This window comes from Cynocephalus volans, chromosome 5 (assembly GCF_027409185.1).
Source record: "Cynocephalus volans isolate mCynVol1 chromosome 5, mCynVol1.pri, whole genome shotgun sequence".
Taxonomy (NCBI): domain Eukaryota; kingdom Metazoa; phylum Chordata; class Mammalia; order Dermoptera; family Cynocephalidae; genus Cynocephalus; species Cynocephalus volans.
Genome location: NC_084464.1, coordinates 24276797 through 24348885, shown reverse-complemented (window position 1 = coordinate 24348885; position 72089 = coordinate 24276797). Strand labels below are relative to the sequence as shown.

The window sequence follows — 72089 nt, the reverse complement described above, 5'->3', positions numbered from 1 at the left end:
GGAAAATTAACATTACAAGCTCAATATAGTTTATAAGGGATGGGACACAACTTACTGGCCCTTATGGGCAGTGATTATGCCATATTTATCTTTGTATTTCTAATGCCTTATGTGACACGTGGCAAATAGAAAGGCCTCAATATGCTAATGAAAATCAAGAGAACACTGGGAGGACAACAATTATTATTAAGTTTTATTATTTTACCTCTATTACTGATTTTTAGCATAAACTAAGAATGCAAAGACCTAGGTTTTAATCCAGGCTCTGCAGACTACCACCGAGAAAGTTACTCAACTTCCCAATGACTCACTTTTGCCATCTATAAAATAGAGATGATAATTTCCCTTACTTAGCTTATGCTATGGAGTTGTTACACAAACCAATTAAGACACTGAATATGACATGCTAAGTAAACTAAAAAGACCACACAAATGTAAATTTTTATCATTATCATTATCATAACTAATCATCATGGCTCTAGTACCCTGGGTTGCTCAGCCATCTCAAATCTTGCCAAAAAGACAACTGCTAGTAGCCACAACAAATCTCATGCCACATCAAGCATACTTTTCAAAATAGCTTCATTTGAATAGTAATGAAAAAATAATTCATAACATTTCATGCTTTGTCCCCACCATGAGCCAACTGGGGCACAATCAAATTCTGGGACTTATGGAGCACCAACCCCAGGAAGACGTCTTCAGCAACACACGTACACACACGCACACACACACATGCACACACACGTGCACACATGCACACACACATGCGCACACACATGCACACACGCACACACACACAAACACCACACATCCTTCAGCACTGAGAATGTTTGACGATAGGTGTGAAGAAGACCCACCCCCAGAAAAATTGAGAAATAGCTTGTCTTCTGTGACTAACAAACTTTCTGTGTCCTCTTCCTCTTTCTGTGTCCCTACCCCCAATGCTCAGGATCCTCAGGTCATGTAGGCTCTGCTATACACATCCCTAAACTTCTACCACATCTGTTAAGCCAAGTAATTCCAGCCAATTCACTCAGTGCCCATTCCTGAGGTAACAAAGAATGACGTGAAAGAACGTGGTCATCTTCCTCATCGTGTCCCCAGTTTTAACCATCTAGTGAGCATTTACTGTGTGCTTTGCATTCACCACCTCTTTCAATCTCCATAACACCCTATGAAATAAATATTATGAACCCCATTTTATAGATGGGTAAACTGAGACTCAGAATGATGAAGTAATTTTCCCAAAGGCACACAGCTTTTATGTGGCCGAGTATAAATTTGAAGCCGATTCCACTCAGTTCTAAAGACCATGCTTTTAAACCTCCTCATTCTACTTCCTTCCTGTGTGTTTTTATCACAGGAAATTTTTGGTGCACTAGGGCGGAGATTTGCAAAGAGTAAGAAAGTCTTTGGGAGCTCCTTAATTGCATTCTCTACTCTGTTTATTAATTTCGATTCATCAACATTTTTTGACCCCTTTTCTATACATGGTCGACTATGCTAGGCCTGGAGGAAATGAAAAACTAACTATTTCTATAATGTAAGTGACTAATAGTAATTTAATTTCCTTTTCTAGGGTTATCTGTGTTTTAAAAGAAAATCTACGTCTTATAAGCCAAGTGAATAAATTCCTAGTGGTACAATTTCTGACACTAAGGCAAGCAGATGGGGAAAGAAGCTTTGTTTCTATGATGGTGGTGGTGGTGGTGGTGGTGGTGGTGGTGGTGGTGTGTGTATGTGTGTGCGTGTGTGTGTGTGTGCGTGTGTGTGTGGGCGCGCGTGTGTGTGCGCGTGTGTGTGTGGGCGCGCGTGTGTGTGCGCATGTGTGTGCATGCGTGTGTGTGTGCGTCCGTTCGTGTATGTGTGTGCATGCGTGCGTGCGTGTGTGTGCGCGCATGTGCGTGCGTGCGTGCGCGTGCGTGCGTTCGTGTGTGTGCGTGCGTGTGTGTGTGTGTGTGAAGGGGACAATCACTGCACTGCAAACACCATGTCACTCAGGCAAACATCTACTCTGATCTCTCATAAAGTCTGACCTTATTGGCACCATTCTCAAGTTCCTTATCCTAGATGTAAAAAACAGCCCGTTAATATTAATACTTTCCATCTATTTTAAAACAATATCTACCTCTGTTACTAGGCGAATTAGAAATTATGCTGATTCCTAAAGGTATAACTTGTTTTACTAATGCCAGGGAGGGTGAAGAAATATATTTCAGACCACACATGTCTGTGTATTATTTCTTTTTGTAGGGTATCATCTTTTGCTTTGAATTGAGAGCATACAGAAAAAACTCCATTGTATAAGCAGTCACCTTTGCTAATAATAATGCAGGCCTAGAGTGCTAAGATTAAATTATTACAGGTACTAATAAAATTATTCACCGTTCTCCTTTGTAATGCTGGTATTGGGTGACAGGACTAAAACTCACCATCAAAGTCCACCCTATGATATCAAGTGTTTGTAGAGTCCTGCTCCTTCCAAAGATATGATCCAATGCTTAATTCACAGGAATCTGAAATAATTTGCTTCTTAAAAAACTTGGAATGAGCAATGGAAGTGAAAGGTCTTTGAGCTTAGGATATCTGGAGGATGTTTCTAAGCATCCAGGTTCTAGGTTAGAGAGTATTTTCCGGGATACCTTCACCTGTTGAAACAGCAGTCCCTGCAAGGCTATCAGAGAGAAGGCGTGGGTGGAAGGAGCCTTCATGCAGCAGGAGGGTCTTATGTTGCAAGACTTCTTAGCCTGCCTGGGGTCACTAGGTGAGGAGATGAAAGGACACCTCACCTGGTAGAGCCCAAAGCCAAGTATGTTTCCCTCCTGACCTTAAAGCTGTGTCCCGCTCCTTCACGTGAACTGCCCAGAGCTTGGTCCCTCAATCCTGCCCAAAGTGACTCTACTGGTCCCCCAAGAAAAACACCAGCAGCACCAAGTGCCAGCAGAGAGAAAGGAGGTGTGTGCATTTTCTGGTTTCATGCCACAGCTCCTCTTATGGCCAAAACAACATCTGCGATGCCAGAGACCTGTGAAGTAACGAGTAACCTTTCCCCCAGCTGTCGACGGGCATTACCTTGCTCTGAGGCACAATCGGCTCTGAAAAGTTTACTGCTCTGTGTTCTCCAACCCAGTGGACATTACCCTCTGGGGGAGTTTAATGGCTTCACTCAGTGACACACTCACTCAGAGGAAAGTGCCAGCACAGTCTTAAATGGTGTGTCATGACCTGCAGTTCAGAACCTGCAACCTCTAGTCCAGATTACAGGAGAAGAACTCAGATGGTGAACTCACTTCCAAACCAGGTCAAATAACAGGAAAAAAAAAAAAAAAAGCTTCTCCAGATCAATAACTGAGTGACCTTAAACATAAATGTAAAAAAATAATGAAACCCACAAAACCACTTCCCTTCTGATTCTTGATACGAAACATGTTAGAGCATTGAGTGATGCTTACTTTGTGCAAAGTTCAGAGAAGATCATTCACACCTTCTGTAGAAGAGCCAGCCGTGGTGCTGGGGCCTGCTCTCACACTGTGCTTGAGAAAAATGCTGACATGCAAGCCATGCTGCCCTGGGCAAGCCCTGAGCCTCCCTGGTGAGTGTGTGCGACCTTCAGAGCATCCCGTAGCCTAATGCTCTGAGTCCTGTAAAAATGCTCTTACACCAGGAAATCGACTCATATGGCTACGGGATGCTGGGATGAAATTTGAATTTGTCTACCTTCGATTTGGACTTCAGGTTGAGATGGCCCATTTAGGAAAGGGTCTGTTGTGTGCTTCAAGAGTGTAGTTCCATAGCCATAAGAGAGCCCTTTTCCTTCTGGCCTTTCTCTCTTTCAAGATATTTCATTTCCCTAGAAGATTTTCATTTACAATTATGATCAGTTATTTATGTCTTGCTGTGAATAAAGGTTTCAGAGTCCGTTTTAAAAGCAACAGATGGACATAAGGACACTTCTCCATGAGCAGGGGACAAATAACTAGGACAGGAGACAAGATAAGCTTTGATGCCGCACAATTAAACACACACACACACGCAAACACACACACACGAAGCATCTACACTGTGCCTGGCACTCTGCTGGGCTGCTGGAATGCAGAAATGAGAAACCTCAGTCCTCACCCTGTTGAGAGTTTTGCCTGAAACAGGCTCTCCTGTTGGATTGGAATTTGACTTTGCTGCTCTCTTAATACTTCTAGGTAGACCTCAGGAGCAAGAGGACCCAAGAAAAAATCAGAAAAGATAAGAAGTAAGGAGCAGGGTCTCGAGTGAGGACATTGAGAGAAAAAAGGAAAGTTCAGAAAAATGGTCTCTTTGGAGGACCTTAGGGACAGCCCTGGACTAGGGTTCAGAGACCCAAGGGCTAATTCCCCCTTCCCTCCATGCAATCGTGTGGCCTCAAGAGAACCCTTTCTCCTCCCCTCCAGGCCCTAGTTTTCCCGTTAGATAAATGAGGAGGGTAGACTACCCTGGGAGTTCCCAACTAGGGGCAATTTTGCTCCCCACGAGTTATTTGTCAATGTCTAGAGACATTTCGGGTTGTCAAAACTGGAAGAGATGGGGTTCTACTGATATCTAATGTGTCTAGGCCACAGATACTGCTAAACATCCTAAAGGCACAGGACAACCCCCTATAACAAAGAATTATACAGCCCAGAATGTCAGTAGTGCCAGAGTGGAGAAACCCTGAGCTACACCATTGAGGGGTCTATTAATCTCTAGTAAGGTCCAGGTGGTTGATGGCCCCCCAAAAGTGTATTGATCTGAAACCAAGAGTTCAATGGCAATATTTGCATTTGTCCAAGCCCTGAGAGCCAAAGCAACCCACTGTAATTACACATTTTATCTTGCTTCCTGGCATTCATGAGCATCTGTCTAACATACCCAGGGGTTGACTTACACTTACTGGGGTAAAGTCGGAAGTGCATGAAAGTGATTTGTCAGCAAATATGCCATCCACACGGGGTCATCTCTGAGTTTACACTCAAATCAATTCATATTTATTGATACTAAAAGACTACTGCAAGGGCTCTGATGAATCCAGGGTTTGTAATAAGTATATAATATGAGAATTAAATATCAAAGAATACTGTGAAAGAGATACCACCCAAACTTCTTGGTAAGTGTTTGGTGAACACAGCTAACAAGAGCAGAGTGGTATTAGAGTGGGCTGGAGAGGCTCCAAGTTTGCCAAGAGTTATGGAACTATTCTGCCCCTCTGCTGCAGGTACACCTGGCAGGAGAGAAATCCGTGGCAAAAGCCTCAGTGGGAAAATTCCAGCTAGATCATTTGGGGCTTGTCAGGTGCTTGGTATAGGAAGGGTGGTTTTGAAGAGCAAAGGCCAGTTGGTTTGTGAGTCTGCCTCCACGGCCCTAACCCTCTGAGGCTTGAAATATCCCTCAGGACTCTGCTGAGCTGCCACTGTTTAGTTAGGATACACCGTGCCCTACCACCTTCTAGCAAAAACCATACATAGTGACTTGTGAAATTCTTATTTTGCTGGGCTCTGTGGGTGTGCTGATTGGAAGCCGAGTGGCGCTATTCCTGTGTCTCTCGGAAAATGTAGCAAAAAATATTATTAGGACAGATGGAGAATATAAATTCCCCTCAACTACTGTCCACATTACCGGAGTAGCAGTCTAGCTGGTCCCGTCACAGTTCTTTGGTTCTCTTCCAATCTCTCCCCACCACTGCAGCCAGAGGGATTCTTTCACTCTCAAAGCTAATTATATTTCACTCCTGCTCAAATAGAATGGCTATATTTTGCTCTAGAGATCAAGATAAAATTCTTTAAGAGATCCCAAAAGGCCTGGCATGGACCAGATGGCTACCTGACTCTTAAGCATGATATCCCACCATGCTCTCTGTGCTACAAGTGATCTTTCAGTTCCTTGGATGCCCCCTGCTCCCTTCTGCCACAGGGCCTTTGCACCTGCTGTGTCATCTGCCTTATATTGTCTTCCTCCCAGGCCCTCACCTCCCCTAGTCACCTGATTGGTTCTATTCTCCCTTCAGAGCTCAACTACATCATTGCTTCCTTCATGACCTTGTGCAACGCCCCTCACTAGGTCATCCCTCATATGCTACCTTTCAAGACACCGTGAAATCTCTTCTTCATAGCTCTTTGCACAATTGCAATTTTCCATTCATTTATGTGTTGAAGTTCAAGAAAAATCTACTGAGTAAACAAATGAATGAATGAATCATCCCCTCCTGGGGTGGAACCCTCTCCAACCACACATCCCTATTTCTGTCTCTTTGGAGTTTCCCAGCATGGTAAGCTACTGACTTGTATCTCTGCCCATGAGAATCTTCCTTCCCTCCAAGCCCAGTTTACCTACCCCTTCCTCTGTGAACTCTTCTCTTCTCTCCCACTCCTCACAGAACGTATTTGTCCCTCTCTGTAACCCACAGCATTTTATTTGTATCTTTTTACACTTTGCCTTAAATTAGCATCAGCTGTAGACATGTTAGTCTCCACTTTGAAACTCTGAACTCCTTGAGAAAAGAGACTCAGCCCAGCATATTGTTCTGCAAAGGGAGCATGTGCTTAATAAATATTTGTTAAAGTGAAATGCCACTCATTAAAGCTCACATGATAGAAATAATCTCAGGTGGCAACTCTAAGATAGTACTGTACCGATAACATTCTACCCACTCGGGCTTCTAAGAGGGGATGTAGAGTGTACGTGGGAAGAGGTGCTGTCTCCTGGGGAGAGAAAAACTGGATATGTTGTGAGAGTTTTCTAATTAGCATTAAGTTACCACCATCTTTGGGGCCCAATGGAATTTCTCCTCTTGTTCCAGACGGCTGTCGTGGTAATAACTATTTCTCCATGTGCAATGTAGTCAGATTTAGCAAATAAAAATATAGGACTCCCAGTTAAATTTGAATTTCAGATAAATAACCAATAATTTTTTGTATAAATACATCCCAAATATTTCATGGGATATACTTATACTAAAAAATTATTCATGGCTTATCTGAATTTCAAATGTAACTGGCCGCCCTGTATTTTATCCTACAACCTGAACCACATGATTTTAACATATGCTTAAAGAGTCTATGATATGAACTGGTGGTTCCAAATGACAGTCCACAAAAAATGAGTACCAGTATGAAATTATCAGATATGTGTCATTCTTTCTCAGTGTTTGCTTGTTTGTCAATACGCCTGTAACGTCACTACCTGACACATTACTGTCTTAAAGGGCAGTTGCTGGATCTATTTTATTCTTTTTATAGAACCTTTAGGATGATGTTACATTCACATAACACACTTAAAGCATTCTTGTGTTGCTGCCTATTATGTCTAGGAAGAAGGGATGGACTTCGATAATACTCTTATAATGTTCCCAAGTTAACATGAAAGATCAGGTTTTAATTCACATTAAATGTGAGTTTGTTCCAGGGCATGAAGTTGTGCAGGGAAAGAAAAAAGCATCTATTCTCCAGTAATTTTCCTGGAGGCATATGACTTTTGAAGCAGGAGGAAATAACATTGTAGAATGCATCGTATTCCCTGATCAAATTTTACCCTCCAAATACCAAGTGTTCCGGCACACTTGCTCCCTGCAGCCTGGATAGAGAAGACCAGGTTCCTGCAAGCGGGGGCCCTTGTTTGATTTCACTATATCTTTTCCTCCCTTACAGTCGTGCAAGGTGATACTTGCAAAACTCAGTTTGATGTGACAAGTTTTTGTGAGTTAAATGACTGCGCACATTCATGAATGTGGCAAAAACAAAATAGGACCATTGTCTTGATGAGAAACTAGGTGGGAACCTATTAGTACTAAAATCTATTCATTTCCTTTTGACCATAACCTGATCTTTGTCTAGATATTTTTGGAAGAACATGACCTAGCTTCCTTGTGATTCAGCTGTTTGCAAGACTCTTAGATAAAGACAAGTGTAAACATTTTCATGTCCCTCCTGTTTCCCTTGAAGATAATGTTTTGTTGCTAGGTGACTGTCAATAAAGCATTAAAAACATCTATCCAGGCCCAATTTTCCCAAAAGAATGATTTCCTGGTTGAAATTTAGGAGAAAAAAAAATATGTATTCCTATCACTTCTATCTCTGTCTGTGTAAATTTTGTTTATTTATTTTTTAGGATATGTAAAATGTGTTTTAATTTTTAGAATATTTAGACAGTAAACAAAACCAATTAACTCACAAAACAAACTCCATATTTAAAACCGCTCTTTTTTTCTTTTTTTCCTGGGAATTCGTTTCTCTCCTCTATTTGTCATTTTAAACTTTGCATATTAAGCTAATAAGGCATTGCCTTGCAGAGGCTCTATATAACCAAATGGCCTAAGTGACATGGAACTAAGAGGTCTGTATCCTGCCAGCTCCTTTCTGATCTCAATAGCATTTCTTTGACTATGGAAGCGGGTGCTTCCAGGAGGCATGGGAAAAGGTCAACCATAATTTCCAGGGTCTTTACCGCGGATTGCAGTGAATCGTGTTTTAGTATGTATCTGTGATGGGGGGGAGGGGGAGGCTGTGTGCAGTGTTAATTGTTTTACTCTCTTTGAAGGAAGGGAAAGGCCCACTCAGACTCACAGAGAATGACATTAACACAGATTTTGCTGAGGCATTCAAAACAAGCAGAGATGATAAACGTGTTACCACGAAGTGGGGACAGGAGGGCTAGTTCAGATCTTTCAGTAGGATCCTACTGCTTTTTTGCTTGATTGGCCTCTCTCAGAGCCTACAAAAGCCCTTTTGATTTTTGGGTCCATGTGTATTCTCAGCTCCCAGTGCTCAGTCTGGTAGAAAATGAGAATACCGGACTTCTCTAGACAGGCCTGCACTGGCACAGCCGAGAGTCCCAGGACAGACCTGGAATGAAGATCTAGCAGACACAGAACCACAGCGCCCGGGCGAGAAGACAGAAGCCCTAATTCACCCCGCGAGACCAAAATGTGATCCGTGCTTGACAGGAGTCACAAAACACAGCCTCAAACCTGGGGTGGGGCTGAAGGGCACAGGAGGTCAGCTTGCCCCCCATCGGTGTAATGTGCAAGCGGGAGGGGGGGGATTCTACATGCCCCCCATCCGCAGACTCATGCTGAGACTGATGCATCCCAGAGCCCTGCACTGAGGCCCCACAGGAATTCAGCCCCAGGGAAATCAGTTGAAGAAGCTGAGGTCATCTAAAGCACAAAGGGTCGTTTCTTTTTAGAAACACCAAGAAAAGGGCCATATTCTTCATGTAAACCTTGCTTATTCCTTATTGTGCTTGTTTCCCCCGACCTTGTAGAACTGTGCTGTAATCCCCAAGGTGGTTGGGCACCTGTGTCTGAAGAACCTAGTGAGTGGAAGGGAACCGGATGCGAACACAGACTTGGCAAATCACTTCTACAGAATACGAGCGTCTCTCAGGTTTCTCACCTGCAAAACGGGGGTCCTCATAGGGCTCCCGCCCACCTTAGAGGGGAGAGAGAGAACCATGAGAAATGAAGGTGCTTCTGGACATAACTCCTGCACAGGAAGGTTGTTGTTTTCCTCTGCAGTATGGATTTGAGCTCCTCATTGAACTACCCTGCACTCCAAAATCCCTATCTGTTTAATACTAAGCCCTCTGAAATGTCCCCATCATCAGCACCCCATTAACAGAGGGCAAGACAAAAAAAGGTGATCTTAAAACCATTAGGATAATGGTCCTTAAGGCCGCTATCTTTCCAGAAATGTTAGTATAGAGTTGACTATATGAATTACATTTGAATTTAACTTTTCCTTGTTTAGAGAATTAAGATCGAGAGAATTAAGATCAAGAAAATGAAATAATAGCCAACAAGTTTTTACATAACTTTATGTTCTATAGGGTTGACTTATTCTTCCCCTTGTAGGTTATATTTCTCTAAAACCCAAATTAAACAGCCACTTATCCCATACCCCATGGTCTCCTGAAATCTCCTTATAGCAGCAAAATTCTGGAGACATTTCCACAGGTGGAAAATCCAGGCACAGTACCTAGAAAAATTAAAATACTCATATGGAACACTGATTTGAAGTTCACAATTAGAGTTAAAGCTAGTAAGGAATTTGCAGGTGTGTAATTTTATTCCTCAGTCTAGTAAGAAGAACCATTTTAATGTTGTTAACCTGGGGATTCAGCCTGGGGCCTTTTAAATTCATTTGCAAATGGGAACTTGAGACATCCTGGGAAGGTAAAGTTTAAAGGAGTGAGAGGGGGTTGTGGAGGGCTGTGCCACTTCCAGAATCTCAGAGCTGAAGTCACAGTGTGTTCCCAACACCTTTATCCCAAGAGAACAGTCATTGTCAAGCTCCAAAGCTGTGGGGGTACTCGGCTAACAGGTGTCTCTTGGGAACCTGGGGAGGACCGAGCTATGCTCAGAGAATGTCAGCATAAAATGGCACTCCTGGGGGAGAACTCTCTGGCCATAGGACTTGCAGCAAAACCACTCTTCTGTAGATTCAGAATGTGATTCTGGGTCATCAGCAGCCTCTCTCTCCTTCTGCATGTTGGGACACTTGGGGATTTTCCCTTAGCCTTTATCATGCCGAAGAAAAGGAGAGATGTTGGAAAACACCCTGAGAAAGAAATTAATCTTTTAACAAAGGGTGACATGTGGGGACTCCAGCAAGGCCCAGCATTCAATTGTCTCATTTTCATGGTGTGTCAAATTAAATTTAGGCTCTAGCTACTGTGCTTGTCATGGGGCTCTAACTCTTACCCAGGGCCAGCATCTCACAAAATTTTATGACTTTACACTGACTTTGACCTCCAAGGACAAGGGCCAGTTGGCAGAAAGACCAGCAGGGACTCATTCCTCTCCAAATCTCAACCTTCACCTCCCTCCCTCTTTCTGCAACTGGCGTTCCTCAGGGTGGGCGTGTGACGATGCCTTTGGCCTCACACATCCACTTGCACATCTGTTCACAGGGAGTGACAGGCAGAGGAAAGGCTCACAACCCACTTCAGGACCCAGATACCCAGTTGCTGCAGTGAGTGGGAGAAAGCTGGGAAGGACCTGGCCATGACTAACCTCTGTGGACCCCTTCACCCTGACCCCCACACTTGCCACCTGTGTACCAGGAGGGCAGATCCAGCCACAGGAGCCTGGTGGAAGCCCAGGCCAGTAGATAGAGCTTGAGCTCTGTGCAGGAAGAGAGAAATGCAATATATAAGGTACTGACCTAGAATGACTACCTGCCATGAGCAGAAAGCTATGCTGACAGGCAGACAAATCCTAACACAGATACATTCAGCAAACAGGTATTGAGCACCTACTGTATGTATTTACACAGTAGGTACTTGTGGTCAGCACTAGTAGTCATCTTCTAGTGTCCATTCTCCTCCTCCTTCATCACAGAATGACCACTGAGAATATAGACTACATTTCCCAGCCTCCCTTGCAGCTAGCTGTGACCACATGACCAAGGCCTGGCCAATGGGATGGGAACAGAGGGTCCATGTGTACCTTCCAGGGAGCAGGCACACCATTTTTAGCCCCTTTTTTCTTCCTGCTTGCTGGAATGCAGACATGATGACTAGAATTTCAGCAGCCTTACGCCTTGTGTTCGGGCATCAGAGCACAAGACAGGAGGAATCTGGGTTTCTGTAGACTTCATGAAGCCCACAACCAACTCTGGACTTCTAATAAATGAGAAGAAAATTAACTTCTATCTTGTTTAATCCCATTCTTCTTGGGTTTTTCTGTCACTAGCCGTCAAACCTAACCCTATAGAACTCAATAAATATTTGTTTTATTCAGGCCTTCAACAGTTTGGATGCCAAGCCACTGGTTTTACTCAATGTCCATCAATTTAAATGTAAATTTCATCCAAAAACACCCTCCCAGAACCACCCTTAATAATGTTTGACCAAATATCTGGGCACCGTGGCCCAGCCACCATGACACATAAAATTAATCACCATGAAGGTGAAAACTGGAGAGTCACGGGCATGCGGATAGGTGGCTGTGGAAGCAGTGCAGTGGGCGGCCTGGCTTGGGGAGAGAGAACAGAGGAGAAGGCGGAGCCCTGAGGCAATCACTGCTAAATGATCAGGTGGAGGAGAGAGCAGACACGCTGGCATGAGAGACTGAAAAGACTCTGCTGAGTCCTCAGACACCAGCACACTAGGGCAGCATGCACTTGTAGCAGGGCCACTCCAGGAACAAGGTAGGACCTCAGTCTCCCATCAAGAAAGTTACCAAAACTGAAGACCAGGGTAGCACTGGCATTCAGGGAGGCTGTGTGCCAACCAGAGCCTGCCCATTCTCCTGCCGCTGGACAAGACCGGCTTCAGGGATATGATGGGCTAGAGGTCCTAATGGCTTCCACCGTGAAGAGCAGAGGGCCATAGAGACCAGGAGCCTGAGCAGCTTCACAGAACATCCGAGGCACTTTCCTGGCCAGGCTGTCTTCCAAGAGGAGAAAATATAAGACCTGATGCTGTTTTCTGGTTGTTTTCATAGAAAGCAATTTCCTTATTAGGGTACTTTTTCAGAACCAGTTCAAGGATATATAGAAGCACTAACAAGGGTATTAAGCATGAGATTTGAAGCCAGACGAGCCTCGGTTCAATCCTTGCTGTGTGATCCTGGGTGAGGCAGTCACCTCTCTGAGCCTCAGGTTCTTCTTCTGTCATGTAGGTTTCCTAACCCCTCCCTGCTTGGTTGTTATGGAGATCAGATGATGCTCTTAGCTGTGCCTGGTACATGACCTCTACACGGTAAGTACAAAGGAGCAATCTCCCTGTCTCCGCTGGACCTTATTTCTTCTCTTTTTCTAAAAGCCTTCTAAAGCATCGCCAACAATCCCCCCCAATTTTGTTTTCCTTTTCTATATTTTATTATCTCGTTTTAGCAGCTATCACTCCATTCTCTCACAAGTGCTAAATGTGTACATGTGTTCATTCAGCCAAAGTCATCTTTTTCAACATGAGGGTATTTCAAACAGTTTGTGGAGAAATAGAATTAAAAGATAATACGAATCTTCCCGTGAACTTTTTGAAGTACCTTCATACGTACACAAATGTCAACAACCAATCTTATGTTTTTGTTAGCCTTTGGAATTGTGCTGAAAATAAAAAATGCATGAAGTCGATTATAAATTGCTATTGCCAGACAAAAATGGGACAAGTTGCCAAGGGTTTGGAGGGAGGGAGGAACAGGGAGTGACTGCTGATAGGCACGAGTTTCTTTTTAGGATGATGAAAATGTCCTAGAATTAGTGACAGTGTTGGTACGACTCTGTGAATATACTAAAACTCACTGACTAGCACACTTGAACATGGTGAATTTTATGTATGTGCATTGCATCTCAATAAAACAAATTGTTATTGTATGGGTCAAATAGGGGGTCACCTACTTCCAAGATCAGCTATTATGCAAAGATGAGAAAAAACACCAACCACCCAACAAGGCATGTCAGGGATGCACACGAGGTAGACAGTGGCCATGACCCAGTGTCAGTGCAGGTGGAGCTGACCTTGAGCACAGCAGGAATTCAGAGGAAGGACCCATCAACAGAGGCTGGGGTCAGTTTCAAGGAGAAGGTGAGCCTCTAGGTGAGGATTCAGGGAGGAATAGATGAACTTGAAGAAGTGAAGTAAGAGACATTCCAAAAAAGAATCTAGAAGGAGGGAGTGATCACCATGTTCTCTTTACTCTATTGTTGTTTTATGTTTTCATTTCTCATTCCCGTGTTTTCAAGGGGAGTTGGGAAGGCTGGTCTCCAGGGCAGAGGAGTTGGGAGAACAAATTATGGTGGGGCAGGCAAGAGCCACTTAGACAGTCCCTTGACGATCGGCCTCATCCTGATGTGGGAGGATGCAGGACTTAGTCACCTGAGGCCCTCGAGCCATGCTGGAGGGTCCCACGTCAGTCACTCTGATGTATTTGTACACCTGCATTCCTGCTGGAAAGAAAACATTTTGACTGGCTGGGCCTTTGCAGCTTTGCCCTTGTAAGAGTTGCCTAAACTCCATCTGAAAGAAATGAGGTTTCTATGTTTTACAGAAGTAGAATGTGGCAAGGTGGACGGAGACGTCTCTAGGCAGCCATCAGGTCCTGACTGGTCCAGCCCGGGGCCTGGAAGGCCTCATGAGGATGGTTCCTGGGACCTGGAATGAATCTGCCTTTGCCTCAGTGGAACCGGGGACAGCAGTGAGTGAACAAGTCACAGGGGATGAAGGAGGTGGAAGCATCCCAGCCAGTTCTCAGCCTGAGACAGGCTGGGCCACTTCCTGGCTGGCATGTGCCAGGCCCTGAGCTACTGACACAAGTGGTACTTAGGTCCATATACTTATATTCATTCCATTTTACTAGAGTATTTTGTAAGCTCCTTCATCAGGGTAATGGGAGTCTGGGTCCGTGGCATTCTTTTATCCTTTGGTATTAACATTAGTTTTTGGTTAGCAGTGTAGCATAGTATGACGGCTATTTAAATATCTGCCCCCACCAGCCCTCCCCAATACTGTCTGCCCTGAAAAGAAGTGATTAGGCAGAGTGAAAGTTTTTAAACATCCATTTTCCAGATGGATCTCTTTGTTAAATTTAATTTTTTTAAAAAAAGAAAAAGCTAAACCATGTGGAATGCTCCTAAGTGAATATTATTGTTTACTAGACTTATTCTATCTTATGGCATTTTATAATAAAATATCAGCAAGCTCATAAAGTGGACTTTTTTTAAGGTCCGTAATCTTTCTAAGCATAACAAAAGGGCAGTAAATATATTGTACAAGAGCATGATGGAAAATGTGCTAAAGTATTTCCATAAATCAAACGTAGCACTTTGGCATTGGCTCTAAAGCATTAAATTTAGTAAATTAGAACCAGATGATTTTAAAATAGAAACTTACATAACTTTACGTGTGATTTTTTTTTCCCCTACACAAGTTTATCTTCACGAAGTCACTTTGGCTGCTACCGTAATAGGTATTTAAGAAGGGAGGTCAGCGCCTGGGTGTTATTCGTCTTTGCAGCCCCCATGATGCCTAGCGTTATCTTGGGTAATTAGCAGGTATTGGTGGACGGATGAATGAAATCTCGGCAGTGATTAACCAGTACAAGTTAATTGGTGAGGAAATGTAAAATAAATATTTATATAGATCTACAGGTAGACCAAGCCCTGCCACCCCACACGTAATAGTAAAACTATGTCTTGCTGTTTCCTTCATTGTTAAAGCTGTGTATCTAAATCAATGAGTCTGAAATAACAGGCTAGATCTGCTTCTCATTTGGGTCACCATGCTCCAAACTACCATCACCCTGGAATTTTCCTAATATATAAATCTCCATTCTGTTCTGCCATGACAGCAGCTGCATAAAATGCTCCTTTCTGTCATTTATCCCTCTCCTCTCATCACAATTTCACAATGTAGCTGGTACCCTAACAAGCTGGGAGTTTGATGCAACACATTGACTGAGCATCTGTAATCTGATTGACCCTATATGTGGTGCCACGGGGTGCAAAGCAATAAGGTGTAGTCTTTGCCTTCTAGGACAATACTTTCCAGTAGAGGGTTAGTCAGGACATTGTAGATGTAAGTGAAAAATACCCAACTCAAACTAGGCTAGGCAGAAAGGTGTGTTCATTGCCTTATGAACTGAGTTGTCTAAGAGTAGACTTCAGGCAAAGCTGGATCCGGAGGAACAGACAACAGGATCAGGACTCTCTCAACCTTCCACTCTAAATGTCTTTTTGCATGTGGACTCATTCTCTCTAGCCATAGACTCTCTACAAGGAGGGAAAGATACTCACGGCCAAGCATCATTTATAGTCTGTGACCCAAAGAAGGAGAGGTGCTCTCTCCCCGAGGCTTCTTATACAAAATCTCAAAGAAGATCTCAGATCGGCTCTCTCTGAGTCACATGCCAAGTTCTTGGATCCAATCACTGTGGACAAGGGGACGTGTTCTGTGACCTGCCAGGCCTGAGAGGTGGTTGGGGCTCTCCAACAGAAGATACATGGAAAGGAGGGGGTTTATGCCATAGATATTAAAGGTATGTAATTGACATGGCTTGGCACCTGATTAGGTGTGGGAAGTAGGTGGTAGGAAAACAAAAGACCAGTCTGGTTTTGATTTTAGGTGATCAGAACAACAGTGGTGTCATAAATAGACAGAAAATAGTTCAAAGTAGACATTATTTCAATGGGAAGCTCATACATGGGTTCTCCAGAGAAACAGAACCAATGGGTGTATGCGTGTTTCTGTGTGTGTGTGTGTGTGTGTGTGTGTGTGTGTGTGTGTGTGTGTGTGTGTGTGTGTGTAGAGATTGAAGAAGAGAGAAACCTATTTTAAGGAATTGGCTCACAAGTTCAGAATCTGCAGGGCAGGTCCACACGCTGCAGACCCTGTTGAGCTGACATTGCATCTCGAGTCTGAAGGCAGTCTGGAACAGAATTCCCCCTTCCTTGAGGGACCTCAGTTGCTTTTCTCTTAAGGCCTTCACCTAATGGGATGAGGCCCACCCCTGTGATGGAGAGTGATCCATTTTAGTCAAAGTCTACTGATTTAAATGTTAATCTCATCTGGAAAATACCAAATATCTGGGTACATGGCCTACCCAAGTTGACACATAAAATTAGCCATCACCATATGCAAATATGAGGAGTTTCTGAGATGCCTCTGGATGATTTGGGTGCAGCAGGAAATTCAAGTTTGGAACTCAGTGCACAGGTCAGGAGATGGGATTGTCATCAGTGTAGAAACAAGAGGAGAAGTCATTGGAGAGGATGAGATAGAAAAGAGGGAAAAGATAGAAGGAAAAGGGGAGAGGACGAAACTTTGGGAAAAGCCTGTCTGAAAAGACTGAAAAATATTGGCAAGAGAGGAAGAACAGGAAGAAGTCAGGCTGTAGAAAGCAAAGGAGGAGCCCGTGTCAAGGCAGGGGGCGGGTGGGACAGAGAAGAGCCCCCGGCTTCGGCAGTGGAGGTTGGGGATCCTGCTGGAGCAGGGGTCCTCAAAATGGGATCTGCAGACCTGCACCAGGCCACAGCTGCACAGGCCCCAGGGAAGGAGGGGCGGAAGCTGAGAGCGGATCCTTTGAAACTCGGACAGTGATTAGACAGGAGTCATTTTATGGGAGCTGAATTAAATCATCGTCATCATGAAGGCTTGCAGTTTGTGAGTCTTTTTCATTTCATTTTTCTACTAATTTAAACACTGGTACTACACTGTTGTTGATGCCTTGGATGGCTGTCAACAGAGAGGGGTTCAGAGGCAGAGGTGTGGGGGACGGAGTGGGAGGCCTGGACTCGGGACCGCTCACCCTCCAGTCATGGCAGGTGACAGAGAGACAGAGCTTGGTTGGTGTTAGGGAAGGAGACGTGGCAGAGGGAAGATCCTGAAGCCCGTGTTCATGCGTCCACAATTACAAAATGGGAAAATCCACAGAATGTTCATACTCATTTGCCAGCCAGACCTGACCGGGATAGGCTCGGGGTGACACATTCTTCCTTGACCCCACTTGGTATGAATCTTCCTACATTTGACGGCCCAAACATGAATGCGTTTGCTTGTGGGATACAGCCCTGGATCCCACTGGGAGTGTTTTGTAATATGTGGTATAAGCTCTAAATCTCTGTCTTAAATCTGAAATATTCTGAATTCCACAACTCGTCTGGCCTCCAGGTTTTTGAACAAGGAGCTGTGAATCTATATTTAGGGAGAGGAATAACTAAATTTTCTTGTAGAGAGCTGGAGAGAATAAAAAACACAGAGCTGTCTAGAGAAGGAGATGGATTTTTTTTTTTTCTGGAGATGGGAACTGCACAGGTGATGGCTTTAGAAAATACAGAGTGATTCTGAGATGGCGTAATCAAAAGCTGGGGAAACATGTGGCCTCCAGCACCTAAGGTCAGGAAGGGCACAAGCCTTGCTTCTGGTTTTAACTCTCCACCCTTCCTAAGACCAGAAGCTCCAAATGCTGGTTAGAGCATGAGTCATGAGAACTGCAGGCATCAAAGTTCAAGAAAACCTTTGCAACACCCCCTGTCTACATCCTCAAGTCTGAAATCACAGGGTGCCAAGACTTTGGCAAATTAAGGGAACTTGTATTTAACATCTGTCAACCTCAGTGGTGTGAGTGAAGGAGACTTAAAGTCTTGGGCATACTGTTAGCCGGGCCCCCCTTCGGCTTTTCAGATCCAGAAGAGAACTGCTCAGGTTCAGTGGGCAAACAGAAATGCTCCGTCCACACACCATTCAGCAAGTCAAGGGTGGACCTGGTGTCTCCACCACCACCCAGTCTCTGGCCCATGTGGGAGAGACATTCCTCTAGCAGACAAAATAAAAGATTGCTGAGAGCTGGACTAATTGGTTTGCTTTCTGAAATGAATCAAACTCTTCAAAAGCTTGGCTTGAACCTTGCAGGGTGTGCTGTGTGCCCACACCACATTCCTCTCCCCTGCAGGCACCCCCCATCCCCGCACCAGCCCTGCATTACTGGGATTCCTTTCCCTCGCTCATCAGCGCCAGCTGGCGGCTGCCTGGGCTGGCCAGATAGTCCGGAGGCTGTGGGTCAAGGCACGCTGGACATCGAATGGCCTCAGGTGATGAGGTAATCGGGACAGGACACAGGCTTTCTTTGAGGGCTCGGTTGGCTGGGTTCTTCAGGCCAGGAGGGGGAAAAATGCATTCCAACCCATGAAGAAATGGTTTACCCTGTGCATTACAAGTGGCCATTGTTGCTTAAAACACTTCCCTCCCGCATTCTATCCCACCCCACCTCTGCCTCTGAACTTGTGCTGGAAGCTGGAGGTGGAAGATGACTTTTAGCAGCCAGCTCCCTGGAGAATGGCAAAGCTCAGGAGTAGATTGGAAACAGAACATCCAGCCTCATCAAGCATTTCGAGTACACAATCCATAAGCCTCTTCTGCCTACTCCACCTAGACAGTAGCAAAAAGTGGAAAGAGGGAGGGGACTGCAAAGTTCCATCATATCATATGATGTCATGCCATGTCATATCATACGATATCATCATGTCTTATATCATCTGTAAAGTGGTAATGTGTATATAGGCAAAGAGAAGTCAGGAAGACTTTTCAAATTTAATAATGTAGAAAAGGTTAGTATGAAGTAGACATGGTGCCTTTGCCCTTTTTCATTTAATAAGTTTGATGTTCCGATATTATGACTATTGTGTCGGGCAGTGCCTCCAAAGAGAGGAGAAGTCCATTCTCAGTGCATTCGTGGAATTCCTGTGTATTTAGTCTTGGCAGATCACCTTGACTTTTGTAAAAATCCAGCAGAAAAGATTTCCATGACAGTTTCGTATAACAAGTTGTTTATTTGGACAAAATAAAGCATGCAATAACAAAATACCTCACAGCTAGGGAAACAGGAGAGAGCTTTGCCACGTAGTTCATACAATAGTACTATTAAACTTTTTTTGTTCTACTGAACTCCATGTGTTTGCCTGGCTGGATACATATAAATACTAGCAATGTGAACCTTTGCACATTTATGGAGATAAATAAACCTATATCTGTATTATGTGTTTCTAATTTTTCTTGTAACTTCACCCCTAAGTTTATTCCCCCAAATCCTTCAAATAGAGAAAACACTAAATGCTGAAATGGAGCCTCACAGTTGCTTGTCACATTTCACTAGAGTTGAGTGAATTTATTGAATATGTAATTTAATGTCAACGTCTTTTAGTTCTTTGGAGCAGGGGGGAAGGTAGCAATTAAGTATTCCAAAGTGATGATAACACCAAACATCAAAACTTCACACTGCAGAGTTTTTCAAAAATCAAGTCAAGATATTGCTCACAATTACTCCATCTAGCTACGTTTTCAGCAGGATGGTAGTGACACAGTATTACATGTGCTCTTTAATGGTTGATCAAGGACTGAAAGGGGCCTGAGACACTCAATTTTAGTACTTCACCCATGGGAAAAGTACAAGCCATCTCCAAGAGTCTGGGATGGAAGGCAGAGAGCAGCAGGAAGTGGGACAGAGGGTGGGGTGGATTTTTAAAGGGCTGTACAATGACACACTCCTTAAGCATGGCTGAGTGCCAAGGGGCAGCAGGACCTCGTAAAGTCCTCACAGTGTGGGGATGCACCAGGTCATGCAATAATCTTGAGGATCTAGAAGACCCATTTCCAATCTCTGTTGTTTAGAGCTTCACCCCACCCCAGGTGGCTTGTCCTTGAGTGAGAAACAAGAAATAAGTTAGGGAGGAACCAAATCAGAAATATTCAGGACTCATGAGTCAACAAGCCTTTTTAGTAAACACCACCCTCCATCTGCAGAAACAAATATTTTTTAATATTGCCTTAACAGCTCCTTCAGAAAGCAGAATTTATTCCTAGGGCAGTGTTTTTAAAAGGGGGATGGGGGAGAGGTTGGGTGACCTTCTTGAGATCTCCTGTGCCAAAATATTCGTGGAGGGCAAGTGAGTGAGAGCTCCATTCCACACTACTTAAATATCAAGCATTAGAGACCATTCTCGGAGCTTTTCTCTTACAAGAGGGTTTCTTTCATTCCAAGAGCTTGACCAGTTCAACAGGTAAAAGAGGCTTATTGCCTCGAAGGGAGACGTGAGAAGTGGCTTATTTCCTTCCTGTTGAAATCAGTGAATGCCATGTGCACAGACAAGACCATAGGGCTTTGGGAGGACAAAAGGCAAAATTCAGTTACCTACAAAGTTGTGGAAGACAATACAACGGAATAAAAGAAAGGATTCTCTTTTACAAGTTGCGTGAAATCTCATTTTGGAGAAGAAACTCTCACAAACGAAGCCCTGAAAGGCAATAACTGAGCACTAAATGGCATGCTAGAACATAAAGTTGACTGCAGATCATATGGGGATCTTTTTAAATGGATAGAGTTCAAGGCCTCACACCAAGCCTACTGAATCCAACTTAAATGAGAGAAGCCAAGGCATTCATAACTGCTGCTGAAGAAAAGCAGGATTTGGGAAGCATTGACTTAGGCCATAAGTGATGGGAGAGTCTAGAGACACAGGAGGGTTGGCAGGGAGGAGAGAGAGGACGGAGAGATTTTAGAGCTTTCATGAAGGAGATGGGTACTAGCTGGGGACAAGATGGGCTTTAGGTAAGCAGAATGATGCAAGAGGAATTGCATGTGTGTTTGTGTTAATGCTCTTAGCTCTCTCACGGTTCACGAACAATACCCATTTCTCAGTTAGGCTTAGTTCCACAAGGGTTGAGACTCGACCTTATGGAACCAACGAACGGGGCCTCCAAAAATGAAGTGCATCCAGATGAGTTCTGGGGGGCAGTATAGTACTGGGTTAGTGCCACACAGACTCAGGAACCAGAACGCCTGGGTTCATAGACCAAACCTACCACTCACCTGCATGTAGCTTTGTGCAAGCCATAGAACCTCTCCGAGTCTCTGTTTCGTTAAGGGTAAAATAAGAATAATACAGCCTACTTCCTAGGATTGGGACATGAGATGAATATTAAGTGAAATGTCAGGTTTGTAAATATCTAGCACAGGAACTGGCACCTGGGAGGGTTTCCACCAAGGCTGAATGAGCCAAGAGTCGGTCAGATTGAAGGAGAAAACTCTCAATACCTGGAATTTGTCTGGGGAGGTTTCTGGAGACTTGCCAGAAAATGGAAGAGTTGCTGCCAGTGATTATTTTTTGAAATAACTTTGGTACATATAGATTGTTTCCAAAAACTAGTATCAAACTAGAAATGGTAGAACATGGCTCTAGAATGGTGATTTCTTTAGGAACTAGCCTTTGTTCTTCTGGTCTGGTATGCATTCAACTTCTAGATTGTTCCTCGGTGCCTATGAAAGACTTCAGTCTGAACTAGATAAGCTTTGCCCTCCTCTAAGAGCATGTGTCAGCAGGCTTTTTCTGCAGAGTGCCAGATACCACACTGAGGGGAGCTTTGTGGGCTTTATCACCTCCATGGCAACTGCTCCACTCTGCCCCTGCAGCTCAAAAGACAACGTGTAAGAAAATGGGAATGGCTGTGTTCCAACAGAACTCAATTTATGGGCACAGAAATCTGAATTCACATCATTTTCACATCTCGTGAAATATCACTCTTCTTTTGGTTTTTTCCCAACCATTTAAAATGTAAAGGCTTTTCTTAGCTTATGGATACTAAACTGGCAACAGGCCTTGAGTTGGTTCTGAAAAGGAGCATCCTATTTCCATTTTTAATAGATGTAAACCAGACTACTGCCCTCAAACGCACGTTTTCCTCATTCCCTTCCTGGGCACCAAGCAGAACCTCAAGGTAAACATATGTTCTTTGAAGTTACCTTTATTTTCTTAGTCATCCATTCAGCGAGCAGTTAAGCACCTATAAGGGATAAGATAGGACAAGGGACACAGAGACCAACAAGACACCATCCCGTCCCTCTGGAGCACACATTGAGGCTGGGGAAACAGACATCAACAAATCATCATGACGACAGGTGGACAAGCTGAGTCCAACGGGGACACAGTAAAGGGAGGGAGGAATTCATTCTGAAAGGGCAAGTGGGCAGGGTGGGAGCTGTTGACGAGGATACACAAAAGAGTCAGTGTTAAGGCCAGGCTTGATGGCAGAGGGGTGAAGGGAGGACATTCTCAGCAGAGGGACCCGCCTGTGCAAGTCAGGAAGCTGCAAGCCTGTCAGGATTGGTGAGTCGCCCTCCACCCATCCCCCACCCCGTGTGGCTGGAGTGTGAAAGGGGGACAGCGGACGGGGGAGATGAGGCCAGAAAGGGAGGGTGGGCACAGATGACGGCCCATGCCAAAGTGTCCAGCTTCTGTTTCTTAGGGCATTAAAGTGTCACTAGAGGTTTTTAAACATGATGATAATGTCTTCAGCTCTGCGCTCTAGGAATTAAACAGGTAGCAGTGTGGGCAGGGATAGATGGGGGCAGGGAGAGATTTCAGGCAGGGAAACTAAAAAGAAAGTACTGGAATAAATCAGACGAGAGATTCAGGGGACTGCCCTGACTTACGACTCAAACTCGGGGGACCCTGTGTGAGTCACTCCGCCACTCTGAGCCAAAGCTTCATCCTCTCTTTGAGGGGCTGGGCCAGATGGTTTCTGAGGTCACTGTCTGCTGTCGCATGTTCTGGTTCTGGGACTTTACCCTTCACTCTTGGAGAGCTGCTGCGTGGGTTTCTCCCAAGCTGTGGACAGAAGTATCTCTTCCCTCTAGCATCCTCTTGATGTTTTGCTGTATTTGTGACAGTGCCCGGTGGCAGCTGGAAAATCACTGGGATGGCATTCTGTGCCGTTTCCCTTGCTCCTGCCTGCACGAGGGTCTGGGAAGACGGAGGCATTGGCAGACAAGCAGGCAGGTGGCAAGACCAACATGAGGAGATGCCCAACCAAAGAGAGTGCCTATGAGCTCGAGGGCGAGGTCTGAGCCCCAGTGTCCTGGCCTGTTTTAGAAGGGTTCCTACGGGAGAACTAGGACCGCTGCATAAATCGATTATTCTCGTATAACCCAGTTTAAACATCACTTTTACACCCAATATCTCAGGTAATAGATGGAGAAGTTGCTGTTTCTCTGTTCTTTGAGAGAATGTGTGTTTCCCCAAATGATTTTGAAGAGAACAATCTAAATGACACCAATAAAGTAACAACTATGCATGCATTATTTAAGCAGCATTCTGACGAGAGCACCGTATTTTAGATAGTAGCCTGCTGTCCTCGGTGTTGAAACAAAGGATGAAAACAGAGAAGTAGATTATTTCCTGCTCAAAATGCTCCAGTGGCTCCCTGTCACTCTCAGGAAAAACCCCAGCTTTTGACTGCCTACCTCTCAAGGTCCATCTTCTCCATCAGTCCCCTTGGACCCCAAGAGAGGTACACTGTCGCTCCTAAACACACCAACCTCATGCTCACTTTGGGCCCTTTCCATGGCTCACTTCTGGAATGTTCTTTCTCCAGATCTTTGAGTGGCTGGATTCCTCATATTATTCAGATTTCTGCTTAAATATCATCTCCTTAGAGGGCTTCCCTGACCACTCTATCTAAAATGACACACACCTCCCCATCCTTGTCTGGTTTTTTCTAGCTATGTTCCCTGCTTAATTTTTCTTCCCAGCATTTATCAGGAAATGGCACAGAATGCCATCCCAATGATTTTCCAGCTGCCACTGGGCACTGTCACAAATACAGCAAAACATCAAGAGGATGCCAAAGGGAAGAGATACTTCTGAATGAAATCATATTATACATTCATTTAATTATTGTCCTCTATTCTCACTAGACTGTAAGCTCCATGAGGGCAGGAACTTTGTCTGTCTGGGCTACTGCCGTCTCCTTCTCACCTAGAAAGGTAACTGGCACACGCTAGGTGCAAGTGACGTTCGTTAAATTAGAAAGCTGCCTATAAAAGGATGGCACACAAGTGCGGAGATTCCCCACCTTTGCCTGAGTACCTGCCACACTTGTAATATCAGTAACCATCTAATACTAATCGTACTTATAACTAATATAATAATTAAATATTAACATTATTTGTATAACATATTATAACAATAATGTTATATCATAATCCTAGGTCTAATATTAATATTAAAATAACAATAATGAGAGAAATAATAATAAGCAACCAGTTATTAAAGCCTTGTATTATGCTAAATACTATAAACTTCTATCCACATTATCTCATTTAAACCTGTGAGACTGTGGACCTCACTTACTCCAACTTGAAGCCCTTACCACTTGCCATGTCTTTGTGTGAACCCTGCCCACAAATGTCATACAGTAACTAGAGGTAAGGTAGTTAGAACAATACATAGAAATGACATGCTACCTGAATCACAGGACCACCAAAGATAGTGGTCGTTGTCATAAGACATCTGAGTTAGTGATATTAGCTTGTTTCTTAGCAATTGCTTCTTGGCTTTGTGTGAATGCCCGTATAAACTTGGGGCTGGACCAGGAGGTGGCATGCAGAGACTTCACTTAGTGCTTCTGGGTTATCGCCCAGTCCGATCCATCATCCTGTGAGTAAATTACCCTTTCAATAGAATTCTTTGCTGTACTACACGATAGTGCCTGCTTTGTTTTTTGGTTTTAAGATACCGTCTCAGTTTGGTGGGCATTTTACTTCCTGCCCACCTTCAGGGAAATCATCATTATAACCCTAGCAGGTAGGTATTATTTTCTCTGTTTTATACTTAAGGACACTAAATCAAGAAGTTAAGAAATGTGTTGAAATTTTGATACAGGTTACCCGATTCCAACAGCCTGGTGCTGTCCTTTATGCAACTAATTATACACTGACCCAAACCATCTTGAAATAGACTTTGGGTAGATTTTAACTGTCTTCTTCTACAAGATAAAAACAAGAAAGTTGGAGGTCCACTTGGTGCAGATCATGCTTTCTAGCTAGAGAACAAAATTACCAAAAAAGCTCTAGCACAGGCTTTGGGAAACTGGTTTTAAAACATTAAAATGGGATGGGATAGTGTTCACTACTCAATGGCACTCATCAAACAAAACAGAAGGAGGATTCAGCTTTCCTGCTTAGGAAGCCAAGGAATGTTATCTAGATGTCCTGGAGGCCCCAAGACTCATCTTACCGGTGGAAAGGCCTTTGAATCATTGTCCTTTCTTATCCAGGCAGACACCAAAAACCATTTCTGCAAACTAATGACTCTCCTGTAAGTCTGCAGGACTGTTAGGAAGATCTTGCAATGTTTAGAAAGAACTTACAAAATCATTCAGGCTCATTTTTGTTGTAAAGCAAAACGAGGAAAAACAAGGCCTTGTGAAGGCCACTGTCAACCTCATAATGACCACCTGGGGGTCATGTCCAGGGAATTGGTGTCACATTAAACTGTGAACTAAACTGCAAACCCTGTATCTGGAAACCACTTTTGTAAGACAGCTGTTCTTCTGTTCTTTTTCCTTAGATCATAAAAGTAGAGTTTCGACCCATCAGGAATTTGAGAGAAAAAAAATCAAACTGATTCGGATCCAACTCAGTCAGGAAAAAAAATAAGGGCTGAGTTTTTCATCCAAGTCATGTAGTCTGGCTGGAGTGCATCCCACTCGGGGACAGCTATTGTCTGGATTCTCCAAGTCTCAATCCTAAGGCCCTGGAAAATGGAATTTTTCACCTCACTGCTCTGCTCTGTCCTTCAGAAGAGTTGCTGAAGGTGACCATTTCTGTCTTCTCCTGGGTGATTCTCTTTCTCTACAGAAATCGTGAAGTGGAACCTCTATAGAAATTATGTTCTGCACTTCACTGGAGAGAGCCTGGTCTTTTTAACCAGGCTCATCAAAGACTAGGCATTTTTTGTTCCCCCAGATAATAAGTATTGGTGGGTTAATGGGTCATCTTTAGAAAAGAGGTCAGAAGGAAAAAAGTGCAGTGTTCAAAGCTGGGACTAGAAATATCAGCTATGAAGAAACACAGCACTCAGTGGATAGCAATGATATAGGACATGCCCCATCTGAGAGGTCACATTTAACCTTTACCCTCTGCAAAGCCAGTGAAGGTCCTGAATGTGTCTGATGCTCAACTCTGTGAGACCCTAGTGAGAGGCCATCCAGGGAACCCCTGGTGCCGGTGCAGGAGAGCTCCTTTACACTGACGAAGAATTGTATTCCAGCTCTGTGCAGACTGACATTGCAAAGTACTTTGAACGCTGAAAAGAACAAAAAAAGCAAACAGCCACAAAATGCGGGGGGGGGGGGGGAGACAGAGAGAGAGAGAGAGAGAGAGAGAGAGAGAGCGAGATCAGCAGGGGAGGTTAGTAAAAAGGGTCCCAGAGACAGAAAACCTTTTGTTCCCGAGTGTTTCATGTAGAGATTGCGAGGTGCACGGCTTTGAAATGAACTGGGTTTATGAAAGAGTTGCTAGGTCACAGGAAGCGCGACTGTCAGACCGCTTTGTGACTTCGGTTTCTTTAAAACTTAGGTTAATCTTAAAAAGAATTTATCCCCTTTTCCTGGTTTCCTTTCTTTCTTCCTTCCTTTCTTTCTTCGTATATGGGGGGAAACAAGGGGGGGTAGTTTTTTTATTTTCTTCGGGCGCGGTTTCCCACTTTCTGTTTTATTTTCCACCCTTGTTGATAATGTAAAAAGAAATGATCACGTTACAAGCCCTTTGTCAGGAGTTTTTCAGAAGTTAAGGAGTGGGCGGAGCATGAGTATTACCTTGCCCCACTAGCCAATGGCGGGGCGGTATGCAAATGAAGGCTGTGATCGTCTGCCTCAATCCAAACAGTGAGCTCAGAGGCTTTGGGAAAGCGCGCGGGGACTGACGAACCAGCTCTGCCCGGGGACCCCTCCTCGCTTGCGCCCGGCACTGCACTCAATGGAGGGGCGGACACTCCAGCGCTTCATGCTGTCTAACTAGTGTAGGAAAACGGCTCCATTCACCGCCGCCGAAATGAAGTACAAGGTAAGAGAGTGCCTTTTACCTAAGGCCTCCTTGGCAGCTGGAGGCTGTGTCTGCTTCCCACTGTGACAACTTCTTTGCGCGGACCTCTTCTGTGCCCGGGAGGAGTCTGAGATGGGACTGGGTCCCTGAGGTTGGTATGCCAGCAGAGAGCCAGCCTCCGAGACCCACTCCGGGTCTTCACCGTGCACCCGAGCCCGTCCGCGCTGAAAGTTGCCGGGGAAACGACGTGGTGAGAAGTCAGACTCGCCCCGCGGGTCGGAGGGTGTCTGACTTGCATCGCAGCACGCATGAGCTCCGGTCTCGGCGGCTGCCCCCGGCCTGGCCTCCACTGCCCTGGGGAGCCGTAGTAAGAGAATCGGAACTGCTGAGTCTCAGACTGGCTCTTAAGGGTTTTCAGCCTCTGCTTTTAAGCGTTTGGTCTAGGAGGCAGTTTGCCCACTTTTGGTGGGAGAAATTAAAAGCCCAGATACTATTACACAGCTGATGGAGATTTGTGACATCCTAGGTGGTGAAGGATGTAAGAATAAACGAGTATTAGACATTTCTTGAAAACACTTTCATTGGAGTTTGAATGGGCTGAGAGTATGAAGGCTCCGGCTGGCTTATTGTGCCCAGAGCTTAGTGTCATAGTCATAATACTCTGGCAGCGTTATTTTCCAATACGTTTCGCACCATTGTTTGTGTGTTTATCTTGGCAAAAAAAATTAGTTTGCTCAGCATATCCCATTTGTTTAAGTCGCCCCTATCCAAGGAGGCAAGCAGCTTCCAGGGCACACGGTACAGATGCAGATTGCAATGAGCGGGGCATGAATTTTTCTTGGATGGTGAATAGACTTGGGTCCCACTGCTTTTAAACAAAAGTGTTATTATTAAAATGAATCTTGGCAAGGTGGCTATGCTTTGGGATTGACAATTTGTATTAACCGTCTCACCTTCAGGATTGTGCTAGCTGGGAACTCTTTCCAAATTATCTAGCTCTGGCTCCTCCATTTTGATGTAAGGTTGGAAATACTTGGACTAGCTAATAGCCACTGGCTAACCTCAGTGATAAATCTTTTGTTCAAAAGCTATAACTTGTTCTAAATCTAAATGTTGGAAGTCTTTATTGTAATACATGAGTTATAGTTCTCAAAAGGTTACAACTGTGGAAGACACAGGTATCAGTTATCACTGTACTGTCAGCTTTCCAGTGTCTGCATCAGTAGGGACGCTGAGATGGAAGGACAACCCTGAAGGCTACTAATATCTGACTTCAGGTCACAGCCAGTAACAAGTCCTTCTACCTGGCAGGAAGTTCTCTTTCTTGAAATGGTTCTCCCTGTATTTCCACAGTTGCCTTATTTAGAACAGTGATAGGACTAGATATTAATGAGCCTGGACTGATTTCTCTGCCCCCCCCTTTCCCTGTTGCTGAATAAAAACTGGTTTGTGGGGGAGGGGGAAGGGAAATATGTTCATACGTTTATTACTGGGGAGTGTAAGTGCCTTTCCATTTATGACATTTATACATTTTTACCACTGAGTGCTGCGATCTAGAAAGTGACCAAGTCTAAAGTCATTTTTATTCAGTGACTTCATCATGTCTATCTTTACTCTTTGTGGAAAGAAAATATCATGGCAACTGATGCTGTGAATTGCAATTGGCATTCATGGAGAAAGCCTGCCTCTTGCTGGGTCTTACTAGTGTTGAACACCCTGCCAAATGATGTAAATGCATGATTTCTTTTAGCTTGTGGACCCCTTTACTAGCAAAAATACTGACTCTTCCTACCGAACAAATGAGTTTGACACCCTATAGTTACTGTAAAATGAACCAATACCTGAAGCAGTCCACTTTCCCTTTCTTATAAAGTCTTATAAAGTCTCTAGTTAATAATGAACAACTTTATTTCAGGAGAGTTTTGTCATTTTAAGTAGAGGAGATGATACAAAAGTAGTGGCATGATAAACTACCATGGCAATGTAGGATTGTCAGATTTAACTCTCCCAGTAACTCTATGAGGTGGATATTATTTTTATATTCCTTTTTAAATGTGGAAATTGTGGCTCAGAGAAGCTGAGTAATCTATCCAATGCCACACAGCGATAAACTGGTGAGATGGGATTCAAACTAAGGCGATCTGGCTCCAGAACTCACAACCACTATTAAGAAAAAGGGAAAGAACCAACTTTGACCTCCCTAAAATACCCTTCTGACTAGTGTTTTCTTCTCCCAGAAAGTTCAGTACTCTATTTCATCCCAAATATTCCTGCAGGATAGATTCTTATTTTTTGTTAGTAACTCCACAAAGCAATGTAAAATGCACATTTGGCAGTTATTTGTTTAATTTGAGCCACTTAGGTAGTAAAATCAGATAATTATTAGATTGTAAAATCCCGGAGTCAGGACCTATCTGTACAATCTTACATTGCTCTATGCACCATAAATTTAGCTCAGACTTAAAACTGTTCATTAAGAGATTTATAAATCAGGCCCTATAAGATTTTTGTTGTTGTTAACCAGATTATCTGGTTTGGCTGCTTTGGGGACCATAACTAGAGAACAACCAACCTCCATTCATTTTTGCACTTAATATAAACAGCTCCAGACCAGGCAGCAATGTATTTGCAATAATCACAAGAACTATGGAATGTTAGCCATTACTTTGGGTAAACTTTTTTGGTTACCACATATTTAGTCTATTTTATTTCATTTTATGTTTTTTATTTGTTCATGGGAAGGCTGCAGTCACTATTGTGTGTACTTAATGTTCCACTTCTCTTAGAAAGGATTCAGTCTGCTGTGGTTATGGGATAGTAAATTATGGGGGCTTAGTTTATTAAGAGTTTTCCACATATCTCCTTAATATACAAAGCATGTTCTAAATGGGGGATGGGATTTGCCTTGATGGCCTTGGCTTGCTGGCCCAGTGAAAGCTCCCTCCTCAGGGTCTGGAGGTGGATGCCTGTAGCTGTTTGCCAGGAGGGCGATGGAAGGGTCTCCAGGCAGCTGTGTTTAAGCCGCAGCCCAGAGGCCCTGCCCATGCTGAGCAGGCCAGGCCTGGAGCCCCGCCCACTCCAGGCCCAGGCCTGCTCCAGGTGCACAGCTGGCACTGCCAGTCTGACCTCTAATGGCTGAGCAGTTTTTGTGCCTTTGCCAAATTTCTGAACCTTTATGTGCCTACGTTAAAGTTCTAAATTATTTACCTAGTCTATCATGCAATAAATAGAATTTACAATACAATTAAGAAAACTATAGTCTGAAGTTCAGACTTGCATTCTGGTCTAATGGGGAGGTAAGGTAGGACAGGAAAAGGAGAAAATGTATGTTATAAAAAGCTATTGAGGGCAACTTCGTAAATAATTTTATTTTCTCAAGCTAATGGTAGGAGGACATGCCCCCCAAAGAGACTGCTGATGATCTCAAGGGCAAGGTCTGAGCCCCAGTGTCCTGTCCTATTTTAAGAGGGTATCCACGGGAGTAGTAGGGCTGCTGCATAAATTAATTATACTCGTATAATCGACTCTGGTCAGTATAATCATTTATAGCCTATAGAGTTCTGAATACTTTCCTTGCTTTGAAATTTTGGTTTTAAATTCTTTATTTTTCTCTAAATGATTTGTTGCCCCCAATCCAAGTTTAGGTCTCCTGCCCCTCTCCTTTTTGAATCTTATATGAGATCTATGAATTTAATAGCATTAAAAAATGCTTTGAAAAATATTAACTTAATTATGTATTTATTTATTTCGCAAACCCATTTGTGGAGCTACATGACTTACCTACACAGAGATCAAAGTCTTTACTGAACTGAAGATGTTCTGATAATACCGAATTTTGCCGGTTGCGCAGTGTATAACATACAAAGAATTCCTTAAGCATCCTTTCCTTGCCGTAATACACATCAGTCCTGTTCTCACAATTCGTCAGTGGCCTCCTATCCCCCCTCCCCTTCCACCACCAGCTCTCCCAGGCTTCAAAAGAAAAAAACCTTCCTCTCTACTTTTTAAGCCCCCTTGAAAATTCTCTTCTCCTTTTGTGCCTTTATGGCCTCTCCTGGGCTCTTATTTTTTCATTCAAACATGCTTGATGCTTCTCTAATATCAGACTTCTCTGGGGCTCATGTCTCCCATCACATGGATATGACACCCTTAATGCACATTCTGCACCCCTAACCTTTCCCTCTGCTTGGACTCTGCCGTGGGAAATTTGAGACCTCGCGTTCATTTGCCATCTCTTTGTGCCTGCTTGAGTTGAGTGGTCTCTGTCTTCCCACTAGTAAAGTCTACTCATCTTCATCTGTCCACTCTATAGAACAATCAAAAGCCTAAACCTCTGTCTCCTGGACTGTCCTATAATCCCTACTCTGTTAGCACTACCTTACTTATTAACCCCCTTCAATCAAATGACTATCTAAATGACACCTGGAACTCACGCAGGTTGCCTATTACGTTGTCCAGTTTTAAGTAAGCCCCACTGAATATGAGAGACCCATCCTTTGTTTGTGAGTACAGGCAGATTGACAGACAAGTCCTTGATTAAAATGCATGATTTAGGATCTGTTACGCCTTGAGGGGTCAGGGACTCAGTCTTATATGCTCTTGTAATCAGAGACAGGATGGGGTGTAGGCTTTGGGGAAGAGCATTTCTGTTTCTTGTGGCCTAAAGCTCTGTGATCTTGGACAAGTTAAGCTCTCCGAGCCTCAGTTTTATCTGTAAAATAGGAATAATAATAACTGCCTCCTACTTTGGTTCTAAGGCCCAAGAGAATATGTGAAGGATGTACTCACCATGGCCCCTGGCACAGACAATGCCAGCTGACCCAGCTCTCCTTGGATAGTAGGTGCTCAATAGATGTTGAAAGCACAGTGTAGACTCAAGACTTAAAGACAGGATTATGTCAAGATCCCAGTTAGTAGGTTAAGATGTTTGAGTATTGAGTATTTTACAGGCCTAGATGTGTTGTAGAAATGTAGGTCCTAAATATAGGGACCTAACAGCTTACCTGCAGGCATACCTACAGCAGAGGGCCCTGCTTGCTCATGTATCAATGACTTGGTTTCTTCATTGTTATTCAGAAGACTTGATATTCCTGAAATTACAGGACCTTGCTTATAGTGGGTATTCAACAAATATTAAATTCCGTGTTGAATTGTATAAAATATATATATAAATAGCCATTTAAAAGGGTCTTAATGCTCTATGGCATTGTGGAGAGAACATGGGTTTTATTTCAAATCCCACTTTTGGTACTTTCCAACAGTATAATCTTAGGTAAGCTACTTTAGACCTCCGTTTCCTCATTTATAAAATGGGAATAATAATACCTGTCTTATCAGATAGTGGTAAGAATATAATATATGACAACCATCAGTTTCTAGCACATAGTAGGCCATTTAATAAATGGCAGCTATTATGTTATATACATATAATATACACACACATACAAATATATAGATATGTAGATATAGAAGCATTATACAGATAAAAGTTTAAGAGGAAACATTCATCGTTATGGGTAGAATTGTTCACCCATAACAAAAATGTTAGTGGGGAAAAGAGAAAGTTGTCAATTTAAAAAACCAAAGGTGAAACCCAAGGACGATGAGTTGGGGGGTATATGAGAAGCTCAGGGTAAACTCTATCACATGTCCTATTGCAGTCATTAGATTGACGGAAATGTAAAGTAAGAGGTCTTCGTTATCCATTTTTAGATCATCTAAGGGCTACAAAGGAACCTAAACAAACTGGTTTGATGTACCAGGCACCAGAACTGTGGCACTGGTCTGAGTGACGTGTAGACTTAACTAGCAGGCCTCCTTGCCAAGACAAATGAAATGGGACCATCGGGAAGAAATGCTGTGTTTCCAACTTACAATGCCAGAGAATAGCTGAGAGTTTCCTAAGAGATAGATGATTGCAAAGAGGGTGGGCATGGAAAGGGGACAAAAAAAAAAGAAAATCCCTATTTATACTTTGTCAACAGCATCTCTTCCATCTTATTTACTTTGAACATTCCAGTCATCTCTCTGCGGTAATCCTTACGGGCTAATGAGTTCCCCGCACGGCTGGGGAATATTACAGCCTGGCTGCAAAAGGCTGTCTTCCTGAAGAATCTTCATTTTAACGTAAATGGCCTTGATGGTGACCTTTTCCACCCTCCACTGGAAAGGTGTATCTTTTAGAAGATAGTTTGGGTAAACAATGCCATCTAGGAGAATTCAAGGAAGATGGAAAGGGCACTCCAGAAAAATATGAACAGTGACATTGTGTGACAATCATTTTCATGGTTGAGGTGGGGTGAAGAGTCAGCTGATCATGGAGATACTAAAATCGTCAGTGAAATATTTTCCAGTACATATGCCTGGGCCTCACCATGTAGTACTAAGTCCCACTTTATTCTTAAAAAGCCCAGCTAGTCCCTTCCCCCCAAGGTTCTCCCCAGCCATTAATCTCAAATGATTTCTAAACAGGTGGTTTGTGATGTTTATTCAAGAGCTGGGTCCAGTGATTTGGAGGTGTTGTATTTATTTGCAAATCTTATTGGTGTTGCAAATTAGAATTCCTCTTGATATTTCTAATATGTCCAGGTGTAGTAGTCCATTTTCTGTTGTTCATAACAAAATACCTGAAACTGGATAATTTATGAGAAAATGAAATTTATTTCTTCCAGTTTTACAGGCTGGGAAGTTCAAGATCCAGGGGCCATGTTTGTTGAGGGCCTTCTTCTTGCCAGGGACCCTGCACAGAATCCTATGGCAACACAAGTTGTCACATGGCAAGAATGGCAGGAGAGCTTTCATGTGCTCTCCTTATAAAGTCTCAAGTCTACACCCATGATTGCCCATGAAACCATTAACCCAATATTCCATGAATGGATTAATCTGCTCACAAGGGTACTGTCCTAAAGATCCAGTCACCTCTAAAGGTCCCACCTTTCCAATATTATAATCAGATTTCCCACCTTCTTAACAGTGTTATAATGAAGATCAAGTTCCCAAAACTTGAATTTTGGGGCACATTCAACCCATAGCACAAACTGATAGCTATAGGATGGTACCAGAAATGTTCCCTATGTAAGATATTGATGTTAAGGTTCATCAGAAGTGAAGACTGAGCAACCGTGGTTATGTAAAAGTACAAGCATGGCAAACAACAAGAATATTTCTTTTGAAATTAATTTTAATTCCTTTCTTTACTCTTGCGGGGGGCAGGAATTATCTATTAAGCTCAATAAAAAATTACAGTAACCAAAACATATGTAAGGTTAAGATTCAAACCAGATCTCCTTTCTACTTATTAAGGTATTATGTATTTAGTCAGTATGATGCATCATTAATATTTTTCCTAATTTCTTTTCCTTAGGCAGAAATTCTGTCTATCTCTTGGTGATTATGAGTTAGCCTTAATCTCTTGATTTGTGGGAGTCAGGTTTTTACCCTTGATTCGGCACCTCACTCCCATGGGAGATGTGGCTAACTCAGAACTCATCAAGGCTTCTCTGTCCCCAAAGCTCTGCACTGTACTGACATAGAATGATCTAGGTTTCTCTGCCCACCACCAACACCCTGCTCCTCCCAAAATAACCGTAACAAGCAAAGCCAGCACACAGGCAATGACAGCAAAGTGGACTTCTAGACACTGCAGGCTTCTCAGAGTTTGGAGTTCTTGGTGTGAGGACATGTCAGTCATCTGTTGATGAGTTTTTTTGTTGTTCTCGTTACTAGCCATATGTGGTATGACTTAGAGTTTGGCAGGAAATGGGTCCTGGCCCAGCAGTACTGCTGTACTAGCACAACAGTACAGGCATAGCAAAATTCTGAAGCCCTGTTTCTCTGCAGTGCTCCCCTGAGATAGAAATTTAGTGCTATTCTCTGCTTCTCCCCACTCCGCACTCAGCACAGTGCAGTGAGCATCCCCTGATGTGGGGCTCAGTGAGGGATACAGTAGGAACACAGGTAGCCCACAGCCTCCTTCCTCTTCATTACCCCACTCGCTGCAAAGCTGGACTTTTAGACAATCTGCAGAGGTCCGGAGATCCTTGGAATATATCTTGTTTCATTATAAAGACCATCTGGCCAGTTTGAGAACACACGCATTGTCTGAGTCAATGACTCTCAACAGCACCTACCTTTGTTTCTCCCACATCCTAGATTCAACCAAGGCAAATCCATTAAAAAGAAATATACTTGCCTGCATATCCTTTGTTTCTGGTTTAAAGTATATATGTTTTCTGTGGGTATGCATCTACATTTTACAAACCAAGAAATGGGACATATGGTCTGACAATGGGAAGGATATTTGAAACTGGAGACTGTCTTGAAAAGTTCAGGGACACATGGCCACTCTATAGACAGTGAACCCAAGCTGCTCCAGAGATCAATCAACTGTCAATGACATTACCCCATCTCTCTCTGACAGCCTTTGCAGGAAACTATCAAGAGGCTTTTTAAAAGTAGATTGAAGCAAATTCTTCACATAGTGTCGTAAATAACATTTACTTGTAAATAATACAGTACTCCTTTTCTTTTTCCTTGCAGAAGTAGGCATCGTTAGAAATGAAGGCAAGCCTATTTTGGAACTGTGGACTTGTCTGGAACACCTGGGAGTGCTAAGCAGGGAGGAGGATTGTGTTTCAGTTGTTCTTGTTTTAACCTGGTATGGTAGCTCTGTGCCTCGTAGCCTCCAGCATCTGCAGCAGCCTCCTGCCTCCCTTGTTAAGATCTTAATTACAGACTCCGCTTAGCTCATTGCTGAAGGGAAAGAATTTCGTTTCTCTGAACTGTGTTTTTGGTGTGGCAGGTGGAATCATGATGAGATCATTTCTGGTTTGTTTTCTTTTCCCGGAGGAATCTTTTTTTTGAGGGGGTGGAATACAGTTCTTAAGACAGAATTTCATGAGCTCATCATAGAGCAATCATAAGAAGTGTGCTCTGGTTTTATGGAGAACCTTTCTTCTGAAGAAATCAGAGCATTTTGCATATATAATTTCATGAATCCTCATAGTATTTTTATTAAGATCATGTTTATTATCCCCATATTGCATGTGAGGAAATGGGGGCACAAAAGGCAGTAATTTCATTGTCGATAGTCTTACAGTACGAGGACTGAGACTAAATTCTCCAAATTCAGTCCAGTGCCATTCTTCTATCCGGGGTTTCTCAACCTCAGCACCATTGATATTTAGGGCCAGATAATTCTTGGTGTGGGGGACTGTCCGGTGTGTTGTAGGATGTCTAGCAGCCTTCCTGGCCTCTATGTACTAGATGCCAGTAACACACACATACACACACATACACCCCCACATTGTGACAACCAAAAAAATGTCTCCAATCCTTGTCAAATGTCCCCTGGGGGGAGAACCCCCCCCATTGAGAACCACTGATCTAATCTCTTCTACTTCCTTCTGCTTAAAAATAATGGCCTTACTGGTTTTATGTGGTAGGAGCACAAAAATACCCGCATAGAACTATTTGCCGTAATTTTTATTGCAACTTAGGTTGAGCTAAATGTAACAGGTCCTAACCAAAAAGTAACTTCCTCTTACATGCTTAGCCCCAATTTGTTCACACAAATACCACGAAATACTAAGAAGCATAGAGTCTCACCCTGTTAAATGTAAAACCATCATACCATCTGTAAGGCAATTTTAATTCTCCAAAGTCTTCCTCTGCATGTATATCTAATCACAGAACATGCATTTAGAACTGTGTCTTTAAGAAAGCTATTTGACTCTCATAAACTGGTGTACAACACGTACAGGTTAGAGCTTGTCTATACAGCTAGGCATTGAACGATTCCATTTTGAGCTTTCATCTGTCCCATTTGCTCCTGCATCTTTCCTCTCTCTGCTGGCTGAGAAGCTGCAGATTCTAAAGATTTTCCTTGAGACAGCTCAGCAACTACCGTACGGATAGTATAGGACTGTACACACCTCTCAGCCAAGTGGGTGGATCTGTTTTTTACAACTCTTTGAGGACCTCACAGATTAGGTGGATTCTAGCAAGCAGACACCAAACCCTGGTCAGGTGACATCAAAAAGAGTTCCAGCACGGGTGACATCCAGCTACATCAACTGAGTTCTGGCTGGGAGGCAGTCAAGGGTCGCCAGTATCTGTACAAGGGGTCTTTCAAAAGTTCATGGAAAGATTTGTATTATCTTTCGACTGAATTTTTCCATGAGCTTTTTGAAGTACCCTCATAGGTATTTGTATTGATGGGTTAAGATATAACCCTGGGCTGCATACTTTGGTGTAGAAAGATAAGACAGATGGGAATGTAAAAATAGAAAGATCTTTTCCTTCTTTCAAATATTTTATTAGATGTTATAACTTGTGCATTTTGCCTTTTAAGAAATGATATCATTTTTGGAAATATATCATAATATAGTGGATTGGAGTCTCCTATCCCTTTATAACTTAATTCTCATTTCTCTTCCCCAAATACCTGGATGCTAGAAGGATTTGTCTAGACAGGCAGATAGATGTGATCCAGTGCCAACACCATAATGTTGGCTGAAATCCAGACGGTTGTTTTATTATTAATAAGACCTATCTTTTGGGTGAGTGGGTGTCAGGCCTTCATCATTATATGGCTCCAGTCAGATTTATCTAGGAACAGAACTCTGAAAAGAGTTTGTGCCTGTCCCATGTTTTTGATCCTTAGCCAATATACTGTACTGAAATCTATCAAAACCAGGCAACCTGGTACAAATGCTTATAAATTCCAAGGCTTAATAACAGCAGTGCTAAATTCTAAGATGGGGAAGATTCTCAGGAAGGGCATCCTCATCCGGTGGGAGAGAGGAACCAGATGGTGGCTCTGGCTCTGCTGCTAATCTGAGATGAGACCCTCTAGGCCGTAAAACAAGGAGATGTCATTAGAATGGTACCTTCTTACTCTAAAACTCTACTCAGTTCTGGTCAAGCTGTGGGTCACTTCTGGGTCTCATACCCATAGAAACCTCGGCATTCTTCTCCTTTCTTTAAGACCCTCAGGAGTTGCCTAGGTAAATCTCAAAGACCACAGATGAATGGGAAATTAAACTCTTAACAACATGTATATTATTTATGATCATCAGTCTTGTGGGGAGAAAGTAATTTATTTTTTTTAAATACTGTCAGAAGTCAAATTCATCTTCCACCATGGGCCAAGAAATAATAAAAGTTGACTATGAGGTTGAACACGTACACACACATGTGCGTGCCTGTTTACCAACCCCCTGCAATTTTTCTTATACAAAGCAAGGGATTTGCTTTTGTTGGTGCGTGGTAAACAAATCCCAATGTGTGAATGTTTCTGTCCTGCATCAGCCTTAAACCAAGGGAGTGTAGATGGCATCCATTCAAGTGCAGGGAAGAAGAGGAGCCCAGCAGTTGAGGAAACACTTTTTAGTCTCACAGCTAAGCTATCCATATCATGTTACCAAATCTGGTCAGACAGAAATTTCTTTCTGAGATCCAAATATTCAAATTTGCAATGAGCAACAGATCTTTTCACCAGCTCTGAAGAAATAACGTCACTTTGGTGTATGAACCACCAAAATAATTCTGGGTCCCAAATGATCCCTTGTCAAATCAGAATAAGCCGGTGAGGAAGAGATGTTAAGAAGCCTAAAAGCATTATGGGCAATCACACACAGGGCACTGCCCCACAGCTCATACAGGGAGTGTTTATGGTGTTTCATGCCGTGTGAAAAACTACCTTTGGGCAGGTGTCTAAGGTTGCATTTCTTATAGCATCTCCCACTTAGAAATCCTCAAAAGAGAGTGCTATCGCTAAAGTTCACAAAGCTGGAAAATCTAAGAGGACTTGGGGAAAAGTCCCAAGATTCAGAGAGGGTCTAAGATACTCATGTAAGATTTTGGACCATCACAGGGGTTTAGAAGAATCACTTTCCAGAATATATACATCATTGGCTGAAATGCAATCCAGGTGCCAGGGGAGTCAATGGTGAGAAATGTTGGATAGTCCTCACTAGTGGTCAGAAGTATGAGTGGGATTAGTGGGAGCAGGTGCAATCCTGCTTTTGCCTTTCTGTGGACCAGTTCGGATCACCTAATGAAAAGTGTGTCAGAATGCAAGCAGAAAGTATTACTGAGGAAAAGCTCAGATCGTAGCATATCTTCTAACTCCTGTACTTGAAAACTTTGTGTCTGTGACTTAGCAAACGCAAGAGAATCCAACTCAAAAAATTCAACATTCCAGATCTTTGGTTGCAAGTACCTAGGTATAAACCACGTATTCCAAGAATCAAAATCCAGAATTGTAGATATCCATGTTTTCTGACTATGGCTGTTTTCCTTCTTTGGAGACAGCCCACATTCCCCTCTACATCCCAAAGGTGATGGCGGAAGGGAGGGAAGAAATATAGCCAAAATAGTTTAACTGTCCTCAGACAGAAGCTGACTTTTGTCAGCTTGCACAAAAGCTCACGAGCCTTTCTTTCTCTTCGCGGGTATGCCCTGAGACTGACCTTGCTGTTGTTCATCCCTCAGCTGCTTCCTTTAGGACTGATTTTCTTGACAATGGCCATTTCCTTTAGTGTGTGTGTTTCTCAGCATCTGTCCTCCGTGTGCATGTGCGCACGCAGGCATGCAAGCCCACCAGACTCCAGGGCTGCAGTTTGGGGGCGGGTTGGGTACAGGAAAGTCATGTCATTGAGAATGTGGCAGCAGGATCTCCTGTGTGATAAATATAGAATGAAGTAAAAATAATAAGAGGAAGCTGGGCCATTGATGATGCTATCAGACTTAGTGGGTGACACATTAGCCATTGTGTCTCATTTCTCTTGAAAGAACAGCGTGAATGGTCATGGAAATTACAAGTCACAGTTCTCTGTATTTGGAAAAGCAGATAGTTTCCCTGATAGTAGGAGTAGCAAGCTTTCTTGACATTCTGATTGCAATTGGGGGGAAAAAAAAGCAGGAGGAGTTGTGGGAGTGGCGGGGTAGAAGTTGTCACATGACCGGGCGCTCTCTGCATCCGCAGTTCTGGCCAGTTGCACAGGATTTTCTCTCCACTTCTCAGGCCTAGCTCAGGAACCAGGAACAACAGAACCCAAACGTTCTGGCAACGTATCTGAATGGTGCTCTGTCACCCACCTCCAGATGCAGATGGCTACACTGAAGGGAGAAGTGGCTCTTAAAGAAGCCATTGTATTCCTTCTCACTGGGATGGTCAGTTCTTGGCCTTCCTGTTTGCTTGGTAGTTGCAGACATCTATGTCATTATCCTGTTTTACTAGGGAGGGGCAGCCACTCTACTGCTTGCTGTCTCCCATATTCTCTGGCTGTGAGGCTTGAGAGACGTGGACACGCCATTTGTCCTTCTGGTTAGTTCATCTTCCCCCCTTCCATCTGAAATTTTTAACTGAATGTCTTACTGAATTCTCTAGAAAAACAATTTTGCCCTCCCTGCAGAGAATTGGAAAATCAGCGTCCAGAATCCGTTTCAATTTATCAGACATTTAGTAAGTGTGCATTTTGTTCCAGACACTGAGCTAAAGTTCCAAAATTAGACGAAAGGAGTTAGACAGCACCCCTGAACTTAAGGAGTTTGCAGTCTTGAAGGGGGCAGTACAAGAAACGGTGTGGCAGAGAAGTGGAGACAGGGTGTGGGGAGAAGGTAACCATTCTGGTCATGTGGAAGATGGGTTTTGAAGTGGGGAGAAGGTGAGTGCAGGAACACTAGTTGGGAAGCAAGTACTGTGCTCAGAAGAAGAAAGTCACAGAGGACCAGAGCTCGGAGTGGCAGCGAGGTGGAAGGCAGGACCCCGCTGGCTGGGTTTCAGGCTGTGAAGAGCCTTAGCAAGCCTCGGAGGCCCCGACCTTGGGCAGCTGTGTGTGTGCTGTTAACCGAGAGCGGGAGAGTAGGGCAAAGAGGACCTTGCCCTTGTTGAGTGAGAGATGAAGACGCCCATCAGACAACTGGAAATAAGCGACTGGAGTGCAGGAGAAATACGTGGCTGGAGCTGTGGATTTAGGTATTGTCTGTGTGTTCAGATGCCCACGGATGAGATTTCCTGTGGAGAGTGAGCACACAGAGGAGGAGGAAAGTGCAAAGGAGAGATCCCTTTGGAACACGACCGTATGGGGGATAAGGGGAAAATGGTCTGTGATGGAGAAGGAGGTTGAGCGGGCAAGAGAAGAGGGAAACCAGGAAGTGATATCACGGAAGCCAAAAGGAGAAGAGTGTCAAGAGAGCTCAGGATGGGGATCAATGCTAGAGGCTGCTACAGTTGGGGTCCCCCCAGACAGGGTTTACAACCCTAAATGCCAATTTCCAATCCTGGCTAAAGCTGCAGCTTTTGTAGCATATGTGTTCGACTTTACAACCTGGAGACAAGAGGCCTGAATTCCTGTCCCAGCTCTAAGGCCTTCTTGCTGGGTGACTTGGCAAACCTTTAACTTTTTAATACTCATTTTTCTGATTTGTCAAGACAAAGAGCTGGGCTACAATTGTTTAAAGTTCCTTCTGGCTTTCAAGTTCTGTGCCCCAACTGTGTTGGTGCTTTGCCAGCCTCTAGCTGCCAATCTCTGGAGGTCAACCATCCATTGGATCTAGATTTGCATAGCTCTCTTATCTCCGCTTGATTAGTTTCTGTGTTGATCTTCCCTACCCTGGAGATGAAATCCAAGGGGAAGTGAGAGAAAGAGTAGATCTTGTATCAACAAACTGCCTCTCGGGTTTTTCTAAGATAGTCAGATAACCCAGCTTCTGACTTCGTGTCCTCAAAAAATCACACTTTGGGGCTGAAGGAAAGGATCCCTCCACCTTCTCCTTGCCAGAAGAATTAACTCTTCATCTGCCTACGTGTGAGTTATGTGCACTTTTGAATGAGATGGTTTGTGTTCCAACTGAAGTTACTTTGTCTGTCTTCTTACTGAACTCTTGCCCCAACACCAAGTATTTTCAAACGCCAAGCTCCTCACCCATGTCTTTCCTTACTTTCTGATGTATTTTACTCTGCTGGAGTCTGGTGAGATTTATCCATAATTTTTCCGGTAACATCATCATTATTACTATTATTTTGTCTCAGAAGATCTCTGGAATGCAACCAATAGTTTCATTATTGCTGTTTGCCTGCAAATACTAGACAAGAGGTTGCGTTGACCAGGACTCACTACAGAGTTAATCCTCTAATGGCAAACTCACGAGATGGGTATTATCATCCTCATTCTTATTGTAAGGATGAAGCAGTCAAGGCAAAAAGAAGAGAAGTGATCTGCTCAAGCAATACAGCCAGGACCCAAAACCCCAAGAATCTACTTATTCTGTAGGCAGAGAAGAATTGGTCATGGAATTGGGTCCAGTCAGAAAGACTATTTTAGCTTTACTGTATAATAAAGCTAAAATAGTGTTCTAGAAGAAGAATTGAACCAAAAGACCATAGTACACCAACAATGTGGTGTTGGGCAAATGATAAACTGGCCTCCCCAGACCTGTTTCCTTATCTGTGAAACAGGGACTTAAGGGCTCAGGTGATATCTAAAGGTCTCTGGAGCTATAACCTTCTGTTTCAGACAGTGGTTGGGTGGAGACATTGACTCTCTGCAGCATGTGCAGATATTAAATAACTCATACTCCTGTTCAGCCAAGGCAGAGGATACTGAATAGGTGTCAGGCTGGTGCTGGGGTCACTGCCACTAAATCCTTGCTGTGACCTCTTTCTAAATCCCAATCTCAGTGGGCAGTGGGGAGGGCTGCTGGGAAGTCCTGGACAAGCAGCTCCTGAGGCAAGTGTAGAAACATTCGCCTGCTGCTTCCCAGCTGGTGGGAAGGATACTGGGCCGGAGACAAAGAACATCCAGAAGGACTCTCGTGCGGGGATTCCTGTCTGTCTCTAATCCAGCATGGTCCCGTGCTCTACTTTAGGGCCGCAAGGTGTTCCTAGGTGCTGGAAGAGGCCCAACGCCAAAGGCCTTGAGCTGATTTATGTGGATTAGGTCTGTAGTCTGTTTCCGCTTCTCTTCTTTCCCTTCTTTGTACCAATATAGTTGCACAGCTATCAGCCCTCAGCTCCCGTAGAACTGGCCCCGACTCTATTCTCCTGATTTCCTCTGGGGGCTTCCTTCCCAGCCATTGCCAATTGCTGAACAGGCCCAGCAGAAACAGACAGAGACCAGAGCAGTCAGTTCTCTCCCCACTCTATAGTCACTAGACAAATCTGGTGGAGTCATTTCCTTGAGATCATTTTGGTACAAAAGACCAGAATATTGTCCTCTGTAACTCTATGATTTTTTTTTTTAATTAAAGAACACCCAAAAGATGGAAGAAGAGAAACAGAGGAGACTTTAGGATTGTAACATATCGTTAAATGGTTCCACCACCTGGGGTAGAGTCCTACCTGATTTTATCTTTACGTATGTGAACTTTCAATTGTTAGAAGAAGCTTCCTAGAATATAACTGCTAAGTAAACCTTCACCTGAAACACAAACACCGCAGTTTCCTTTAGCTTCCTTCACCACTCACCTGTCCATGTCACACACTTCCTGGATCTCATAGCTGTCACAAAAAAGGACATCAGCGTTATCCTTGACGACTATCACAAAGCTTCCTGAATATTGTTCTCTATGGCTTTATCTCCCTTCCTTAAGTCGAGGAGTTTCACTGACTAAGAGGAGCCTGGCTAACAGTCATAGAATGCGACCCCTTGCTGACTACCGAGCAGAGGGCAGACCCCTTACAGAGTTGCGCAGCCACTCCGCAGCGGAGAACAGCACTCAGTGCAAGCCCTGGGGTTATGGGGCAGAGTACGGGGGAAATGATTAATGTATGTCAGCAATAAAGAAATGAAAAGCACAAGGCTGGAAGATCAAGTCCACATTTCTAGAGAAGAAAACAGAGGGGCAAAAGTCTGAACAACAATAGCCGAAAATTCCATGAATCTGTTATGGTGTGAAACAAAGTCACGAACATACTCCATCCAATCAGTCCTTTCTCCCATAAGTGAGCCCCACCGCAATGGCATTAAATGCATCCAGACATTTAACTGGGGAGGTCACTTGGAGTGTTCCGAGCGCTTGCGATGAATTCACACTGGTCCCTGGCTTCTCCGCACGCTGGGAAGGGGCAGGCCTGCGGTAAGGGCTGCCAGCGTGCTGGGAAACATTACTAACGCTAAGAAATGAGATCTTCAGAGCCTTTGAAAGGCTTCCAGGAATGTCAGCACGTACTGCCTGCCCACTCTATGCTGAATGCCTGACTTTGGCTGTCTGCTTAGTCCTGAATGTGCCAGACAGGCCTTCATACAGAGAGAGAGTGTTGTGGGCCCATGAAAGGGGAAGGCTCAGGCTTTCAGACGTGAGTGGTGAGGTTCAAGAAGTGGGTGATAAAGTGGTGGGGTGGGGAGGCCGTCAGGAAAGGTACGAGCAAAAGACCAAAAGAGAAAGAGTTGGCATCTACCTGCATCCTAATAAAGTCCTTGTAGCTTCCTGCCATCAAACCTGGAGATGGAGACTGCTGTCACTGTGTGCTCCGTGCTCAGTAGTCATGCGTATCTGTGTGCCTCACTTGTAGACTCTCCCCAGATCCAAGGACCTCTCGACCATCTGAGAATGAGCTTTTTAAGCCCTGCCAAGGCATACATGTGTGCTTTTGTTTATATTTCAACACCAAATATAAATGCCATTTGTAGTGTGTGTCTTTGGGATTATCTTTGTCTTTTCACCTCCAATATATGAAAAAATTGAGAAATGTCCGTTGTGGTACATCTGGATATCTTGGAATTTTTTTTTCCTGCAAGCTCACTTTCAAAAAGGAAGAAAAACGTTTTGTGTCGTGAACCATTCCCTAACTCTTTAACAGTGCTACTCAGAATTCCTTGGCACAGCCTCTACCGCTAGAGGAAAGAACCCTTCTGGTGTTTTGAGCTTTTCCGAGGAGGCAGTCTGATGTCACTGGTGGCAGACACAGTATGTATGTATCTGTCTTTTGTCTGCACCATCTGTTTTTCTCTTTACAGGCTATTATTCAGATTTATTTTTCTCTCTTTCCAGGAAGGGTGCCTCTCCAGAAGGGCATGGGCTGTAGGTGTTAAAGAGATTGAGCTGGTATTCTAACACAATTTCCCTCTGTTCCTTCCTTCCTAGAATCTTATGGCAAGGGCCTTATATGACAATGTCCCCGAGTGTGCTGAGGAACTGGCCTTTCGCAAGGGAGACATCCTGACCGTCATAGAGCAGAACACAGGGGGACTGGAAGGATGGTGGCTGTGCTCCTTGCACGGTCGGCAAGGCATTGTCCCAGGCAACCGGGTGAAGCTCCTGATTGGCCCCATGCAGGAGACCTCCTCTAGCCACGACCAGCCTGCGTCCGGACTAATGCACCAGACCTTTGGCCAACAGAAGCTCTATCAAGTGCCAAACCCACAGGCTGCTCCTCACGACACCATCTACCAAGTACCACCTTCCTACCAGAGTCAGGGAATTTACCAAGTACCCACTGGCCATGGCAGCCAAGAACAGAGTGTATATCAAGTGCCACCATCAGTACAGAGAAGCACTGGGGGGACCAATGGTCCCCACTTAAGTAAAAAGGTGAGTAAGTGACTAACTGGATTTTTGTTCCTACTTCTTTTTCTTTTTCTTTTTTTCCCATTGCACTTGGAGCAATAGGATGTTCCCAAAATAATAACTTGAAAGTGCCAAGAAGTAAATATACTGAGTGTCCTAGCTCAGGCACCATTTTTGCATCATTTCGCCATTCATCAGTCAGCAAAACTTTCCTGAGTTGCAAGTACCAGGTACTATTGATCCACAGCCGCTGTAAGTTCCTGTGTCATTCTGGGTCATACTGGAACATTAAATTGTTTCTCTTTCTGATAGATCTGTGCTCACACTGTTTCCAGTCTTTTCTGTTTCTTCTTTGAATGGTACAAGACACCAAATCCTGTACAAGCACAGTAATGCAGCAAGGACCCTTCCTTGGCCAAAAACTGAATCATGACCCCATTGGCTTGGCTGGACAAAGAGCCCACCAGAAGTAGAGAGAGAAAAGAAGCCGGGAGTAGGTCCTGCCTACCAATTTGTTCTGTTGGCTCTTATGGTTTGACTCACTGAAAAGACATAGATACACTTGAGTTTGAAAAGAAGCTGTCCTCCTATCCTTAAAGTAATTCCTATGATAATGCCTAAGGCAGTGGGTGATAATAAGGAGCGTGGACATGCAGGAAGGCATCAGTGTTAAAAGAATTTTAAAAAGTGGGGAGCTCTTCATCACCCTGTGTAGTCCCAAATACCATAGCAATTTGAGATAAATAGAAATGCATTAATTGAAAAATGAATATTGAATGCCTCGTATACTTCTGATGCTTATGATACAGTGATGAATTCAAGAATCAACAAAGCCCTGGGGATGCTTACATTGTAGTAGGGGAGACACAAGCGAACATGACAATGTCAGGTGGGGATACGTGCTGGGAAGAAATTAATGTCAGTGGACTTCTAGGGGTCATGGCCAAAACCAAGATGATGCTTTTGTGAGTGTTACAAGGGATAGATTTTCTCTTTCATTTACTAGCAAATTCTAATGACTCCTTCAAGGTTTGGTAGTAAGAATGAGTCAATTGAACAGAATAAGAAAATATCTCAGAATTACAGGAGGAAAGATGCAGTTAGATACCAGAAACAGCTTGTTGACTCTTAGAGCACTAAGTACAGATGTGCCTTGCCTGAAGAAAATCTAATACGAAGTCTAAATTTACAAATGCATATAAATTAGGGAATATCCATTTGCATGATATTAGAATTCTTTGTTTAAAAAAAAGGTAGATAAAGATTTATTGTTGAATTCCTTTAAATAAAAACACTAATGCATTTTTAAATCACCTTCTGTACAAAAATTATGTTTTACAAAGCACTTCTCAAGAGCACATGTGTTGCATAACTGAGTGTATGTCCAATAGGAGGAATTCCTCAAGAGGTGGTCAATCGATTTCCCATTTGCATTGCTCAGGACAACAACAATCCCTGGCTAGAGGGGACAGACTAAGCCATGACTCTTTAACGTTCTTCTTACCCCAGCAGTTTTAGATTCAAAGGGTAAGCTGAACCTGGCCTCTATCTACAGAGGGGAAAAAGAGCAGTTGAAAGGTGTCACTATAAATAAATAACTTCTCTCATTCTCAGTCCTGGTTGTTCGCACCTTAAAAATAGCTCTCCCTCATCTGAGCTAGGTGAGGCAGACGCGAGGCCAGAACAGGAGATGCTTGGCTGAGAGGTGGTGGAGTCTAAACCTAAGTCATAGTTTATTTCTGCAGGAAGGTAACAAGTTTTCCATTTTAGGCGCGACCTTTTCACTTCCAAGTCTGAGAAGTCTGAGACCTCAGACTTCTTCCCGTTGCTTTTGCCATAACTGCACTGCAGATTTTCTCCCTGGCTCTCCCCGCCTTTAGGGGGCAGAGACTTTTTGACTCGCCTTCCCTTGGATTGATGTCAAGAAGTTGGGGTGACCCTTGGACACTCAAACTCCATGTTTTGTTTTGTTTTGTTTTAATTTTACACTTAGTGGAAGCTTTTATGTTTAGCAAAAGGGAGGTGAGTCCTGTAGAGGAAGCCAGCTTCTGTCACCTCTGTCAGCCCTTCCAGCAACCAGAGCTGGGGAGCAGGTAATGCCTGGAGTTAGGGTCTTCATGTAGTGGGGTGTGAGGTGGTAACATGGCCAAGATGGGGAGGGGGGGTGGTCCCAGCTCCTTTCCTGCCAAATACCAAGCGCTCTCCAGATATCCTGACCTCCCCTTGACAGCATCCTGGTGCCTCTGGGTCTCTAGGCTGCCTGTCTCTGTCCACTTCCCCTGACCTCTGGCTCACACCCCCATGGGAGTGAGTTTGCCTCTTTCTTCCTTTCCTTTCCCTTCTTCTTTCCCTTCCTCCCCTCCTATCACTCTTCCCTTCTTCCCTCCCTCCCTTCCTTCCTTCCTTTCATGGTGGAGATGGCTTAGCTGCTAAGAGGTGATTTTAACCTTCCAGGTAATAGCGACTGCTTTAAAAACTTCTGTCCACATCTTCCTGGCTTTAGGATCTTCTCAGTGGAAGAGAATCATACTCGTGACTTAAGCCACAGCACAAGAGATAATCCTAGTGCAGTGGGGATCAGGCTTTTTTTTTTTCTTTCCCTTCATTTTAGCAGTTTTACTGACTTACTAAACAAAGCAATTGGCTCATTTTCTCTTTTAATTTTCTTTGCTCACTTGCTCATTTTCTCTTTTAATTTCCAATCTGTGAAATGGTGGTGAACCCACAACTACATATTTCTGGTAGTTTAAGATATGGTCCCTAAAACTATTAAACAAGAAAATGAGGAGTCAGTGGATCTTATTTTGAACCACCAAAGTGTGATTTAAAATTTTAATGAATGTGGAATCACCCAGAGAGTTTGAAAGGTGAGTGTAAATGCAGATTCCCAGGCCCTTCCCACCAGAGATTCTAATCCAGTAGGACTTGGTTGGGGCCCGGGAACCTGCATTTTATTGAGCCCTTTGCATATTTCTGGGGAAGGTGGTCCAGGACTACACTTTAAGAAACAGTGTAAAGAGACCATGAAGGAGATTGGATATCTTCCAGTCTGATTGTGATTTGGGACTTTCCATAGTTCAAGATTCCCTTTATGTTGCTACAGACTGTGGGCTTCAGAAGTTTCATCCACTATGACTTTTTCTACTAATGAATCACTTAAGAAAAAAAAAAGATAGTGAATTCTGCCTTCTATCACCTTGACTTTACTCTCTGGGAAAGTCCAGCCTCTACCCACCTTCTTGCATCCCATCCAGATTAACTGACATTCGTCATTGATTAAATCAGCGTTTAGACAAAGAGCAAGAGTCATGTAATCCCCACCCTTTTATGAAACTGGGGGACAACATGAGTATTGTGGAAAGAGCCTGGGCTTTGGAGTTAGGCCGACTCTTGGTTCTGTTTCTTCATAGCTGTATATCCTTTTTCAAATTACAGACCTTCTCTAAGCTTTGGTTTCTTCATCTGAAAAATGGGAATAATAATGACCACCTCATAGAACTGTTGTGGGTATTAAAGGGATGAACGTACAAATGTTCTACTGCTAGCACGTACGCTGTAACTCCTGAGTGTGTGAATCTCCCTTTAGTTCCGCAGGAATTCTGCAGATGGTGGAAAAGAACTCCCAAAGTTCTCCAGAAACCATATACACAGACACCTTTATTTCATTTCATTGGTCTTTTTCACTCTGAATTTTGTATGCAGGGCTGTTTTATCCATTAGACATTGTAGGCAGAATGCCCAGGGCCTATGAGAATATTTGAAAGCTGAAAAAGAAAAAGTTTTGGCTCCAAAATATGAAACGCAAAAACTACAAAATAGAAATTAATAAACATTTAGATAAAAGTCTAGGAAACAACATCATGTCAAACCCATTAATTGTTACACTTAAAAACAATTTGTCCATTAGATTTTTCTCACTTTGCAAAGATTTCTAAATATGCATCGTGATTGCCAAGAACTCACAGGCAATTCTAAATTAAATGAGTTACTCATACTCAAATAATTTGAAAAGTGAGTTATAAAAAAAGAAAAAAGTTTTCAATATTTTAAAAGCAAAAATTCTGCTTAATTTGGGACTGTGGTTTGGGGCAAAGCCTCCAAATGTCCAAAAGCCAAAGGCCTACAAAGGTCGAAAATAGCTTCATTTCTCTGCTTCAAAGATCAGTAAAACTGCCTTCTGAGTTCATCCGTTTCATGCTTGATCTGCATGGTGAATTTTATGTGTTTCTGTGATTATTCTTTGAACATGTTGCTCTGTATTCTGACTGGTAGAATTAGATTTGCTTTGTCTCCTTCCAAAAATCAGTTTGGGGCCAAATTATAAGCTCCATTAAGGCAGAAGCCATGACTGTCTCCTTACTGCTATAGCCCAGGCACATAGCAAAGTTTCAGCACACAGATTACAACCCAGTGAACGAATGAACAAGATAAAAGCAAGAAGCAAAGTATTCAATTTGAGTTAACCTTTAACTGAAAGGTGGTTCTGATCTTATCATCCATCTATCATCTCACACTGTTCAAACCCTGCCCGTCCAGCTCATTACTGTCTGGTGTGTAGGTGTCAGATTTTATACAGTAATTTCCCCTCAGATGGACCTTTGAGAATGTCAGCACCTGTTTTTTGTAATTGTAACTATCTATACACAATAATAGAGCAACCGAAGGAAAGCATGATTAATGTAAGGTTGGGCTTGTCTGATGGACTAACTTTCGTGCATTTTGCCCTGTTTAGAGGAGATTAGATACCTCTTCTGTAGCCACCTAAACAGGAGAACTGGGATTTTTCGAGTGAGGAGTTAGCGGGCTTCCTTTGCAGGTGCTCTGATTTATCTAGAACGCCTTATCCCCTGTGTTCTAGCTGTGAATTCCTATTCATTCTTTAAAACCCATGTCAAAGTTCATCTCCTCTGTGAAGCCTTTGTCTGCAACCCAGCAATTTCTCTCGTCTATGGCCTCCAAATGTGGTACACATTGGATCTCAAGGGAGCCCATGGGCTCATTAAAAATGTAATGGCCTACAAAGAACGATTACATTGTGTAATGTCAAATATACTGATTATCCTAATTTGAGCATCACATATTGCACACAGGTATTAAAATCCAATTCCATACCCCACAGATATGTACAATTCATTATGTTTCAGTAAAAATCAATAAATAAAATATGTAATGGCCTGCCATTATAATGTGTATGATGGTCTAGGCTGGGGCAAGTACTGCTTTGAGGTGGCACTCAAAAAACTCAAGTAATATTGAAATTTAGCAGGACCCCTTGATGTCATCTTGAAGGACCATTTTCTACCTTCCAAAATGGGACACAGCCAAAAGTTGGTAGGAAATGATTCGAAGATCTTAGTCAGGTCTTCCAGCCCCATTCCTGAAAGGTAATATAAGAACCAGAAATAGATTAACTACAATGTTTGTACCTTCTTAGACACTGAGTCATTACAAAACACACACGCACGCACGCGCGCGCGCACACACACACACACACACACAGCCGTTGGCTAAGGAACCAAGGGCTTCCCCTTATTGGAATCTGAGGCATTGTGAAATGTAGTTGCCCAGAGCAACGCTCAGATACCAGCCAAATAACTGCTATATATTAGTGGTATGATTTGTCTACCAACAAGTAAAAAATAGATTTAGAGGAAATGAAACCTCCCAAAGAAGATAAAGTCTGACTTCTCACTTTCTTTTATTCCTTGCCTACACACACATACACCCATACAACAGACATACATCCAAGCCTCGAAAGATACTTCTGGGGCAGAGTATACCTCTGGTTTCTCCATCAAAAACTCAATAAAGTACAATTATGTTCCAGAATTGTGCATTTGTACATAAAGTTCATCTTAATTTAAGGGAATTTTTCTCCTCAATATATGTCTTTTTGGACTATGCAGAGAACTGAACTTCCATCTAACATCTCTCCCCCGAAGAATCAAGATACATCATAAGTCTTACACAAAATTGGAAGTCCTTGAGCACTTGAAGGGCAGGACTTTATGAGCTCACTTTGAATATGAGAAGTATCTTTTCCCAGACGAATCACCCACACCTGCAGAATGAGCAAACTGTAACATCTTAAAACTGAACAAAGGTCCTTTTTATTTGGTCAATGCCAAAGCCTTCAAACTCAGTTGCACTTTGTTACAAAGCTCATAGATAATGCATATTTCTAAGAGTGCATTAGTCACTCCTCATAAACCCACACCAAAGCAAACAGAGGTTAATCTTTCTTTTTCAATGATTTCATGCTAAGTGACTGTGTTTATCATAGAGAATAGGTAAAATACTGTGTGCAGTATTCTGTCTGGCTAAGTGGGTGACACTCTTTTGGAGAGAGAGAGAAGAAAACATTTATTTTACTTAATGATAAAGCTGAAACTTAATATTGGTTGAACACATCTTTAAAAACAGACTTGTTTAAGTATATCGTGCAAAATACAGATCTAAAAAGTCTGTCAGAAATCAAAAGCACTTCGTTCTTCGTAGTTGTGTCATAAATCTAGTTGTCAACGTAACTTCTAGAGAGGTGTGCCACTCCTGCTTAAGAAGTACAGGTGTGACTCACGTGGGGCACTGTGTCTTCCCCGGAAGTCACATGTACCTCCAGTAACATGGGAAGAGTACCCAGTAGTCTACTCCTTACAGGGACCCCACAACACATCATTTTTTTTTTTTTGAAGCAAAGGAGACTTTGATCACATTAACCACAGAATGCCATAATCACATCTGATTTATTTGAATAATTTTTATAATATTTGGTTTTCTTAAAGCATGGCACACTGGAACGCGTTATTTGTCAGAATAGTTTTGTTTTCAAATTTACCACCAATTGACGGTGTAGACTGTAGTGATGTTATTAAGTTACTTACTGCTTCCATCTCATGCCGCAACATAGTTTTAGAACTAGAGGAGAGGGGTGACCTTAAAGTGCCTTTGAGCGTTGGCTTTATGTTAGGGATGTTATACACGTAATATCATCTAATCCTCTCAGCAGCCTTGTGAGGGGTGCGTTGCAGCCTTCACTTTGCAGAGGAGGAATCTGAGGCCTGAGAATTAAGTTAACTTGCTGAAGTTAACTTGCTGCGATATTTGAGCCCACGTCCGTCTGACTCCGACGCTAATGATTTTTACATCCAAGCTAATGGTTGATGTTGCCAAGCCCTAAAATAAGAGGGCTTATTTACATACTTTATTAACAATTCCAGCTCACCAGAATCCTGGGTGCTAAATAGCATCCTGGTGGCCACATGATTATTAAAGTTGCCACAGAAGGTTCAACTTTAGGTCCGGGGAATAGGCTAATAAATAGCATCCTGGTGGCCACATGATTATTAAAGTTGCCACAGAAGGTTCAACTTTAGGTCCGGGGAATAGGCTAACGAGAAGTTCAAGCCACGGCTGCTGTAGTGGTCAGTTTCGGAGCAGACTGATCCCAAAGTCCTGAGCAGGTCTTAGGGTGATGTCCAGACTCGTACCACTGAGAATGTTGCTCCGTTGGCTTTCTCTGCCATGTGGAAATATCATCTTTTCAAATAACTTCAGATTGCTCCAGATGGATACCTTTATTTAACGAGATGTAGACAAATCACCCAGAATGAGCTTGCTGATAAATGGGGCACCCCCCCCCCAAAAAGCATAAGATACCCAGTTTTCAGGTTGTGCTTCTCATAGAAGGAAGTAACTTTCTTTGGGAGTATTTATTTGTGCAATTAGAAAAGTAGTAAATTTCTAGTAAATATCTGATGTGTGTTGCCAGTATAAGTAACAGAACATTGAGAACGATAAGTTGGACTGCTGGACCAACTAAACAGGGGTCTTATTCACTTCTGTTAGTAACAGGCTTAGTAACCTTTCTGCACATTAGTTCCCTCAACTGTGAAATGGCTAGTAAAACTGGATTATGCCTAATGGTCTTCGCTAAAATTTTATGATCCAGTTATCCTTATCTGATTATTTCCCAGAAACACTTGAAAAGTTTAATTAACTTTTCAAGACCTGACCTTGAGTCTTTTTTAAAAAAGAAAAAACACTCAGGCATTGATATAAATTTCAACTTGACCCCTAAATTTTGGCAGATCCTTCCTACCCTTCCTTTAGGATCCCGCCCACCTTCCCATGCAGAACCACAATGCCCTTAAGAAGACAGAGCCGTTCCAGAAGACAGCAAGAGCTGGCAGGGACACCAGGCAGGGGTCAGGGTGTGCTGAGCCAGGAAGCATCAATATTTGACAGACCCGGGTCCTGTACCCCAGAAAACTTCCTGAGAGTCCCTTATTAAGCAGAACTGTCTTTCCCTGCTTTGTTACCAAGATCTAAGAAAGCACTTTGTCCTGAACTTGCTGTTTTCTGCTCCTTTTCCTCTGTTTAATCCTCTTCAATTTGGCAGAGGCCCTTAGTGGGTCTGGTATCTCTCAACACGACAGCCACCTTCAGAGGAAGCTGGCACAGGGCTCTGCCATATGAGTGGGCTGCCCACCAGCCACTGCGTCTTTCCTCCCAACGAAGCCATGAGAGGTCTCCTATTTAGGAAGAAATGATATGAATAGGTATTTGGGTCCCCAAAGTCTTGACTCTTACCTCCTTTCTATAGTCACATCCCCTTTGGGGCATCTGTAGGCATTGTCTAAAATTCATTTCAAAATCTAGATTTAGTGCTCAGTGTCCTGTTGAATTTATTTGGACATCAAAAGAGCCAAAATGTGTGTGCCTTTTATAGTTTTCATTCAAAGAACATTTTGGTCCATGGGATATAAAAAAAAAATGGCTTTCCTGTACCCAACTCTGTCACAAGCTGTGTTCGGTTTTGTCCTGAGAAAGACCTCAACCACTGGAGGAACCCAGACGTCATTTCCCGTCATGTTGTTTCATGTTAAATTCTTCTAGCTGCTTTCTGGCGATCAGTCGCTCCATAACTAAATATTACTTTAGCACTCGCTGCACAAGGAGCCTCCTGAAAGCAGCAGGAGAGACATGCTTGGGGCTTAACAATCGGGGCACTGTTTCCATTGAGTGTTTCACAGCCCAACACTGTGTCGAATGAAAGCAACCCAAGAGCCCCGTCCCACTTCTGAGCTTTCAGTGGTGACTTTTTCCTCATTTGGAAAAAGAGGCTGGCCATGATTTAGATGTGACTAGCAGAAGGACTTTGTTCTAGCATAAAACCAGGCATCAAAATGTCTTTGAAGAAAACTAAATCACCTCCCCAAAATAGAGGGGTAAAAATCTTCACAAGCACAAGAGAAGCATTAGAAAGGGTTAACCATGGACGTGACCTGTGAGGGTGTGTTTTTGAGGCCAGACTCAGTTTTCATTAAATTGTTGCTATGCAAGTAAATAAATGAGCTCACTGCTACACCCAAGCTGGCCAGAGAGAATTTACCGAGAATTAATAAATCCTGGGTAAGCAACATGTGGCTTTTCTTCTGGTCATAGAAAAGCAACTAGTAATCTTTGATTTCAAACAGACAAACCTCTGTAACTTTGCAGGATCTGAAAATTGGTTCCCAGTGCTAATGGCCAAGCAGTGATAATGGTGATGTTTCTTTTCCTAGTGTTTTCTTTAAAGGGAAGGGGTCAAATAGTTCATTTAAGACAAAGGTTATTATAAAATCTAATAAATATTGTGATGGCTTTGTTAATGCTTTTTAAGGGCATCTAAGTGAAATAAGTCCCTTTCCAACAGGCAGTTTTGGAAATCTTAATACTCTTGTTAGTACATGAAACCCAAAGAGAGGTAATATAAATAAATCCGGGGACTGGGGGAGGGGGACATTAGAAATAGGAAGCAGTCTAATTTTACTTTCCACATGTGCCAAGAAAAATGCAAGTAGATGACTGCTAATCAGTGAAACATACTTTTGAATTCAGACAGTCTCAGAACTACCAATGGCGAGGTTATAAATCTGTACTGTAATCATTACAGCACAGCGGCACTTTTTAACTTTGCATCAATTACCCTGAGCAGTACCTGGGTTGTCTGGTTTCTGGCTAGCCCCTAGGGCAGAACACCAGAAGCTGGTTACACACATTGCTGCTCAGCTTTATTCATGGATAAACTCCACTGGACAATAATCGAGGCATTATCCAAATATACGAGGCAATGGATTGCTCAGTTCAGGCCATTCCTGATGTTGCTTTGGACTGTAGAGACTTAGACACAGAATCGTGGGACACAGAAATTAGAACAGTTGTATAAGTTATAGTTTTTGTAACTGTTCTAATTTCTGTGTCCCATGATTCTCTTGGAAGAAAACCCTTCCAAGTAAAATTTCTTATATTTTTTAAAAATTTTTGTGATTTTGTAATTTTTGCTGCATACAAAGGTAGACACAGTAGAACCATGAATAATAATAAAACACTAGAGCATGACCAGTGCTGCTGAAGTTACCTGTGCTCCTCCGCAGCCCATCTCTTGTCTCTCATCCACTCCACCAACTCTTCCTTTCAAAGGGTGGGATTTCTCTGTTTCCTTTTTTACTGCTTTGTTCTTCCTTAGGGTTGCTGGTAGCATATGGAAAGGGGAAAGGAGTCAAAGCGGGACAGTGCTGGAGGGGAGAGCTGAGAAGTTGTAATGAGCAGGTGAGCGCAGGCTGGCATCAGAAGGAAGCAAAACTCGGCAGGACCTGAGGGTTCCTGGGGGGCCTGAGATTGGCCTTCATGAATGGTGGCTGTTTGCTCCCTCTTCACTTTCCTCCCTGCTCCATTGAGCTAGCAGCATGCAGCTGAGAAGCTGAAGTTCTCCTAAACATGTGGCCTCCAGTGTAGCTGCTCTGCCCAGTCCCAGGCTCCCAGCCAGCTCTGCATTAAGAATAGGAAGTCGATGCCCAAGGAAAGAAGCTCCCCCAGGTAGACCTGCTGAGACCTTGGCACAAGTGGCACCATGTGACAGAAGTTATCTTGAGAGAAAATGCTGTACTTCTAGACCTTCCAGAGAGATGAGCGTGTGTCCTACTTCTGGGTAAGATCCGTTTGACAAACACAGCTTGTGGTCTTCCACTGGGAAGGCCTCCTCTGTTGAACATTTTGATAAAGTGTCCTGATTTGGTGGCCTCACTGTCCTTCTCTTGGATAAACATCATTACCTTTAGGACATTTTCCCCTGGGGTTTTCCATTAGAGTGTCTTGAGCCACTCTGCTGAAATTATCAGTGATGGCGGCAATGCTGATCTGACCAGTGTCAAACAATAACCAAGTAAATCTGCAGATGGTCATCAAGGGCCAAAGTTTCTTGTCATGTACTGCTTTGATTTAAAATTCCCATTGCCCCTCAGACCTTGCTTTGAACACTATGCATTTTTGAAGATTAATTTCTTTCTGTCTGACTTAAATCTAAGAATGATTAAATTTTGTTTTTTCCCATGGTTTAATCATGAAACATTTTGTAAGCAAACAGCCTTGAGATCTGTGATTACTGAGACACAGACAACATCCTTATTATATTAGAAAGAAAGCAAGAATTGACCATCTGTCCTGTTACTATCATCTTATCTCCTGCATTCCTGGTTATCTTTGATTGTGAGTTGGACATTGTATTTTTAAAATATTTGTAGAAATAATTTGAGGCCTATAAAGATGTTCTCTGCTTCCAGAGAGGACTTTGTTTCCTTTTGCCAGCCTCATAGGCACACATAAATCTAATTTCATGCTTTGAGATGTTCTGAGCAACCCTGATGACTTAAAGCCTGCCTTCAGCCTGTACAAGGGTGGGTTTACTTCCAGTTAATCTTTACTTTTGGATGTAGTCCTTAGGGTTCCAACCCAAAGTGGGGAATGTTTTATCAGGGTCTCTACATTGGTGAGCCCTGAAGCCCAGTGTTCTCCCTCACCCAAAGAAGGTGTAAAAAACACAACATCACCTCTCAGACCCCTGTTTCAGATCAGCAGATGCCCCCAGAGAAAGAGCAGCCTCACTTCTTTCTCAGGAGAATTCCTTCTGTCCCAAATTTTGACCTGGCAATTCTTTACTATCTTTTAACTCTTTGATGCTATTAAGAAGATCTTTTACATCTTCTCTTCATTTTTTAAGTTGTCTTCAGCAGGATGGTTAACCTGAATTACCTAGTCGGTGATTTCCGGAAGTCAAAGTTCAAAGATAAAATCCGTATAACCTGGGTAACAATTACAATATTCATAGCTAAGGCTTAAGGGTTTACTCTGTGCCAGTCACTTTATGTACTTCATCTCATTTATTACTTAGAATTACCTATGAGGTGAGTATTATTATTTCTGTTTTACTAACAAGAAAACAGGCTTAGAGCAGGTAAGTACCATGGTCACGTTCTCATAGCTAGTAAGTGGTAGAGCCGGAATTTAGATCCAGCTCTTCCTGAGTCCAGCTCATGTTGTCTGTCACTCCCCTCTTCAGACCTAATTCTTCTGATGGCCTAAAGACCCTATGGGGCATACACAGCTGCTTATGCCACAAGCCTGTCACATGTCCTCAGAACTAAAGCAAGAATGACTTCTATTCCATTATATTGTATTTTCCTTCTGATGTCGAGGTAGAAAGCAGGGTTTGTTTTGTTTTGTTTTTCCAAAACACTCTCCCATCTGTTTCTGGCTTGTGGCTGAGAAGAACCCAGGTGTTCATGTCCTATACAGGCTTGATTGGGGAAAAGAAACCCATCTAGCAGCACTCCTTGGCCTCCAGTAGTGTTTCACCCCAGCTGGTGGTGCATTCTGACATAGTTTCTGATTCCTCAACTTAACCTAACATTCTGCTTTCTCCCTCACTTGCCCAACACTATCGAGCATGGCTGTTAACACACTTCTGCCCCTTATCCCACAGGTCCTGCTCAACCCAGAGCTGGCTTACCTGGAAATTAAGTGTATCCTATGTAGGCAGACTTTGTTTAGTATCCTCTCTAGTTCTATACCGTCTTGAATAAGAATAGCCTTGAGTTTCCTTTAGTCTGTAATGTATTGAGTCGAAACATTTATCCTAGACCAACTATATTCAGGACACTGGGCTAGGTCCTGCTATTTATACCTAAATGAATAATAAATGGTCTCTGACACCAAAATGCTAAAAGAAGAGATGAGATGCACCAAGCAGTCAAACCACAGTGATAAGTACCATTAGAGATGTGTAGATAACATGCTCAGAGAGTATGAAAGAGGGAGATATTTTATCTATCTGGGAAAGTCTTCATGGGAGAAGGGCATTCAGCTTGGCCTTGAAAATCAAATAAAATTTAACTGTAATGAAAGAAAGACCAGCATCTTAGACAAAGACACAGCATGTAAAGGCACAGAGGTGTGGGCGTGCATAGCATGTATGAGAAATGGAGTCATTAGGTCTTGCCAAGGCTTGGAATTAGGAAAGAGTTTGGGGAAGAGGCTTTCAAAGCCTTGAGGAAGGAGGGCAAAAATACACAGATGAAGGCAAAGACTGCTGGCCTGGGGATCAGAGACATGACTAGTTTGGCCTAGGTGATGTTTTAAAAATTCGAGCCCCCCCCCCAAAAAAAATTCAAGCCCACTGTGAAAACCGGGAGATTTCACATAAAAATCCAGATATCTGGCTTTTCCTGAAAATATGAAAGATCTGGCAACACAGGGGCACATTTCTTCAGGACGGCGGTTGGCTGGAGTGGAGGAGTGGCCACCTCCTTTCAAGAGATGTGAGTTCTGTCTCCCCAACGTGGAAGCCTGGCTTGTTTGTCCCCTACGACCTACTTGCTTGTCCCCACAAGCGTGTGCGCGTAGGACCTCGCTCTGCCACAGGTTCAAGCCCAGGCTAACCAGCGTGGAAACATCAGTGAACTGACTGATGCTCACATGGAGGCTCTCAGTGTCCCCAGCCCTCCCTGCTCCCCAAACACAGACTCTCTTCTTTAACATTTCAGCACACATGGCTCTCGGAATTGAGATGTGAAAGTAGCTAAAGCATCTCCAAGACCAGCTCGGGCTGCCAGGATCTGAGGCTCAAAACGGTGTGAACCAAACACCATCAAAGAGTGGGGTGGGGTGGGCCAAGTTTTTGTTCTTGTTTTTATGTAAGCAGATTAATTAGAGAACTAACATAACCCCAGTCCTTGGAGTTTTGATCCTACCCTACCAGGGTCCAGCCTTGGAGATTTACGTGAAGTCCTGCTTTTCTATATGTCTCCTCTGCCCCTTCTCTGCTTCAGAGCTCTTCCCCAAGTCTCTGCATTGGGACTCTTCCACTAATTGACAAAAACAATATACTAACATCTCAGCGAGGTTGGATTTCTCCTCAGGACAGAAAATCCACATTTGGAAAGTGCAGATCCTCCGCCCAGCAATCAGGGAAGCGCTTGCAGTAGCATTCAGTGGTCACAGAGCCCCAGGAGACTTCACAATTTCGCCCCCTTTGTGGCAACACTAATGAGTTAAGAGGTCAGTTTGGTAATTCGTGAGGCTAAGCCCTTGTAACTATAAATAAATACACAGAATGAAAGGAATGCAGAAAAGAAAAACAAACGGAGGGAGAAAGGAAATGAAAAACCTGACTTGATTTCATTGAGAAAATTAGTTTTAAAAAAGCCCTTTGTGTAGCAATTCCTTTAATGCCTCATCGTACAAATGCCCCAGAGAATTCTTCCAAACTCGATGTCCCCTTAGCCAGACCTTGATGTGCCTCTTAGGCTGAGGTTCAGTAGTTCTGGGAGGTAGAGTGAGGAAAGAGTAGAAATTATGTCAAGTAGGAAGAAATAGCTTTAATGAACCACAAAAGTGGAGACTTTGTAAGCTACAGCTCAGTCAGCACTTTCCTCCTTGGAGCAGAGAACACACAATTGGCATGAAAGTGACCCAAGCGAGGGATGGAGGCAGAGAATGCCCAAAAGTAGAAGACTGCCAGCCCCCTGGTCTTTCAGACATTGTAATGCAGATCTCTGTGTGCCCTAGATGTGTCTGACCAGATGCAAAACGCTGGTTCCATTTAAATGCCATTTGTGGCCCAAAGTGAATTAGATCGTAACCTCCGGAATGCTGGAACCGGGGAGGTTGTATCTCGTTGGCTTCTTCCCCTGCGGTTTTCACCATCTGTTTCTCTGAATGCATAAACAAGGAAAATGACTGGTTTGGAATGTAACATTTTTAAAAACCAGATGACCACAGGCATCCTCTAAATGAGAAAGAGAGAGCAAGTTGGGGTTCTGTGACATTTGTCAGGAAGTGAAATGTTAAATACCGGGAAGCATTGATGCTGTCTGCCAGGGGACGTCCACCGAGGCAGGCAAGATCCTGTGCGCTGTCTCGCCTTGCTGAGGTCGTGCCATATGTTCGCATTTTACCTGGTGCTATTTTCAGACACCAACACCACCCCCCTTTGCCTCCCTTTTTTAAAGGAAAGATGACCAGTGAAGCTGGCCTTCAGCATCACCAGCCTTGGTGTTCCATTAGCATTATCACTAAGTTGGCAGCCTTGGGTAGAATCCACTCTTAAAAACTTTTAGAGTGAGCAAAAGCTGCGTTGGGAGCAGGTTCTATGATAAAGCCACAATAGAGAACTATAAATAGAGGAACTGATGAAATAGACTGAGAAGGTCTTCATTTCTCTCCTGAACAATAGTGATAAAAAAAAAAAAAAAAAAAAAAAAGTACATTAGGGCGTTAGGAGCACAGTCTGTAAACCTGTTCTACATGCTACATTCACACAAAGCTTGAAGCAATAGCTTCCTTTTTTCAAACCTGAGACAGTGGAGAGAGTTGATGGAAATACTGATGGCATACTAATCTCTTTTACCTTCACTACGAGAAATAATCCATCCTAAGCACCAAGGCTTTGAAACCAAATTGAACTCAGGCATTTTAGAGCCCCCGGGGAGAAGGGAATTGGCGTGTTTGGCTGAGTTCCACCCATTTCAGCAGAAGACAGACGTGCAGCATTTTTCACATAGTTTTGTAGGCAGCCTGACGCCAGGGTTTTCACATCGGGGAAAGGATAAAAGGTGACGGTTTCTTAGGGAACGACCAACTCTTCCTAACTTGCAATGTCTGTTCTCCTCAAAGAGGTCCTGGGCAATACCTGAGGTGGGCACTGTTAGTGATTTGGGGAGTGGGAGTTAGGCAGAAACAAGACCCTGGCAGTTTAGAAGCCCTTGGAGAATTAAATATGTTTCAAAATGAATTAAGTTCAAATAATTATTCTACCCATGCTTAGGACACCAGTGAAATACATAAATATTAAAACAGGAGCCTGTTGGGTGAAAGTCATTTCCGTGGCATTAGTTCCAGATGCCACAGTCATGAAGTCTATTTGACTTCTGACATCCCTCGGACGTAGGTACCGCCAGGGATGTTTGCTTCCCTAGTGGAAATGGGAAAATGATTAGAGACCAGAGGTCAGGTGACCTGAACTCTGCTCCCGGTGGCTCTCAGACTCTGTATTTCGTAAGTTGGAGTGAAAGCTCCCAGAGGCTCCTAAGGACAGCACTGTGTGAACACTGGCTTTGTAAAAGTGCTCTTGCCACCCATGGAATTGTAGTTATGATCATAATGTCAGGTGAAGAGGCACACTGAGGAAGGTACGAGAGGGATTTTAAGTGGCTGAACTCTTGTTTGCAGTATTCACTTTACAAATAGTTTCAAAACCTTTAAAGAAAAAAAATTCATTGTTCTGCACTTTGGATACTCCAGACGGATCATCTGGGACTTTCATAATTTAAAAACAAATGTCTCATAAAGTATATCTTGGGAATTGAGACTCTGTCTGACCAACTCTGAGGTGATTTTGTTGCCATGAGGAAGATAATAGAGGTATTTCAGGAACTTGTTCCTCACTAGGACTCAAGAGGGATTTAAAAGTTTATTAACCTGGAGTCTTCTTCTCTCCCTCCTTTTCCCAATTCCTTCTTTTTTCCACTTCTTTCTTTTTATGGGGAGAGATGAGGGATGCTTGCCTGATGAGGAGCTAGGTGACGCGCTGCAGACTTGGGCTTGGAATTTTACACCTTGCGTCTTCTTGCCCACAGGTGATAACCCCAATGAGGACAGGCCATGGCTACGTGTACGAGTACCCATCCAGATACCAAAAAGACGTCTACGACATCCCTCCTTCCCATACCACTCAAGGGGTACGTGCCAGGAACGTGGTTGCCAGGGGCCAGCAGCTCTTAAGGGCTGTAGAGAAAAGGAAGTTCACAAATTGTGTATATTTCACTGGAAGCTTTGTTTAAGTTGTATAAGGAGCCTTTTTTTTTTTTTTTAGCTAATGTTATTTAAATTATGTTATCTGAATTTGCTTTATCAAGAAATCCTAGTCTTTTATCTGAAAAGTTTTTGTTGCTTTGTCATTTTATTTTAGGAAGTGTAATACTTAAATTACAGTTTAAAATACCGATGGTGTAGATATTTCACTTTAGATCATTTTTATATTCTATCTAAGTCAAAAAACACAAAATTTATAAAGAAAAGTTCTGTCGACCCCTGATGACATGGAATCCTGCCAAAGATCAAGCCTGTAAATAACCTGGAAAAAAACTAAACACTTAGTAGCACAAACGTGACAAGTATAAGACATTTCCATTCTGGATAACTCAAGTGCTTCTTTTCAGGTATATGACATCCCTCCCTCGTCAGTGAAAGGCCCTGTGTTTTCAGTTCCAGTAGGAGAGATAAAACCTCAAGGAGTGTATGACATCCTCCCTCCTAAAGGGGTAAGTGAGCTACTGTAGAGCAGGAAAGAAGGGTGTGTGTGTGTGTGTGTGCGTGTGCGTGTGCGTGTGCGTGTGTGTGTGTGTGTGTGTGTTCATTTATTGGGATAAAACAAGAAGGGCAAACCCCAAAGGGGAAAAGCTAGTCTTGGTGAAAGAGTAAACAAAGGAAAAGATAACTCTAGCTATACTTAGGGGCCCCCGTTTTTAAAAGGGGGGGATTCCATAAGGAGAGCCAATTGGAAGGGAAGATGATTAGTTCAGTTAGCTAAGTGCTAGTATATCTCCTCTGCAGAGGGTTTTACCGCTTCCTCAGTCCATGTGTATGAGGTCCCCCACTTGACTCGCTCTGTTATTCTCTGGGGTATGCCTGCACGGGAAACACAGTTATCTCTATTTTACAGGTAAGGAGACGGGTCTCGGACCATGTAAGTAACTTATTCGGTATCACACAGCTGGTGCAATGACCAGGGAGAACAGGGAGAGACCTCAGGTCTTCTGACACCCAGTCCAGTGTGTTGTAGTGTAAACTCCCTCTTGGCAGGTGTCAGCTGAGGAAGGATTCCCAGAAGATGGTCAGAAACATGGGAGAGCAGCTCAGCCAGGAAGGTTCCACATATGCATTAGTACCGAGGCCGAGGATCAGGGAAGTGAGAACAGCAGAGCAGAGCCTTGGGAGAGGCTATTTGTGGGTAGGGGCGGAAGACAGAGGACTGAGAATTCTGGGCTGAGTTTTTCACAGACGGTTCGGTTTCTGCATGTTCCACGAGCCAGCTGAGCAGGTGATGTGTTTTCTCTCTCCTTTTCAGGTATATGCCATTCCACCTTCCGCTTGCCGAGACGAAGCAGGGCTCAAGGAAAAAGAGTATGATTTCCCACCTCCGGTGAGACAAGCTGGAAGGCCGGAAATGAGGCCCGAGGGGGCTTATGACATCCCCCCAACCAACACCAAGCCATTGGGGAAGGACCTTCCCATCAAATATAACTGTGATGTTCCAGGAGCTGCTGAAGCGGTGGCGCGGAGACACCCAAGCCTGCCCCTGAACTACCCGCCCCCGCCGCTGGGACCACCGATGGCCGTTCAGAGCGATGCCTATGACGTTCCCCGGGGAGTCCAGTTTCTTGAGCCAGCAGCAGAAACTGGTGAGAAAGCAAATCCGGAAGAAAGAGACGGTGTGTACGATGTCCCTCTGCACAACCCCCCAGACGCTAAGGGCACGCGGGACGTGGTGGATGGGATCAACCGGCTGTCTTTCTCCAGCACAGGCAGTACCAGGAGTAACATGTCCACGTCCTCCACCTCCTCCAAGGAGTCCTCCTTGTCAGCCTCCCCATCTCAGGACAAAAGGCTCTTCCTGGATCCAGACACAGCCATCGAGAGACTTCACCGGCTCCAGCAGGCCCTGGAGATGGGCGTCGCCAGCCTGATGGCGCTGGTCACCACAGACTGGCGGTGTTACGGATACATGGAAAGACACGTCAACGAGATACGCACCGCGGTGGACAAGGTGGAGCTGTTCCTCAGGGAGTACCTCCATTTCTCCAAGGGAGCCGTAGCAAATGCCTCCTGCCTCCCAGAACTCGTCCTCCACAACAAGATGAAGCGAGAGCTCCAAAGAGTCGAGGACTCCCACCAGATCCTAAGCCAGACCAGCCATGACTTAAATGAGTGCAGCTGGTCCCTGAATATCCTGGCCATCAACAAGCCCCACAACAAGTGTGATGACCTGGACCGGTTTGTGATGGTGGCAAAGACAGTGCCAGATGACACCAAGCAGCTCACCACAACCATCAACACCAACGCAGAATCCCTCTTCAAACCAGGCCCAGGCAGCTCACTTCTGAAGAATGGGCCCGAGAGCATCATGAACTCAACTGAGTTCCCACACAGGGGCTCCCAGATGCAGCTGCTGCCTGCTGGGGACCAGAAGGCCCAGGCCCACAGCAAGCCATTGCCCTCAAGCCTGGGCAAGGACCAGCCACCTGACTGCAGCAGCAGTGATGGCTCTGAGAGGAGCTGGATGGATGATTATGATTATGTCCACCTACAGGTAAAGATGCCAAACTCATAGAACACCTACCCTCACAATCGGGGAGCCTGGGACTAAGGCCTGAACGGCTGGGTGGCTGTATGGCCCAGGGAGAGAATATGATTGGTGGTAATTGAAGTGGTTGGCAGTTGGAGGTGCTGTTTTACAGTAGGAAGACCACTGGACGACAGTCCTGAGTCCTCGGCTCTAGGCTCTTTCTCTGACACTAATTGCGTGACTGACTTTAATCTCCTTGAGCTTTAATTTCCTCATCTGCAGAATGAATGACATACAGGGCTGGATTAGATCCCACTGATATGGCTCAGGAGAGTAGGAGGAGAGTCACGAAGTAGGACACTGGGTCCTCTAGTAATAATACCAGCCCCACTTCTATTTCTATTTTATCATATAGATCCATATAATACCTTATTTGGGGAAAAAAAAAAGATTTCACTGTTAAGAAAAAAAATTGAAAACCTCTGCATTAAAGAATTTCTAAGGGCCCTCTAGCTCTACGGTTTGTGTGCATGTGTATGTGTGCAAGTGTGTGTTATTACTTACAGAGAAACCTAACCCCATCTCATTTCAGCCTTACCTAGAGGATGACTGGGCATTTGCCAATTGGCCTAGAGCCTAACTCGCCTGTAAGAAATTATACAGTCAGAGTCTGCCTCCTACAAGTGGAAATTCCACAAGTTCCAAGTTGACCTGGGGTCCTGACACCTTGCCCTTTCACTTTGAGGGATGAAAACACTCTACCAAGATCCATTATTTAGAATTTGGCTGACTATCTTATTCTGCCATTCTTTTAGTTTGACCGAGAGCCACACGTTATACCGAGAACTAGTAAACTATGAAATTCCCTTGAGTGCAAGAGAGTCGGGGAGAGAGAACCGAGCAGACCTGGTGCTGAGGAAGGGAGTGGAGAGGGAGGGAGTAGATGGAGGCATTGAACAGTCACCTCGCCATTGTCCAGCTCAGCACTTTGGGAAATAACCAGTTTAGCATAGAGATCTACGGATGATTCAAAGAAGCTAGAGGTGAAATGTGGACTATATGCAGACCTGCATTTGGAGGTTTATTGGGTTCATGTATAATCTATTAGAAAAGAACCCTGAGAAATAGTACTTATTTGAAGGAGATCATGGGTAGCTCTCCAAAAAAGGTAAGGTGGAGCAGAGACACACCACATGGAAACGGGCTTTAGTTTTCAGCCTCAGCCCACGCAGTGATTCTGCAAGTCTGGCCGAGAAACATGTCATCCCTGTCTGGGGTTCACAGGGCCTAACTGGGCATGCGGGCAATTGCCTAGGCAGTGGAAAATGAGAGGGTATTTATGTGTTTGTCGATGAAATTGTTAGCAAGTGAATCACAGTGATAACACAATGTGTTCTCTATGTTGAAAAATAATAGGGTAAGGAGGAGTTTGAGAGGCAGCAGAAAGAGCTACTGGAAAAAGAGAATATCATCAAACAGAACGAGATGCAGCTGGAACATCATCAGGTATGTTCAATCAGAACAAAAGCTACTTGGTGTTGAGGAGATTTCCCACTTAGCAGGGAAGGTATAACTTCAAAAGATTGTGGTTTTGATCCTTCCAGCGCACTGGCAAAAATAAGCTCCAGGGTGTGTAACAGGCAGGGTATGAGAACAAAGACAAGGTTTACAGCCTTGCCCACCCAGGTTACCTGGATTCCATCCCCATGGCCATATTTTTAGGCTAAGCCTCCACATCTGTCATACAGAACTGTTTGGGATAAGGCTTTTGGTGTCAAGAAACAAGACCCCCTCAAGCTAACCCAAGCAAACAGTTTTATACAGTGAGGCAGTTGCAGGGAATTCAAGGACAGAAAATGAAGACGCGGCCAAGTCTGGTGAGTCTAGGTCTATAAATTACCTCCTTTTCTTGTACTTTCTTTGCTTTTCTCTGTCAATCTGCTTCATTCTCCCCTATTTTCTGCTTATCTACTCACTTGGCTCCCCTGTAACTTTACAGAACCCATCAATGTCCACTCAGAGCCCTTTTTATAGATGGTTTTTCATCTCAGCTTCCTCAGCTGATGGTCAGCTCTGTCTGTGGCTCATCAAATTCCTAAGAAAGAGTCTGATTGGACTGTACTTTCCTCTATGAATCTTTCTGTCTCACTCTCTATCTCCATCTCTACCTCTATCTCTGTCTCTCTACCTCTCAATAGAACACAAGCCTATGGCTTGGGTGTTCTTGGTCTAATCTATGGGTAGGATGCAATGTTTTCAAAATATATCCAAGCCTGTTTACCAAGGACTTTGGGCAGGGCTTGTTCCTTCAAAAGTTGGTATGAGTTGGGCAGGATACTGCTAGGACAAGGGCATAAAAATAAAGAAAAATGGATTGAGAACATCCAAGCCTTTTAAGAAGGAGTGAAATGAAGTGAAATGGCTCAAAATATCACTCTGTACCCCATAAGTATGTGCAGTTACTGCCTGTCAGTTTTAAAAAATGTAAATGAAGTGGCATGGAACATGAACCTGAGTTCTAATCCTTCTTTCTGACCAGCTATCTTTGTGACCGTAGGCAAGCCGCGTAACTGTCCTGAACTTAAGTTACTTCTCTATAAAATGGGAGAGTTCCCCTCATCTAATGAGATGATATATTGATGAACATATCTGCAAAAGCATAACCTCTATGAAATATAATTCGTTATTTTTAAATACCTTGAAACATCACCATGTATGTGTTTATGTTTGCCCTGGCATTTGGCCAGGTAAGACTGCAGGGCTTTAGAGAACTTGTTGAAACCACAGTAATTCCTAAGAAAAAAGCAGATTCCATAGAAAAGTAAAACTGGCTGTGCATTTCTCAGGGGAGAAGCTGGGTAAGCTGCTCTGACTCAGCCCCACCTCAGGGTGGGAGATTAACTGCATTCCAAGCTCACGTCACAGATAGTCCATACCCACAAAGAAGAGGTCTGTCCTGAGTCTTAGTAGAATACCTAGAAATTATTATAATTGCAATTTAAATAATGCACCAGTTGGGGGCAATGAGAAGAAAAAAAAAGAAATCTGATTCTGTGCAAGTCCCTTTTCTTTTAACGGCTCTGGGGGGCTAAGTATCATGATGCACATTCAGGATTCAGATTTACTTAGAGATGTTCTCTTGCATGAGTGCACGTGCATTTACATGCATTAGTCTTCCCTGTGGTGCTGGATTATAACGTATCTATAAATCTTGACAGAAAGAGTAGGAGAGATAGAAAAGGGTCATGAATTCAAATTTAATCTGAGCATCTTGAAGAGATAATCAAGGCTTTTCCCCAAGAAGGAGCAAACGGTTGGTGATTTATTTGACAGAAAGATCACTATATTTAGTTGTGCCTTGCCACCACTCAACATTCAATAAACATTTGCATAGAGCCTAAGATGTACCAAACACTATTCTAAGCATTTTGTAAATATTAACTCACTTAACCTTCATAGAGGTGTAGGTAACAGGGCTGGGGTTAAAACCCTAAGCCGCCTTCCAGCCAGAGGGCAGAAGAAACCAGTAGTCTAGTCACAGAAGGTCTGAGCTGGAGGATTCCTTAGAGATCATCTTTCCCAACATCTGCATTTTACAGTTCAGGAAAGGAAGGCGACTTGACCAAGGCCTCACAGCTAATAAGCATCTGACACTTACTACGGTTTAAAATCCCTATCTTATACCTCCAAGCCCAGGTTAATTTCCATTGCGCCCCCCTGCCTTGCCCTAATGAAATCAACTTTTATCTTTCTTGCAGCTGAGCCAGTTCCAGCTGTTGGAACAAGAAATTACAAAGCCGGTGGAGAATGACATCTCCAAGTGGAAGCCCTCTCAGAGCCTCCCGACCACACGCAGCAGCGTGGGAGCTCAGGATCGGCAGCTGCTTTGCTTCTACTATGACCAGTGTGAGACCCACTTCATTTCCCTTCTCAACGCCATCGATGCCCTCTTCAGTTGTGTCAGCTCGGCCCAGCCCCCGCGGATCTTCGTGGCACACAGCAAATTTGTCATCCTCAGCGCGCACAAACTGGTGTTCATTGGAGACACACTGACGAGACAAGTGGCTGCCCAGGACATTCGCAACAAAGTGATGAACTCCAGCAACCAGCTGTGCGAACAGCTCAAGACTATAGTCATGGCGACCAAGATGGCGGCCCTGCACTACCCCAGCACTCCCGCCCTGCAGGAGATGGTCCACCAGGTGACAGACCTGTCCCGGAATGCTCAGCTGTTCAAGCGTTCTTTGCTAGAGATGGCAACGTTCTGAGAGGAAGAGGAGGAAGAAGGGACTGAGCTATCGGTTGCTAAGGAAAACTGGAAATACTGTCTGGTTTTTGTAAATGTTATCTATTTTTGTAGATATTTTATATGAAAGTGAAATATTTTAACATTTTGTGAATTAGACAACTTTCAGAAATTCAGGGAGTGGGAGAGGAAAATCTTTTTTTTTTTTTTTTTTTGCCATGTGGTTCTTGGGTATAGATATAAGCATCTGAGACCTAAACTATACAGAAACTGTCTACGTGCTCGTGTATGCCTGTGTATTCATGTTTGTTTGTAGTTGTTTGTCTGATACATTCCATTAAAAAAATATATGAATTAAGAAGCACCTTAGTAAGCACCTCCTAATGCTGCATTTTCTTTTAATTTTTAGAAAACAAACCATCTAGTTCTAATATTGCTCTGCATGACTAGAGATGATTCTGAGCCTGGCACTTCAAATCCTGGGAAGTGTAGTATATTTGCATGTGTTCAGCCCTGAAATAATGGGGCATGGGTGGCATGGCCTGTCCATATTTTGAAACCCCTTTGAAATTGACCACCTTGAACACATTATGGCAAAATGCTCCACTTCCGGTGGAAACAGCCCTCTTGGAGAGCAAGTTTCAGAAAGTATATGTTAATCTAAGCTACAATGTTTCAGCTGCTGGAAAGAGGAGAGACACACGTATAGGACTGGGTTGTTTCAGCTCTGAGAAGAAGTCACAATAAAAGGAGAGTGCTTGTTTCCTTGGGGCTATTTGATCTTGTGCATTTGCAAGTGATTCAATCATGAGGTTTTCCAAAGGATGTTTTTCAGAGTTGTAAAAACCCTATTATATGCAGCAGGAATTTGTAAAGACACATCAGACTGGTCTGTCCACAAAATAAAAGGATGGTTTCATCTGCCAGTTGTAAGCAGAGGCCTTTCTGACTCTTAATACTCATTTAGGTGCTATTACCCCCATTACTTGAGGGAAACTGGCCAGTTTCTTGGTCACTGAACTTTAGAGCCAACAGGCATATCCTGAGAATTCATTGCTCGGTCCTGCACTGTCTTAAAACTCATACATGCAGACCTGACACTCAGAGCAGCTGTACAGAGTCCGCCTAATCTTTACAACTCCGTATGGCCAATATCCTGGTGTATAAACCCCACCACCATCTTACAGCTTGTCACAGCATCTATTCCACCTGCTGGTGTTGACACAGCACAGACACCACACCCATCAGATTCATCTTAGGGCAAATGAAATAAAGTATTTCCTACCTAGTGGTAAATGTATTCACATACTACCAAGCCAAGAAGCATGTTATCTATGGTTTTTCAGCCCAGTTCTTATTTAATCGTTTTATTCCAGCCTATTTGGAAACATGTTCTTATTTGCAATGTATGACTTGACTGAACTAAGCTACTTGTTTTGAACAACCAAATCATTGGAACAGGAAAGGATTTAAGAAAAAGGAATGCATAATCTCAGTGTGATAAAAAAAAAAGCCAGTGTGAATTATCATAGAAGGTGCTTTTCAAAACAACTGTTACTGTAATCCTCAAAGTTCTATTCTGCCAAAAGAAGATTAAAAGTTGTTTTGTTATATTACAAGTAAGTATGTGTGCAAAAAGGGGGTTGCTGAAAATCAGCACTTGCAGAAGTTAAAAAGTGTGTCTTTGCAGATTTCACCGTATTATGTGTATTTCTTAGGAGGTGACAGACTTGTTCGCAGCTAGTGGTGACATTTCACATTTTCAAAAACCAAAATGTTCAATCTGTATTATTCTCTTGCCATCTTGTATGTAGAGACTATTTTTAAACCATTAAATTTTTAGATCTCTGTTTTCATAGCCACTGGGTTTTCTTTTCCATACTTCTGTCTATGTCACAGAATCAAATATTGGCTTATTTTGGCACTCCTAAAATAGAAATCTAAATTATGATTATTTTTTCAGCGCTATAGATCTGGATTTTGTTTTAGGAAAATTAAGAGGTTTTTTTGTGTGTGTGTGTCAGTTCAGACTATATTTGCATCTGAAGAAAACTCTGGAATCTATGTACATTGCCAAATTCAAATATCCAGACCAAGGCCTCTCTTCACCAGCCTAAACATTCAATGACGGGTAGGATGATGTCTGTTTTCATAATATGGATGTTACCAGTCATGTCATTTTAGAATTAAAGAAAATACTCTACTTATTCTGGAAGGGACATAAAGAAATAATTAAAAACAAACTATATAAACTATAAGCAAACCATGTAAATCATAATTGTTAATGGTTGGTCCACTCTTTCATTCAGGTATCCTACGGAGATTTATAGATAAAATATTTAAATATA

General features: G+C 43.4%; 1 protein-coding gene across 1 annotated transcript; it reads left to right on the top strand.

The window, feature by feature from the left end:
• Positions 1–27225: 27225 nt before the first annotated feature.
• NEDD9 (neural precursor cell expressed, developmentally down-regulated 9) lies at positions 27226–71534 on the top strand. Its single transcript, XM_063097082.1, has 7 exons — positions 27226–27343; positions 45413–45859; positions 62788–62889; positions 63370–63471; positions 64278–65519; positions 66912–67001; positions 69254–71534. Exons 1-7 carry the CDS (start codon positions 27332–27334, stop codon positions 69761–69763), a joined length of 2505 nt encoding a protein of 834 aa, XP_062953152.1. The 5' UTR covers positions 27226–27331; the 3' UTR covers positions 69764–71534.
• The last annotated feature ends 555 nt before the right edge of the window (positions 71535–72089 follow it).

Coding starts and splice junctions, on each gene's coding strand:
- NEDD9 (XM_063097082.1), top strand. Junction 63,472..64,277: donor ACATCCTCCCTCCTAAAGGG/GTAAGTGAGCTA, acceptor TCTCCTTTTCAG/GTATATGCCATTCCACCTTC. Junction 65,520..66,911: donor ATGATTATGTCCACCTACAG/GTAAAGATGCCA, acceptor GAAAAATAATAG/GGTAAGGAGGAGTTTGAGAG.